Raw genomic sequence first — 72,089 nt, 5'->3', positions numbered from 1 at the left:
CACGCCAAAGAAGACTCCACAGCTGAATGGCGTAGTAGAGAGAATGAACAAAACTTTGTTAGAGAGGATATGGTGCATGCTTTCAGAGGCAAAATTACCAAGACACTTTTGGGGTGAAGCTTTGTTTACAGCTACACATGTGATTAATCTGACTCCTTGTGTTCCTTTAGATGGTGATGTTCCAGATAAAGTTTGGCTAGGCAAGGAGGTTTTTTATAATCATTTGCGTGTCTTCGGGTGCAAGGCATTTGTGCATGTTCCAAGTGATGAAAGATCAAAACTGAATTCAAAGACTCGCCAATGCATCTTTGTGGGATATGGTTTGGACCAGTTTGGTTACAGGTTTTATGATCCCGTAGATAAGAAATTGATTCGAAGCTGGGATGTGGTATTTGTTGAGGATCAGACAATTGAAGACATCCAAAAGGCCGAAGAATCTACATCTCACAGTAACGATGATTTGGTTAATTTGGATCTACCTCCTTTGACTCCTGCACCTACTCCAGTTAAACAGGTCCAAGATAATGATAATGGGGATGATGTTCCTGAGGTAGATGATGATGTTGATAATGATGATGGTGATGCAATTGAGCTTGATGACCAGGGTTCAAATGAAGAGCAACCAGATCCTGTGAGACGGTCTACTCGAGACCGACGTTCTTCCACGAGGTATCCTTCTTCTGATTATGTTCTCCTAACTGACGGGGGAGAACCTGAGTCCTATGAGGAAGCCATGGATACTGATGACAAGGAACATGGGTTAGATGCAATGAAAGATGAAATGAAATCATTGCATGATAACCATACTTTTGATCTTGTGAAGCTACTGAAGGGTAAGAGAGCTTTGAGGAATCGTTGGGTTTATGAGAAGAAACAAGATGAGAATTCTAAGAAACCACGATACAAAGCAAGACTTGTTTTCAAAGGCTGCAACCAGAAGAAGGGAATAGACTTTGAAGTGATTGTTGCACCGGTTGTCAAGATGTCCTCCATTAGAGTTGTTTTGGGTCTTGCTGCTAGCTTGAATTTAGAGATTGAGTAGTTGGATCTGAAGATAGCGTTTCTTCATGGTGACCTTGAGGAAGACATATAAATGGAACAACCAGAGGGCTTCAAATTCAAGGGGAAGGAAGAGTATGTGTGCAAATTGAAGAAGAGCTTGTATGGCCTAAAACAAGCTCCAAGGCAATGGTATCGCAAGTTTGACTCCTTTATGGGGGAGCAAGGCTACAAGAATACTTCTTGTGATCATTCTGTCTTCTTGAAGAAATTTTCTGACAATAATTTTATCATTTTGCTACTTTATGTTGATGACATGCTTATTGTAGGGCAAAATGTGGATAGAATTATCATCTTGAAGCAACAGTTGAGTAAGACTTTTTCTATGAAGGAACTCAGGCAAACAAAGAACATTTTAGGCATGAGGATCATCCGTGATCATAAGGCTCAAAGGTTGTGGTTGTCACAGGAAGCATATATTCAAAAGGTGCTTCAAAGGTTCAACATGGAGAAAGCAAAACCAGTGAGTACCCCTCTTGCTTTGCATTTTAAGTTGAGCTCTCAACAGTGTCCTTCTACATCAGAAGAGAAGGAAAGTATGATGCATATTCCATATGCTTCAGCAGTGGGTAGCTTGATGTATGCAATGGTTTGCACTAGGCCCAATTTAGCTCATGCAGTTGGTTTGGTTGGTCGTTTTCTCTCTAATCCAGGTTAGGAGCATTGGAATGCTGTGAAATGGATTATGAGATATCTACAAGGTACTGCAGATATGAAGCTATGCTTTGGGAGTGATAAGCCTATTCTTGTTGGCTACTCAGATTCTGATATGGCAGGTGATATAGACTCGAGGAAGTCTACTTCGGGCTATTTGATCACTTTTGCAGGGGGAGCAGTTTCTTGGCAATCTAGATTACAGAAATGTGTGGCATTGTCCACAACTGAGTCGGAGTTTATTGCAGCGACAGAGGCATGTAAGGAGTTGTTATGGATGAAGCGGTTTGTTGGTCAACTTGGATTTACACAAAAGAGGTATGTGTTGTATTGTGACAGTCAAAATACTACTCATCTTGCTAAGAATTCTACCTTTCATGCAAAGTCGAAACACATTGATGTGAGGTATCATTGGATACGGGATGTTCTTGATGCTATGTTCCTTGAGCTTGAGAAAATCCATACCGATGACAATGGCTCCGACATGATGACTAAAGCATTGCAAAGGGGCAAGTTTGAGACTTGTCATTTGATTGCCGGAATGGAAACCACCTTCACATAGTTGGGAGGGGGAGATTTGTTGGGTTATGGGTCCCTTCCTATGTGGAGAAAGCCCATTGTATGTTGTGATGTGTTTGGGGGCAACTAGATATTTTTTGGCCCAAGTGTTTTTAGCTTCACAAGGAAGCTTCATTATTTGACTTTGGGGTGCTTTTGCCGTGGGAAATGAAGGAGCAACAAAGTCCTGAAAACAACACACTTGCTTTCAGCTAGAAGCAGTCAATGAGGGAAGCAAAATTGGTTGAGAGAAAGTGAGGAAATACAGAGAGTTTCAAGAGCAGCCCCCTTCACGGTTTTCACTACGCAACTATAGAAATCAACCCCGATCGAAGCTCATCCGTGGTCCGATTTAACTCAAATTTTGACATCTTGTCTGGGCATTTAGGGCTTTGTTTTCAACGGTCGGATTGTCGTTTTCTGCTCTGGTTCGTGAGTTACAACCTCTGGACAGAAGCTCCATTTTCTGGTTGTATCTCTCAATTTCTTTCTCAATTACTTTGTTCATATGATTGTTGTTGTTGGGTAATTGAGTTCCCATCTTTTATACTTGGAATTGTGTTTGTGTAACATTCCTTTGATTATAATAAGAACAATTTGGGTGGACTCCTAAAGTCCCGTGGTTTTTACTCTTCACACTGAAGAGGTTTTCCACGTAAAAAATCGTGTGTCTCTTGCTTGGTTGTTTATGCTTGTTCTTTGTCTTAAGTTGCTGCATTATATGTGTTGATATTGCTGGTGGTTTGTTGATCTTGGAGAAATTTCATATAGCTTGGGTTAAGTGTGACCTTTGAACAAACTAGTAGTTTGTGTGTGCTTGTGGTTTGTTGTTTGGTCGTTTGATTATTCCGCAAGAGGTGTGTTTATCCTCAATAGGGAAACCGTTAGCTACTTTTAGGTTCTTCCACATGATAGGGAAATTATTAGCAAATGTGTATCTTATCTTAAACAGAAACTTTCGTTCCTACTCGATCACCCTCCTAAAATCATGTAAAAAGCTATGGTTCTCATAATCCTCAGCTCATATTAATTTACCATTACTTGAAGTTCGTCACATATATGTATAAGTTTTATGTTGAAAAATTGTCTGGTAAGTATTATAAAAATAACATAATGTACTTGCCAACACTTTCTAATTTCGTTTAATTTGGGTAAAAAAAAAAATTTATTATATTGAAAAAGTAAATAATAAATTTTGGTTAAATTTTATCAAAGGAAATAGATTGTAAGGTACATCACTTGATGTTAATAAAAAATTAAAAGAAGAAGTAGAAGAAGAAATTTAGTTTTTTTTTTTTTTTTTTTTTTTTTTTTTTTTTTTAACAATATTTTTATTTGGATAAAGAAAATAATATTTATTATAAATTACTATATTTAAAGTGTCTTACCTTTCTGAGAATCTGACGTACAACTTGTGTATGTGGTTCTCATCATTATAATGAAATGAGTGCAATTACAATTATCTATAAACATATAAATTGTTGTTATAGGTTGAAACAAATGCAAAGTTAATTAAAAACTAACCATTGATAGTACAATGCCTTCAACAACATGACTTTGAAGAATAACATAACGTAAGTTTAACTGTGCCTCTCGCAAGTTTTTTAAATCACAGTATGTTACCTATATCAAATATAAAAAAACATTAAAATAGAAGTGATAATGCATACAAGTCTATTCTACACCATAACACACAACAATAGCATTGTTTATATCAATATTAATATTAACAGTTTTCTCTCCTATAAACAAAAAGGAAGCTCCAATAGCCTAAATCATGTAACACTTTGTAGTTTTTCCAATCTTAGATTTTTTTTTTTTCATTTTAAAGAAATCAATTGTGGATATTTTCATTTTAAAGAAATCAAGGGTTTTTTGATTAAGGTTAAGTGTTGCCTTTTTGACTAGTGTTAATCATAAGTTAATGGGTTTTATTAATTAATAGTCTTGCTCCTAGTGTTAAAACTTTTTTGTAGGTCTAAGATAAAGGAAATAAGTTGTAGGGGGGTTTGTGAAAGCTAGGTTTGGTTTTTTCAATGTTTGGTTTTGTATTTCAACGTTTGTTAATCAATAATCCAATAATTTGAGTTTCTTTCATTTAAAAAGAGATGTAACCCAAGTATTCCTACTTTGCGCTAGGGTTGTGCAAAAAATCAGAATAATTAAAAATTAACCCATAAAATGAAATGATAGGGTTAGAGTCAAATTTTTTGTTATATTTTAAAACTCTGAAAAAATAACTAACGTAACCATATCAAACAAAACACAAATGAATTAATAACTTTTTTCGAAAAAAAAGTTATTAATTCATTTGTGTTTTGCTTGGTATGGTTACGTTTATTCACCTATTGTTTCAATTTTTTTTTATTACATTATTCAACTTTTTACCCAATATTAATTATCATTCCCATTCATTTACTAATTAAGAAAATAAAATATTATATGTTAAATGTTTTAATACCTTTTTTACTAGTTGATATTTGTAGATTTATAATAAAACAATTTGTGGCAATGTAACAGAAAATCGTTAATCTGGAAAACTCTCTAGTGAGAGAAAGTCTAGTGAGAGATATTCTCTACTACCTTCATCTAGTTTCCTTTTAAGTTTTCCTCCTTTTCTTCTCCTAGTTTTCTTTATCTCTTCTTCATTTAATTCGTCATGTCTGAAAGAATTTTCCCTAGGACGTTTGTTTATCCTCATGCTATTGGTACTTATCAGTTTCCTCCTCCTGCTTTTCAAGAAAGTGATATTAATTGGCGTAGCGCTGTGATAGGAAAGTTTTGGGATAATCCTATGGTAATGAATAGGATGCAGAGGATTTAGATCAACGGGGTTGGGTTCACTTTAAGGGAAGTCTTATGGTTATTCAACGTATTCGTGAACATGATGTTCCGGATAATATGAACCTTAATTTGGTTCCGATGTGGGTACAAGTCCAAGGCCTCCCTATTTGATACTCAGTTCCGGAAGTAGCTTCCTCTGTTTTGAATCATGTTGGTGATTTACTTATGGAAGAGGAGTTTAACGGTCAGTTTCCTATCCCTAAACCTAGAGTTAAAAATTTTAGTTGATTTATCGTTACCTTTAATTGCGGGTTGTTATTTCCCGACCTATGACAATCATGTTACTTGGGTTCGTTTTAAATACGAAGGAATATTTCGCTTTTGTAAAAAGTGTGGTTTTGTCGGACATGGTCGGGATACTTGTCCAAAGTCATATGAGTTGAGTAAGCTCCACCTGGAACATCGGTTTCGTAAATTATACGAAGGCGGCGCACGTGTTTTATTTGGTCCAACGGATGTGTCGTTATACACAAATTCCATTTGAGGGATTGCTCCCAATCCTGATAATTGGACAACCGAGCTTTGGTTTGGTGATAATGATGAGGAATATCCCTTCGAATATCCTGCTGATTCACATCCTTCAGACTGGGATGATTTAAGCGGAGTTTTTGATATATTTCGACTGGTTCAGTTACTTCATCACCGTCTCCGCCTCCTCAAGCTTCCCTTCCGGGTTTATTTCCAGGTCCTCCACTAAGTGGCTATCGGAACAGTGGCGATGAAGTATGGCGGCGCGATTTAGGGATTAACCGGTGTATTCGCGAGGATCTTGAGATTGATGAGATTGCACCGTTCCATGGATCCTTCAATCCACGTGTGCGTCATGCAGGTCATCCTCATCATGTTTTGTCACATATTATTAATTGGGAAAATCTGACAGCTGGAAGATTGGATAATCGCATCTTCAATCATGATAATCATCCTCCTGAGTCATGTATCTTACTTCCTCATCAGATATATCAGAGTTCAACCCGTTTTCCTGATCCGGATCCAGTTATACCAAGTAATCCTCCGAATTCTGGAGCCCCATGGAGTAGTATGTTGAGGACGGATCCATATAATTTGGCTTTTCAGGCTCGTGGGCCCCCCCTTTATTAATTCTCAATTGGAGCCGCACTATAGAGGAGTCTTGTTTCAAGATTTGGGCCAGCCCATTATGAATCCAGTTCCTATTTTCTCTCCTCCTCCTCTTGGTCCTACTGGCCCTATATTCCCAGATCCTTTTGGGGCAGGTCCAAGTAATTGGAACACAGATCGACCTCCTCCTCTGTTCGAGACTGAGCAGGATCATTCTGTTTCGCCTTCTCCTTCTTTTGCTTCTTCATTCCCTCGCATCCCACCGGAGGATTCAGGCTATAATTAGGATTCCTCTATAGGGGAATTTGAATTTTCTCATTCCACTCCTTTTGTGCATCAAGAATTGGCAGAGATATCGGAAGATCAAGATGATTCGGTTCCGATGGAGTGGTCTCCTCAATCATCTCTTGTTCGTGAGGAGAATCAAGATCAATCCTCTTTACCTTCTGATGATAATCAGGTTCAGCCTTCTTCTTCTCTAAATAAAGCGAAGGATCAGCAATCACTGTTAATTGCAGATTCCAAGGGTAAATCTGCTCCTTTGCGGTTAAAAATGGCCAAGACTAAGGAAAATGTGTGGGAATGGGTCAAGAAATCTTGTCCTTCTAAGCGCCACGCTTCAACTTCTGAGTCCGTTGCTCCGTCTGTTCATCATTCTTCAGGGTGTTTTTCGTGTTTCAAACCTTTAAAGAAGCGCAAGGGTTTTCAGGGAAATCCATTTCTGGTTATCTACTCACCTTCTCAATCTGATCAGGGTTCGGTGGCATCCCCTCAAAGGCCACCTGGAACTCCATGAATATAGATGCTTGGAACTGTAGGGGTTTGGGTTCTGCGGACTCCCCTAAAGTTCCGTACTTATCATCTTTAGTCCGCTCTTTTTCTATTAATGTTATGTTTATTATGGAGTCTTTAGTCGATGTAGATACTGCTGTAAAAAAGCTAGCTCCTTTAAGGTTTAATGGGTTTTGTGGTGTAGATTCTCGGGGTCTTAGTGGTGGATTGGTTGTTTTTTGGTTTTCTCCGTTTAGGGTGGTTCCTCTTTTGGTTTCCTCGAATGTAATCTTGTGTGAAGTTTGTACTCCCTCATCAGATCAAATCAAACATGTTCTGTTTGTGTATGGTTCGCCTCATCCTTCGGGAAGGGCTGTTGTTTGGTCTGAGGTTTCACGAATTTTAAAAACTTATACTCATGTTCTACTTATTGGAGACTTTAATCAAGTAGAATATAGCTCTGATAAAGTTGCAGGATCAACATGGATAGAAGGTTTAACAGATTTTCAAGAATGGAAAATTGTAAATGATTTGTTGGATGTACCCTTTTTTGGTCCTCCTTATACTTGGACTAATGGTAATAAATCAGGGTATGTTACTTTTGAACGACTGGATAAAGCATATACTACTCATCACTGGGCCTTTGATCATTCGAATGCTTACTTGCTTCATCAACCGATACTTTTCTCAGATCATGCTGCCATAATTTATCGAGATAATCCTTCTTCTGATGTTAGGCGTACGTACTGTGTGGATAATTGGTGTCTTAATTCTAAAGAAGTGGGTGAGATCATCCAGTTAACTTGGAGTAGAATTATTTCTGGATCTCCTATGTTTATGATTTCAAGGAAATTAGAATATTTGTGTTCTAAATTATTGGCTTGGTTGTTAATAATAGAAAATTATGGGGAATTAATTGGCGGGATTTGAATTTCTCGTTATCCACTCTAGCACAAAATTTGGATTCTAAGTTCCAGTGTCAATTATTTATTTCTCAACGGGAGGAAAAAATTGTTCATTCAAAGGCGGCTTACTTATTTTGGAAACAAAGAGCAAAGGTTAATTGGGATAGATTTGGTGATTCGCATTCCCATTTGCTTTTTTCTTATGCTCAAGCTCGGAAAAAGAAGAATTATATTCATGGTCTTAAGGACTCGGCTGGAATGTGGGTTCATTCTCAGGAGAATATCAGTGCTATTATTCGAGATTATTATTCCTAGTTATTTTGTAATCCCCTTAGTCCTTCCCCTGCTTCTTCTGATTTTAACTGGGGGTCTTTGCAGTTGCCTCAAATTTCGATCTCTGATAAATTGGATCTTATGCAGCCTTTCTCTGGGGAGGAAATTCGACAGGCTATGTTTCAAATAGATGCTTCTAAATCCCCTGGTCCTGATGGTTATTCGGCTACCTTTTTCCATTCACATTGGTCTTTTGAGGTTTGGTGAATCCAACTCACCGCGGAAACAAACCCAAAAACAAGACCGCACTCGCAATAAATAAAACCATAAACATAATTATATTAATCACAAGATTAAGATAAGCTAATTACCTTTGACGCGTGCTTCGCTCCAAAATGAGCTCTTACTTGAAAGCTTCAAGTCCCGCTCACACGGAGACCTCCAACGAAGTCCACCCGCACCAACAAAACCGACTAGGTCCAATGTCTTGGGGTTAGCAAGACCCGACCAATAAAACCCGAGTTATTATATTGAGTTCAAAGGTTTTCACTAATTGTGATGCCTTTTCCAACTCTTACTCAAGCCTCATTCCAAATGCCCATACTTGGGTATTTATAGGAAATGATGGGAGTATCATTTACTCTCCCATCAATGTGGGATAGTATGATTTTTCCATTTTATTTTAAAGCTAAAATAAAAATAATAATCAAGCTAGTAATAAATCAACAAGTGACAAGCTCATGTGAGTGGTTAGGTGAGGACCACTTGGAGAAGGGGAGGACCAAACTTGCTCCCCACTCCTTCTCCCATAACCGGCCACCTCACTCCACACACACTCAAGGACCACAAGCCACATGGCACCCACCCTTGGGCACCAAGGTAGCCAAGGTGGGCTGCCATGTGCTGCTGTCCGTGGCAGCCACGCCCAGCAAGCCCAGCAGGCCCAGCACTCGCATGCGGGCTGCTAGGGGCCAGCAAGCCCAGCATGCTTGTGCGGGCTGCAGCTGGCCTTGTGCCTTTGCTAGTGCTGCTAGGCAGCAAGCAATGGCCTAGCCATGCTGCTGCTAGCTGTGGCGAGCTGGCGCGCCTAGCGTGCTAGCTCCTGCAGCTTATTGCGGTATGGCTTGCTAGCCATTGCGCGCACAAGGCTGCACCTAGCATGCTAGCAAGCACTAGGCAGCGCCTAGCCTTGAGACGCTAGCATGGGTGCGCTAGCACGCACCATCCAGCCTAGGCTCGGCTTGGTGCGCATGCTAGCCACCATGCTAGGCCATACGCCCTTAGTACTCGGTTTGCTTGGGCATTCCGATGCTAGGGGTATTTTGGTCTTTTGTTGATTTACTACTATTTCTCGTCTCGTCTTTCACTATTTTTTTACTCGACTTCCGACGCTCGGTTTCGACGCTCTAAGCTCGAATTTCCGACGTCTAAATAAATATTATCGGTCGACTCATTAATTCCTTCTGAATTGATTCGTCGGTTCGGTTCGTTAAATGCTTGGGTGTGACCCGAAGGGTTCAGTCAAGATTAAGCTGTAATATTAATTATTCATTAATATTACTGATCGGAAGCAGCCTCCACCCAGGCATTCCGATCACTTGACCTCACTGAATATATTAGCTTTCTAATAATTCTGAACCCCCTAACGGAATAGTATACTTGTTCGAAGGACACCATTCCTTTCATGGTCCACAGTTGGTTCCTCAGTTATTCATGCTATTCAATACTTCTTTCTCCATGGGCATATGCTTAGGGAATGGAATCGAACTTTCATTACTCTTATACCCAAGATAGAGCAACCGGAATTTCCCTCTCAATTTCGTCCGATAGGTCTTTGCAATGTTTTATACAAGTGTATAGCCAAGTGTCTCTCAACTAGATTGAGGAAAGTGCTTCCATATTTGGTTTCGGATTTCCAGAATGCTTTTGTTCCGGGTCGTCTAATGTCCGATAATGGTCTGGTGGCTCATGAAATCTTTTCTTTTATGAATAAATTTCGGGGTCGTACAATGTCTGCAGCGCTAAAATTGGATATGAATAAAGCCTACGATAGGGTTAGTTGGGATTTTTTGAAACCTGTGCTTCATGCTTTCGGTTTTCCCCCGTATTGGATTCATATAATTCTGCAATATGTTTCTACGGTGTCTTATCAACTTTTGATTAATGGTAATCCGTCCAAGGTCTTTCGTCCGGTTCGAGGTTTGAGACACGGGGATCCTTTGTCTTCTTATTTGTTTGTTCTTTGTATGGAAGTCTTTTCAGCTATGCTTTGTAAAGATGAGGGAGATCATTTGTTTTGGGGTATCAAAGTTTCTAGAAGATCTCCTTCCATTTCACACTTATTTTTTGCGGATGATGCTCTTATTTTTTTCCAGCCTTCCCATTCAGCTTGTGAAGAACTAATTTCTGTGATAGACAAGTTCTGTGCTATTTCGGGTCAAATAGTTAACATTCATAAATCTTTTATGCGTTTTAGTTCTAATGTTCCGAATGATTATCGAGACTTTTTGGCTTCTACCATGAATTTGAGGGTGGTGTCTTCCATGGGTTCATATTTGGGTGCCTGTTGATATTGGGAGGAGTAAATGCAAGGCTTTTCAGCCTCTGATAGATGATATTGTTAAGCGTTTAAGTGGTTTTGCTTCTCTTCATCTTTCGGCAGCTGCCAAGTTGGTAATCATTAATTCCATTCTTGTGGCCTCTATTAATCATATTTTTTCTGTTTTTAAGGTTCCCTCTACGGTTACAGACAAAGTAAATAATCTCCTGCTCCGGTTCTGGTGGAAGTCTTCTTCTCATTCGAAGGGTGTTGCGCTTGCTCCGGCGGCTCTTCTTTTTAATCCTAAAGGTTTAGGTGGTTTAGGTCTTCGTCATGCGGGGTTGTTTAATTCAGCCTTATTGGCTAAGCAAGCTTGGCGTGCTATGCATAATCCTCAACTTTTGGTTTCTCGTATTATTCATGCGAGATATCCTTTCCTTTTTGATCATAGGGCTTCTCATGGGTTAACTCGACCTTCGTGGGGTGGTAATAGTCTGCTCCATGGTTTTAAATCTCTTCAGTCTGGTATTAATTGGAAAGTTGGAGATGGTGCTAAGGTTCGAATTTTAGAGGATTCTTGGGTTCCTGGTTCTCCTGTGAAGTTTAAGGATCCTATTGCTGGATCGGTTTACCCGACTCTGGTGTCTTCCCTTATTAATTCAGGTTCTAATACTTGGGATTCCTCCTTGATTTATCGGCTGTTTGATTCTTCGACAGCAAACAGAATATTGAGTTTGGAGCGCACTTTTCACTTAATGGATGATTTTGTTTATTGGAAGTTCTCTAGGGATGGTAGTTTTTCTACACTTATGCAATGCTTATTCAGCAATCGTTGACGTTTCTCCATGATTCCTTGTCTATTTCTATTTCTTGGTGGAAGAAATTCTGGGCTCTTCCTATTCTTCCTAAGTGGAAGATGTTTGTATGGAAGTTACTGCATGGTGCTGTGCCAGTAGCTGTCGTGCTTCACTCCAAGGGTATCCCAGTTGATCCTCTTTGCTCCTTTTGTCATTCATCTCCTGAGACGGCTGATCATCTATTTATGCTTTGTCCTTTTACTAATTGTCTTTGGCGTTGTGGTCCCTTGGGTATTGGTATTTTGTCTAATAATGGCTCCTGTTTGGTCCAATGGTTTTCTGGTTTGATTACTGCAGTTTTGGATCAGGAGAATGGCTTCGCTTTGGATTTTATTTTAGCCTTTACTTGGGCGATTAGGTGTTGTCGCAACAATGTCCGCTTCAGAAATTCTGCTCCTGATCATCTTCAAGTCTTTCAGAATTCTCAGGATTGGCTTTCTCGTAGCTCTGTGGCTAGGGATTTGGAAGTTGTGAATAATGGCTCTCCTCCTGCTTTTCTTCTCATTCTTTCTTGGTTACTCTTAAGGGCTGCTTTAATGCTCATCCTTTTGTTGATGTCCTTATAGATGGAGCTTGGGATTCTAGTGATAGCAGGGCTGGTATGGGTTGGTGCTTTTATCAAGCAGGGTCTTCTCGGTGTTTAGGAGGTGGAGCCAAAGCCTGCTTTGCTAGTTCTGCTTTTCATGCGGAGCTGCTAGCTTGTTTTTTAGCTGTGCGTATGGCCAGAAATCGGGGTTTCAATCGGCTTCAGATTCATACTGACTGTATGGACATTCTTACTACCTTGCGGGATCATTGTTCTAAAGAGATTTCAACAATGTGGGTTTTCCAGCAAATTCAGATTATCATGGGGGATATTGAAGCTTGTTCTGTTCGAAAGGTTGATAGATATGTTGTTAGGTCTGCTCATGATCTTGCAGTTTCAGCTAGGAAGCGTCATATCCTTTGTTTTTTTGACAAAAACAAACAAACCAAAAGACTAAAAAGAAAAACAATATTCCGCTGAAAGATTCTATTTGCTGTTTGCTGTCAAAGAATCAAACAGCGAACCTTAAAAACAGACAAAATATGATTAACAGAGGCCACAAGAATGGAATTAATGATTACCAACTTGGCAGCTGCTGAAAGATGAAGAGAAGCAAAACCACTTAAACGCTTAACAATATTATCTATCAGAGGCTGAAAAGCCTTGCATTTACTCCTCCCAATATAAATAGGGAGACCCAAATATGAACCTATGGAAGACACCACCCTCAAATGCATGGTAGAAGCCAAAAAGTCTCGATAATCATTCGGTACATTAGAACTAAAACGCATAAAAGATTTCTGAATGTTAACCATTTGACCCGAAATAGCACAGAACTTGTCTATCACAGAAATTAGTTATTCACAAGCTGAAGGGGAAGGATGGAAAAAAATAAGAGCATCATCCGCAAAAAATAAGTGTGAAATGGAAGGAGCTCTTCTAGAAACTTTGATACCCCGAAAAAAATGATCTCCCTCATCTTTACGAAGCATAGCTGAAAAGACTTCCATACAAAGAACAAACAAATAAGAAGACAAAGGATCCCCCTGTCTCAAACCTCGAACCGGACGAAAGACCTTGGACGGATTATCATTAATCAAAAGTTGATAAGAAACCGAAGAAACACATTGCAGAATTATATGAATCCAATACGGGGGAAAACCGAAAGCATGAAGCACTAGTTTCAAAAAATCCCAACTAACCATATCGTAGGCTTTATTCATATCCAATTTTAGCGCTGGAGACATTGTACGACCCCGAGATTTATTCATAAAAGAAACGATTTCATGAGCCACCAGACCATTATCGGACATTAGACGACCCGGAACAAAAGCATTCTGGAAATCCGAAACCAAATATGGAAGCACTTTCCTCAATCTAGTTGAGAGACACTTGGCTATACACTTGTATAAAACATTGCAAATACCTATCGGACGAAATTGAGAGGGAAATTCCGGCTGCTCTATCTTGGGTATAAGAGTAATGAAAGTTCGATTCCATTCCCTAAGCATATGCCCATGGAGAAAGAAGTATTGAATAGCATGAATAACTGAGGAACCAACTGTGGACCAATGTGAATGGAAAAAGGCAGCCGAATAACCATTAGGACCAGGGGATTTAGAAGCATCTATTTGAAACATAGCTTGTCGAATTTCCTCCCCCGAGAAAGGCTGCATAAGATCCAATTTATCAGAGATCGAAATTTGAGGCAACTGCAACGACCCAAAGTCAAAATCAGAAGAAGCAGGGGAAGGACTAAGGGGATTACAAAATAACTGGGAATAATAATCTCGAATAATAGCACTGATATTCTCCTAAGAATGAACCCACATTCCAGCCGAGTCCTTAAGACCATGAATATAATTCTTCTTTTTCCGAGCTTGAGCATAAGAAAAAAGCAAATGGGAATGCGAATCACCAAATCTATCCCAATTAACCTTAGCTCTTTGTTTCCAAAATAAGTAAGCCGCCTTCGAATGAACAATTTTTTCCTCCCGTTGAGAAATAAATAATTGACGCTGGAACTTAGAATCCAAATTCTATGCTAGAGTGGATAACGAAAAATTCAAATCCCGCCAATTAATTCCCCATAATTTTCTATTATTAACACACCAAGCCAATAATTTAGAACGCAAATATTCTAATTTCCTTGAAATGATAAACATAGGAGATCCAGAAATAATTCTACTCCAAGTTAACCGGATGATCTCACCCACTTCTTTAGAATTAAGACACCAATTATCCACATGGTACGGACACCTAACATCAGAAGAAGGATTATCTCGATAAATTATGGCAGCATGATCTGAGAAAAGTATCGGTTGATGAAGCAAGTAAGAATTCGAATGATCAAGGGCCCAGTGATGAGTAGTATATGCTTTATCCAGTCGTTCAAAAGGGTACATCTGTAGACACCCATTTGTGTCTCCCCAAAATCAAACCCAGTGATGAGTACCTTTCACGTCGAATCATAATCGAATGAAGCAAAAGTGTGGAAAGTCTAGTGTTGTGGAAAGTTTTTATTTTCTTTTCTCTTCTCTGTGTTTTTGAAAACTTATTTTAAAAAAACAGCCAATCCAGTTTGGTTAGTCCATGATATGGGTCCAATAGTAGTTTAGTTGGATGGGGCTTGCAAAGACCTTTCCAACGATATATTATAAGCCCAATTCCGATGAATATTGAGGAAGTTATGGCCAATTTACCAAACTGGGCCCGGTTTGAGCTTTATTTACGGCCCAATGATCTAGGGGAGGGCCTAATATGATTTATCATTCCTAATGCAATTAGGAATGGTTTTAGTCTTCTAGATTCCTCTAGATGGTTCTTTTCATTCCTAATTCAATTAGCATTGATAAATTGACTTTTGTTGACTTTTCAGAGTTTTAATCAAAATCAAATAGTATTTTTGAGGAAATTATGTTATTTTATACTCTAGTACGATAAACTTATCGGATTTTCGAAAACGCGTTGGTATCAGGCCTGGCGCCTAACCCCAGGCCTTGGCGCCTGGAACCAGGCCTGGCGTCTGGCGCTAGCCATTGGCGCCTGGCGCTAGTGGTGGTGCCTGGCGCCAGCTAGCCAGGGTTGGCGCCAGTTCTGTTTTCTGAGCGTTAGACTCTGTTTTGTTAATTTATCTTTTTTTGGCTGATTTTCTCTATAAATATCATATTCAAAACTCCGTTGTCATTCACCATTCATCATCAATTATCATCTACATCTATCATTCACCAATTCACGATTCATTCATCAATTCTCACCAATCGTTTTCAATCATCAACAATCATTAATTCTTTAGCATTCTCTAAATCATTCATCTCTCTTAATTATTCGATTCGTTCTTCTTACCTTTGCTTTTTCATACAAAATTCCGCATTCGCAAGACTTAGAAACACGTAGCCATATTCGAAGTTGCCTACGCCCTAGACGTGAAAGGTTTAATTTCTGAGGGTTTGGTCCCAAATCTCTCTTTCAATTATTTAATTTAATTGTTTTGATTTATTATTTTCCTTGAAGTTACTAACGTGTGTATTTTGTAATTAGAAAGAGGTACGAGGCATCAAAGTAAGTACTTTAATGGTTTTTATTGAAATTATGATGTAGAAATCAGGTTTATATTGTTATTCTGATATTCCTAGTATCATGTCTAGGGTAATTTTAATATTTGATATGATTGTTATGATGCTTTTTATTCTCTTCCTAATATTTATGATCGTTAGTATCATGTTAGGGCTAAAGATTTGATTTTTATTGCTTAGTGACATGCTAGGGTTTGTTATTAATCTTGTTAGTATCATGCCTAGGATCTTGTTATTTTTATTATGCTTTAATATTAATATGAACATGATCATGAATATTATTATTGTTATTTTGATTATAATTATTATTCATGATTATTGATTTTGTTATTATGTTGCTTGATGCTTATTTATAATTATTGCTTGATCACACCTTTTATGCATGTTTAAAGGGAATTTGGTGCTTGTAATCACGCTTAATAAGATATTTAATAATCTTGTTTAGGGTTAATTGTGATTATAATTTCAAGTGATCGCCAATAATAGTTTATTTGTGCATTAAATTCAACCAACATAGATAAACAGGTTTAGGGTTAACCTAATGATTGCATGTTAATCAGAAAGCGCACATGAATACGATCAGAATAAAGTAGAGGCCTATTATTAGGGCAGGTTCGATCTCTTTTAGGTTGCATTTGTACTTTCATCCCCGCACCCTTATTTGGTTCTAGACCTTATGGAGTTGACGATCTCTTGGATCGTTAAGGGGTGTAACCTTCACCTCGTGAATGGTTTACAAGTTCCTAAAAAACTTGTTGGCGACTCTTTTGCTCTATCTTCTTCCCTTTTGGACGCCACCGTACTTTAGTGTATGATCACAGTGGGGTTCAAGCTAGTGCGATTATAAAGGCTTAAAATTATTCCCTACAGTTTTTGGCAACTCCACTGGGAGGATTTCTATTTTAACTTGAATTTGTTTCGGCAATAATTTAGAATGAGTGGATGAGACTCGAAGCGTTCTAAGTATTTCATGTGCGTAATTTTGATTAACATTATTGTCATATGCATAAAAAAGATCTCATTGGAAAGACCATCCGTAATGAGTTAAAAACATAGGATTTTACACGTAGGAAATTTGAGGAATATCTTTCACAACTAGGACTGAAATAACACCGCGCGAAACTAGAAAAGTTTTATCGAGCACAGAAAGCTGATGAGGCATGTGGGAAGTAGCGTCAGGGGCCAGAGCTTGGCGCCAGACTTTTAGCCGTAGCGCCAAACGCCAGTATTGGCACCAGGCGCTATAGTTAAAAGCTGGCGCCAGTCTCTGTTTGCTGGCGCCAATTTTCCCCAATACCGAACCAGAAATATGCGTTCTAATTTCGACCGGATTTTCGTATTGTTTGCTCAATCCTACTTCCTGATTGAATTTTTTCTCACTTTTTCTGAAACCCATATGTGTTCTACATATGGACATAACCCTCTAGGAATTCATGCTCCATCTACCCGATTGAACGCTCCGTGCAACAATGGGTACATCCGAGATGTTGAATTCACCAAACCATGGAAGCGAGTTTTTTCTAAAAACTCTTGGTGTCCTATCCACTCGCGCCAACCCTTCACGGTTAGGCTTCTGCGCGGTGCATCTGGAAAATTAACCATGGACCCTCTATTGACTAAACCATATCCCGAACTTTAGAGAACTAGAGCCATGGTTAGGTTGCGAACTCATTGCATCATATTGTGCCTACTTCACTATTTGTGCATTATTTGTTGTGCATATATATTCTATGTTTCTCTTAACCGTTTGTGGACTTGTGTTGAGACTAAATAAATTAATGGCTTAAAGAACTTTGCCTAATTAATTAATTAATTTGAGTCAATAAAGTCTAATATTTTAATCGGAATTGATCTAGTACGACTTTAGGCATACCCCAGTTGACTAATAACACCGAAAACAGTCCCAGACCGAAGCTCCAATATTGGCGCCAAAGTCTGAGCTGTAGCGCCACACTATGGAGTGTAGCGCCTGACGACAACTATGTTGTTTGGCACCAAGCTCCACAATGTGACGCCAGACCTGTCGCTTGGCCGACAGTTCGGATTATTTGTCGAGTCATCACCTAGTGTCTAATTAATCAGTCCTCTGTTTCATTCGGTTAATTTTCGCTGTCAATAACACCTTGTCGAGTCATTAATCGAGTCTTAACCACATAGTCTAGCCACATGGTCATGACACGAGTCTTAACGCACCATCTACACTAACTAGTCTTAGCACACACTTTGAGTATATGTCACCATGACCATGTCTTAGGTTCATGCATAAGTCGGTCTTTCCGTCATTTGAGTTGGGGGTGCATTCTATTCCTAATCCTTCATATCCCTCCATCTAAATCTTCTTCACATTCTATTCCAATCATTCTTCACTTCCTCCATCCATTGCATGTTGAATAAAGTTTGAGTCAAATAATTAACAATAAGTATCCCCAAATTCCTTTTCCACAGTACTTGGTCAAGGAGAGAAGGCCGATTAATCAAGGACAACCTCTTTATTCAGGTCTCACTTTTTTATAAACCGATTCGTCAAAAGAGGAAGGCTAAGAAGATAATGGCAACTCAAGAAGAAGTCAATGATCTTAAGAACCAACTGGCTACCGTGACTGAAACACTGAAGCTTCTCGCACTCAAGGTTGATGATCCCGTGAAGCAACAACAAATGAACCTCATGCAAGAAAGTTTGAGGAAGATATCTAATGACTATAAATTTCAGGGCATGAGTTCACAAGGGGTTTCGGTGGACAAGGAACTCCTTCCACATAAGTTCAACGCCACTGACTTCCCTAAATACAAGGCAACAGATAATCCTTATTTTCATCTAAGAGCTTTCGAAACTATAATGATCATTAAGGGCATCGATAAGAAGGTCTTCCCTTCTCTGTTCTCACTATCTCTTGAAACCGTTTGCCAACAATGGTACTTCTCCCTCGACAAGGAGAAAACCTCTACCTGGGAAATGATAGTAAACGCTTTCGTTGATAGATACATATGCAATATTCAAGTTGAAACCGATCATAGACAACTTGAGATGCTAAGACAAAAAGAGAATGAAGGTTTTACTTCTTTCTATAATAAATGGAGGGAAACTTCCGCCAAGATGATTGAGGTCCCCACCAAAATGGAGTCTGTGAGGATGTTTGTCAAGAATCTCCAAGAAAAGTATTCAAAGCACTTAAAATATCAACACAACTTGAATACTTTCAAGGCCGTTTATGACATCGGAATTGAAATCAAAGACAACCTCGCAAAGCAAAAAGCTACTAACAATAGTAACCACGGTGGCTGGAAAGGAAAGAAGAACGACAATCCTTCTTCTTCCGAAAACGCCCACTCTAGTAATAATGTTAGTACCTTTGACCATAATGATGTCTTAGCCATGGACAATCAAGGATCTAAAAGAAAACCCAGGCGAGAGTTTACACCCATTGGAATGACCTACGATGTTGCTTTCGACCATCTTTACGATCGAGGATTAATCAAACCTATTGCCCTACCGAGGATCCAACACCAGAAAATCGATCTTTGAGATGGAATCCAAACTCCTATTGCAAGTACCATCTAGGGCGTGGTCATACAACGGATGAATGCTACAGGTTTCAAAACCTCATTCAAGATCTCATAGAAGAAAACAAGATACCATTGCCTCTAGCTAGCGAGAAGACTGGGTGATGATGAAGCGAATGACACAAGACAAGAGACGAGCTTCAACGACAAGATTTCGTGACCTCTTTTTTCAACTTCTTTTTCATTTTTACACTTTCCCCAATAAGTCTAGCATAGGCACTTTTTCCTTTCCTTAGATTAATTTTGTAGATTCTTTATTTTCTTTTAATAAAATGAGCATTTATTTCCTTGCATATGATCATCACATCAAAAAAAAATCTATGTCGAATTAAGCACAAGGTATACCAATGATTTGAGGCACCCTTGTAGCCACATCATATCTCCTTTCACCCTTCAAATATGCAATCCTTTCTTCATAAACCACTTTGAGCCTCGTCTAACGATAGACCCTTCTTTTTTCAACCTACATCTATCTAACCTTGGGATGGGATGGTGTGCAACTTATGAAATTCTAAAGAAATCTTGAGCAAATTCAAAAGAAAGCAATAGCAAAAAATAATCAATAATAAAAAAACGAAAACAAGTGTACAAAAGGGTAAGTGTTCCAATGTCTTTGATATGAAAATATCTTCGATAAGAACACGTCTCAGATTGCGTCTCTTATCGAGTGCTCGGTACCGTGCCTGAGAAACATGAATGCCAAGTGAGTGATAGACCGCATGATCGGGATTGCCCACACTTATTAAAATAAAATAAATGCTAAAGCAAAAGAGCTAAAAAAAAAGAGTAGGAACTCAAGCATGAAAATACAAAGATTCAAAAGCGAGGTTGCACACCTTGGGGGCTTATCTAGGGTCTTGAACCTTTATCCCCTTCTTCTTCTATAGCCTTTAGCCTAACCACGTTACAACCCTTAAAAGACCTTTTTGAGGTATACACATTTGTGCGAGGTTCGGCTAGAGCTACGTTCGGCCTGATTCCTAACAGATACGTAGGCAACCTCATATCGAGGTGCGGCCGTAATAAAAATGCATTCATATTCACATTCACACACTTGCACCATGATCATATCAAGGGATTCCCTATGCTCATCCCTATTCATTTAGAGCTAGACTTGGGGGATTGATCCTTACATCATTAGCTTACCTAGCCTAAGAGTCACCACCATTTGACTTTTTTCAATAATATCTTTCCACACACTTAGCTCTTGTGGCTTAGCTTTAGTGTCACTATCACATACATCACAGATACATGACCAAATATATTTCCCTTAGGAACCCTTTGTCATGAAATCACAGCGTTGAAGCATGTCTTGTCATGTCAACATCACTCATCAATCATATTTGTCATTGCATCACGAAGTATGAAGTGCTTAGCCTCCGTGCCTAAGTTACCCAAATACTTTCATCATTGAGTCAACCATTAAGATAGCCTAGGATGGGTTAGTCCTTGCACCTTGAGAGATAGTATCAAATGACATTTGACTAAGCTCATTCAACATGCACTCGAAAACTTCGCTTCTTCTTTTTCACGTCTTTCTTTTTCGGGAGAAAGTCGGTACCCTCCACAAAAATGACGGAAAGTTTTTGCTTTTTAGAATTTTCGAGTCGCACGATCACATTACAATGCACACACAAGTCATGTACACATTGAGTCATGTCGTGTCATATCACTTTGATTTGAGTCTAACAAATGTGTCATCACACTTTGAGTCGAGTCAACCTCGAGTCAGTCAATCACAGCGAGTCAAGTTTATACCTTGAGTCGTGTCAAGTCGATGAGTCAAGCAATGCTAAACCTTAGGTCAACCCTAAGATGATTAAAGAGATTGGCAAAGTTCTATAGTCAAAAATAAATAAAGGTATAGCAGAACAGGGAAGACCCTATCACAGCGTTCGGCGACAGAGTCAATTCTTGGCACCAGAGATATTTCAGCAGTGACAGAGCTCGAAGCCTCTCCAAAAGGTGATTTCGACTTCATACAACAATTTCGGGTTCCTTGGTACACCAGTTTGCCCCTATAAGCAATTTGACATGATTAGTAGTCAGTTTGATTACAATCGCAATAAGTGATTGACTTGATGAAGGATTTTCTCACTTAGATTAAGCGCCTAAGTATTGGCTCATTACAAGCACCAAAGCATCGGTTCAAAAGCAAGCACTTAAACGACAAAGTTTTCCAAAAATTGGATTGTCATCACCAACTGACAATATTTCCAAATATGGATTGTCGCGCATTCTTATTAAACGACGAAGTTTTCCAAAGATTGGATTGTCATCTCTGGCAAAGTTTCCAAGCGTGGATTGCCGTGCTCCTTCTTTGTTTGACAAGTTTTTCCAAGTTCGGATTGTCATACATTCATAGATCGCTGGCAAGTTTTCCGAGATTGGATTTTCATATACCCAGTTCCATACGGCAAAATTTCCCAAAGGATTGTTGTAGGTCTCTATTCATCATAAATATCGGCAAAGGTTCCTCAACGTGGATTGTCATTCATTTCAGTAAGTGGCAAATTTTCCCGAAGTGGATTGTCGATCGACTCTTTTTTGCAAATGTTCCAAGACGCGGATTGTCAATAGTGGCAACATTTTCCCAAAAGGATTGTCGCATAGCGTTGGCAAATTTCCAAGGTGGATTTCTTTCAAGAGTTATATTCCAAGATGTGGATTGTCGATCGTAGCAAAGTTCTTATGAAACATTGTTACGAAGCATTGGCAACATTTCCCAAAAATTGGATTTTGGTAAATTTTCCGAGATACGGATTCTCGCTTCATCGTGGCAACATTTCCAAGGATGGATTGTTACGAAGCATACACAAATTTCCCTAAATAGGATTGTCATACATCATACAAGAGTTGTGTTGGCAACTATTCCCAAAGAAAAGAGGATTGTCATCACAACAAAAGCACCGACATACTGGTTCACAAGCAGTGAAGCGCCGACGTACTGGCATAGCAAATATTAAAAAGCAGTCATCTTTTCAAAAACTATCACAGCGGGAAAAAGAAGCTCTTTGTTCAGAATGTCAAAGCAGCAAGGTGGCATTCCCAAGCTTGCGGAAAGTTGTCACAAACAACTGAGGATTATTTCAAGAGAAATAATCTTCGATGGTGTTCCCTAGGATAGGGAATATTATCAATGCGGTTAAGGATTGTTTCAAGAGAAATAATCTTCGATGGTATTCCCTAGAATGTGGAATATTATCAATACGGATGGGGATTGTTTCAAGAGAAATAATCTTCGATAATATTCCCTTGGACGTGGAATATTATCATTGCGGGGAGGATCGTTTCAGGCGAAGCAATCTTCTAATTTGGAAGCAGTTACGGGCGTAGCAGTTTTCAAGCGAGATGGCATTCTCTAGCTTGCAGGAGATCATCAAAACAAATTGGTTACTTTCAGAGACGTGTGCTCGACGGTGCAAGCTACGCGTTTCTTAACTCTTTTATCTTTTTAACTAATGCTAGTTTTGGAGGTATCGGTGTTGCAAGATTGATTTAAGATCGCAGAACGTTCTGAATCATTCTCCGTCCCTATCGATACTTTGGCTTTCGTTTTTCGAAACTTGCGTTTCTCCAAACTCAGTCAAAGTGGGTACATCTGTAGACACCCATTTGTGTCTCCCCAAAATCAAACCCAGTGATGAGTACCTTTCATGTCGAATCATAATCGAATGAAGCAAAAGTGTGGAAAGTCTAGTGTTGTGGAAAGTTTTTATTTTCTTTTCTCTTCTCTGTGTTTTTGAAAACTTATTTTAAAAAAACAGCCAATCCAGTTTGGTTAGTCCATGATATGGGTCCAATAGTAGTTTAGTTGGATGGGGCTTGCAAAGACCTTTCCAACGATATATTATAAGCCCAATTCCGATGAATATTGAGGGAGTTATGGCCAAATTACTAAACTGGGCCCGGTTTGAGCTTTATTTACGGCCCAATGATCTAGGGGAGGGCCTAATATGATTTATCATTCCTAATGCAATTAGGAATGGTTTTAGTCTTCTAGATTCCTCTAGATGGTTCTTTTCATTCCTAATTCAATTAGCATTGATAAATTGACTTTTGTTGACTTTTCAGAGTTTTAATCAAAATCAAATAGTATTTTTGAGGAAATTATGTTATTTTATACTCTAGTACGATAAACTTATCGGATTTTCGAAAACGCGTTGGTATCAGGCCTGGCGCCTAACCCCAGGCCTTGGCGCCTGGAACCAGGCCTGGCGTCTGGCGCTAGCCATTGGCGCCTGGCGCTAGTGGTGGTGCCTGGCGCCAGCTAGCCAGGGTTGGCGCCAGTTTTGTTTTCTGAGCGTTAGACTCTGTTTTGTTAATTTATCTTTTTTTGGCTGATTTTCTCTATAAATATCATATTCAAAACTCCGTTTTCATTCACCATTCATCATCAATTATCATCTACATCTATCATTCACCAATTCACGATTCATTCATCAATTCTCACCAATCGTTTTCAATCATCAACAATCATTAATTCTTTAGCATTCTCTAAATCATTCATCTCTCTTAATTATTCGATTCGTTCTTCTTACCTTTGCTTTTTCATACAAAATTCCGCATTCGCAAGACTTAGAAACACGTAGCCATATTCGAAGTTGCCTAAGCCCTAGACGTGAAAGGTTTAATTTCTGAGGGTTTGGTCCCAAATCTCTCTTTCAATTATTTAATTTAATTGTTTTGATTTATTATTTTCCTTGAAGTTACTAACGTGTGTATTTTGTAATTAGAAAGAGGTATGAGGCATCAAAGTAAGTACTTTAATGGTTTTTATTGAAATTATGATGTAGAAATCATGTTTATATTGTTATTCTGATATTCCTAGTATCATGTCTAGGGTAATTTTAATATTTGATATGATTGTTATGATGCTTTTTATTCTCTTCCTAATATTTATGATCGTTAGTATCATGTTAGGGCTAAAGATTTGATTTTTATTGCTTAGTGACATGCTAGGGTTTGTTATTAATCTTGTTAGTATCATGCCTAGGATCTTGCTATTTTTATTATGCTTTAATATTAATATGAACATGATCATGAATATTATTATTGTTATTTTGATTATAATTATTATTCATGATTATTGATTTTATTATTATGTTGCTTGATTCTTATTTATAATTATTGCTTGATCACACCTTTTATGCATGTTTAAAGGGAATTTGGTGCTTGTAATCACGCTTAATAAGATATTTAATAATCTTGTTTAGGGTTAATTGTGATTATAATTTCAAGTGATCGTCAATAATAGTTTATTTGTGCATTAAATTCAACCAACATAGATAAACAGGTTTAGAGTTAACCTAATGATTGCATGTTAATCAGAAAGCGCACATGAATACGATCAGAATAAAGTAGAGGCCTACTATTAGGGCAGGTTCGATCTCTTTTAGGTTGCATTTGTACCTTCATCCCCGAACCCTTATTTGGTTCTAGACCTTATGGAGTTGACGATCTCTTGGATCGTTAAGGGGTGTAACCTTCACCTCGTGAACGGTTTACAAATTCCTAAAAAACTTGTTGGCGACTCTTTTGCTCTATCTTCTTCCCTTTTGGACGCCACCGTACTTTAGTGTATGATCACCGTACTTTAGTGTATGATCAAATGAGGGAGTAAAAACTTCACACAAGATTACATTCGAGGAAACCAAAAGAGGAACCACCCTAAACGGAGAAAACCAAAAAACAACCAATCCACCACTAAGACCCCGAGAATCTACACCACAAAACCCATTAAACCTTAAAAGAGCTAGCTTTCTTACAGCAGTATCTACATCGACTAAAGACTCCATAATAAACATAACATTAATAGAAAAAAGAGTGGACTAAAGATGACAAGTACGGTACTTTAGGGGAGTCCGCAGAACCCAAACCCCTACAGTTCCAATCACCTATATTCATGGAGTTCCAGGTGGCCTTTGAGGGGATGCCACCAAACCCTGATCAGAGTGAGAAGGTGAGTAGATAACCAGAACTGGATTTCCCTGAATACCCTTGCGCTTCTTCAAAGGTTTGAAACACGAAAAAATCCCTGAAGAATGATGAACAAACGGAGCAACGGACTCAGAAGTCGAAGCGTGACGCTTAGAAGGACAAGATTTCTTGACCCATTCCCACACATTTTCCTTAGTCTTGGCCATTTTTAACCGTAAAGGAGCATATTTACCCTTGGAATCTGCAATTAACAGTGATTGCTGATCCTTCGCTTTATTTGGAGAAGAAGAAGGTTGAACCTGATTATCATCAGAAGGTAAAGAGGATTGATCTTGATTCTCCTCACGAACAGGAGATGATTGAGGAGACCACTCCATCGGAACCGAATCATCTTGATCTTCCGATATCTCTGCCAATTCTTGATGCACAGAAGGAGTAGAATGAGAAAATTCAAATTCCCCTGTAGAGGAATCCTGATTATAGCCTGAATCCTCCGGTGGGATGCGAGGGAATGAAGAAGCAAAAGAAGGAGAAAGCGAAACAGAATGATGCTGCTCAATCTCGAACAAAGGAGGAGGTCGATCTGTGTTCCAATTACTTGGACCTGCCTCAAAAGGATCTGGGAATATAGGGCTAGTAGGACCAAGAGGAGGAGGAGAGAAAATAGGAACTGGATTCATAATGGGCTGGCCCAAATATTGAAACAAGACTCCTCTATAGTGCAGCTCCAATTGAGCATTAATAAAGGGGGGCCCACGAGCCTGAAAAGCCAAATTATATGGATCCGTCCTCAACATACTACTCCATGGGGCTCCAGAATTTGGAGGATTACTTGATATAACTGGATCCGGATCAGGAAAACGGGTTGAACTCTGATATATTTGATGAGGAAGTAAGATACGTGACTCATGAGGATGATTATCATGATTGAAGATGCGATTATCCAATCTTCCAGCTGTCAGATTTTCCCAATTAATAATATGTGACAAAACATGATGAGGATGACCTGCATGACGCACACGTGGATTGAAGGATCCATGGAACGGTGCAATCTCATCAATCTCAAGATCCTCGCGAATACACCGGTTAATCCCTAAATCGCGCCGCCATACTTCATCGCCACTGTTCCGATAGCCACTTAGTGGAGGACCTGGAAATAAACCCGGAAGGGAAGCTTGAGGAGGCAGAGACTGTGATGAAGTAACTGAACCAGTCGAAATATTATCAAAAACTCCGCTTAAATCATCCCAGTCTGAAGGATGTGAATCAGCAGGATATTCGAAGGGATATTTCTCATCATTATCACCAAACCAAAGCTCGGTTGTCCAATTATCAGGATTGGGGGCAATCCCTCGAATGGAATTTGTGTATAACGACACATCCGTTAGACCAAATAAAACATGTGCGCCGCCTTCGTATAATTTACGAAAACGACGTTCCAGGTGGAGCTTACTCAACTCATATGACTTTGGACAAGTATCCCGACCATGTCCGACAAAACCACACTTTTTACAAAAGTGAAATATTCCTTCGTATTTAAAACGAACCCAAGTAACATGATTGTCATAGGTAGGGAAATAACAACCCGCAATTAAAAAGGTAACGATAAATCAACTAAAATTTTAACTCTAGGTTTAGGGATAGGAAACTGACCGTTAAAATCCTCTTCCATAAGTAAATCACCAACATGATTCAAAACAGAGGAAGCTACTTCCGGAACTGAGTATCGAATAGGGAGGCCTTGAACTTGTACCCACATCGGAACCAAATTAAGGTTCATATTATCCGGAACATCATGTTCACGAATACGTTGAATAACCATAAGACTTCCCTTAAAGTGAACCCAACCCCGTTGATCTAAATCCTCTGCATCCTATTCATTACCATAGGATTATCCCAAAACTTTCCTATCACAGCGCTACGCCAATTAATATCACTTTCTTGAAAAGCAGGAGGAGGAAACTGATAAGTACCAATAGCATGAGTATAAACAAACGTCCTAGGGAAAATTCTTTCAGACATGACGAATTAAATGAAGAAGAGAAAGAAAACTAGGAGAAGAAAAGGAGGAAAACTTAAAAGGAAACTAGATGAAGGTAGTAGAGAGTATCTCTCACTAGACTTTCTCTCACTAGAGAGTTTTCCAGATTAACGATTTTCTGTTACATTGCCACAAATTGTTTTAGTATAAATCTCACCTATAATATTTGTAGATTACATTAGCTATATATTCACCTTTTTCTTTTATGAAAAAAAGACTAAAATTTGAGGCATTATTTCGTTCAAATAAATTGTAAACCATCAAAAAAATTTATTTTTGGGTTAAGTTCAAAGATTAAATTTAAATAAATGGAAATTATGTCACTTACTACTAGAGCTGTCAAAAGTTGACCCGACCTGAAATACCGACCCTAACCCGACCCTAACCCTAACCCGTCTGAACTCGAAAAAAATGGTGACCCAAACCCGACCTAACCCGACCTGAAACCAACCCTAAACCCGAGTTGACCAAAGTATTTGAGACCCGAACCCGACCCTAACCCGACCTAGAGAGGACCCGAGAATGACCCAAACCCGATTTAACCCGTCAAAACCCGAATTCAACCCGACCCGTTCCTAACCCGACTCGAATTTAAACCCGACCTGTTACAAACCCAACCCGAAACCAACCCAACTTGTTATTGATCTGACCCAAATTCAACCCGACTTGTTATTCCCCCGACCCAAAATTAAACTTGACCCATTACTAACCTGAATTTAAACTCGACATATTACTAACCCGAATTTAAACGTATTTGAGGCTATATGAGGTGAGTGAGGTGAATCGGTGATAGTGATTTTGTCTAATTAAATCAGCCAAATGTTTTTTTTTTTTTTTCTAAATTTAAATTATCTTCAAATTAAACTTCCATATAACTACTTATAATCCTTTTATTGATCCTTTTTTTTAAATTTTAGTATCCACTTGTTTATTTTAATATTTTTTAAAATGTTTTAAATCATACAATTTGATTTGGAGCTTTAAAAAAAAAATTTAAAATTTTATTGACTTGAACCGAACCCAACTCGAACCCGATAATGACCCGACTTAATTATAACCCGCAAATTATTGACTTGAACCGAACCCGACTCGAACCTGATAATGACCCGATCTGATTATAACCCGCAAATAATTGACTTGAACCGAACCCGACTCGAACCCAAACAGGACCCTAACTTGTTTAAACCCGTAAAAACCCGAATGTAACCCGACCTGTTTTTCACCCGACCCGAATGTAACCCGACCTTTTATTGACTGACCTAAACCCGCCCCAAACCCGATAAGATGTATGACCCGACGTGACCCGACTCAAGCATGACCCAACCCGAACCCGACCCGCATAAGTCCCGACATTAACTCGTACTGACCCGACCCGAGATGACCTGACCCACACTAACCCGACTTAAACCTGACCCATTTACCCGAATTGACAGCTCTACTTACTACCGTGTATTAAAGGCTATTTCTTCAGTATTTAGAAATTACTATTACAATCAAATCCCACATTTAGCAAAAAATGATGTCATTAATTACCCTTAACTTTAATTCAACCCCAATTAACCAACTTAACAAAAAAAAAATCGTTTTTTTTTGTTTAACCAAGTTAACCCTAAAATGAACTCATTGAGTTAATCCCCCTTTTCCTTTCATTCTCTCTTTTTTATCTTCCTCCTTTCCCATTAAAATACAGTTTTCAAAGCTTCCTCCTCTATTGCTCTTCCATTTTTTTCAAAGAGAAACAAATAATTCGCCTTTTATAATTTCGCATAATAAGGTTTTCAAAAAAAAAAAAGTTAGGGCTTTTTTTTTTTTCTAATTAAGTTAGTAACTAACCAGAATTTGTAAATGGATATTTTAAATTGATTTGAAATTTGATTTTTTGTCATTATTTGGACCTCCTCCATCAATGGTCCCTTTCTTCTCTTTCATTGATCCGAAACTTTGGCCTAAATTTTCTAATGATTCTTCAAGTGATGCCAATTTGTTAAACCTTCTTTAATTTGATGAAGAAGATGAAAGTTAGAGGTCAAAGAGAAAGGAGGAGAGAGAAAAGGGGGGGGGGACTTGGGTTAAAAGAAAATCGACTATTTTTTTTGTTTTAGAGAGTTAAATGAGAGCTTAGGCTTTATAGTGACGTCATTAATGGCTAAAAGTGACCTTGGGTTGTAATTGTAAATATTCAAGAATATTTGTGGCAGTAATTAACAAGTTTTTTTTTTTATTTTACAATAGTAATTTTAAAATAGTCTTTAATCCGCGGGTAAAATTTTCTAAAAAACTATTTATTAAATTAAATTTGTAAATATTTATAAAAAATAAGTTTAAAAAATATTAGAAATTTAAATAGAATGATAAAATAGATAAAATAAGTCCAATATAATTTGAATAAAATAAGTTTAGACAAAATACATCTAATAAAATTATTCTAACTAAAAAGTACTCATTTTTTAATGCAAATAATAAATGCTTAAGATATGTTTCTAAAATAAATACACAAAATTAGGAGCATAAATATGTTATTCTTAATATAAAAAGCAAAAGCCTTATTTTATCTCCTTGATAAACAAAATTTATTTATCAAATGGCAAAATTGTAAATAAATCAATAATTTTGCCTAGTCATGATGGAATATTTGTAAATAAATCAAATATTGTGTGTTCATTTTCTAGTCATTTTGGCATGTTGTCCATGTGATTGTATACACAAAATGTATTGTACCATAAGAGTTTTGCACAAATTTATTGTGCGTCCTCTGTTCTTTTATTATAGTACAATAAGAGTTTTGCACAAATTTTTTAAAGTGGGAAAAAGGATGAGAGATAAAGGTAGAAATACAATGTTACCCATGTGATTTTATACACAAAATTAAAAGTAAGGGTTGAAAAACAAGTGTATATTAGGTATTTGTAGTGTGAACACAAATATTTATTTTTCTAAAATGGATATTGTGCAATTTTTTGAAACTTCCTTAAAAGACAAGTGGTGCTATATTAAAAATGGAGGAAGTATTAAACTCACAATATCTTCTATTTGACTCATAGGATTATTGTAGTGCTAATTCTATAACATGTATCATCATAATCATTATATCAATGAATGTTTTATTATAAAATAAATATAAATTATATAGTGCTAATAGAAATTGTATGACTCACAAAATGGGATTCTTTGTTATTTAACATTTCACGATTGAGCTCAAAAGAATTCTTGCTATCATTTAAAGTCCCTTCAATCAACTCAAATGATGCCAACAATCGCCTCAAGAGATTAATCCTCTCCAATCCTTTGCAAGAAATAGAAACTTCATCTAATCTTTTCATAGCATTAATGAAGTTTTCTATAATTATTTGACTTCCCTGAAATATATGCAATTACCATTATTTTTCATTTTTTCCACATTAGAAGCATATAATAATTCATATATGATCACACTTTAACAAATTAACAACATAAGAATAAAATGACCAAAACTTGGGATTATTATTATATATATTGAATTAGAAAGAAAAAAAAAATTATATAACAATAACATTATAAAAAAAAAAGGACTTAAACTCTCCCATATTTAAATATTCATATATAAGAAAAGAAATGGATGCAAATGGTTAGCTAGTTTGTAATAAACTATTAATAAATTACGTGCATGATTTCACACAAAATTCATGATATTCAGATATTGTTGCACAATCTTACATAAATTCGCACAAGATTAGTCATAATTTTATTTCATAAAATGAATATTATTGATAACAGAGAAGACAAACAAATAAAAGAATAATTTAAAAATAAAGAGATCAAAAAGAAAAAAGTGAAATTACATTTTTATGCTGGAGAAAGTTAGAATCACTAGCAACAATATGTCCAACATGAAATAGGACTATGTCAACAATAGAACGAATGCGTGATACTTTGGCTTTATTTTTTTTCCTCACCTCCATTGCCTTATACACTGTAGATCTTAGCCAAGACATTTTTTACAACAAATTAAGAAACATTTAATAGTAACTAGAAAAGAATAAACTGCTGATCATGTTATGGTAAAGATTCATAGAAAAAAGATCGTCAAATAACATGCAAGGGATAAGATAGAGAAGAATGTAAAAATAGCATGTACTTATAATGAAAATTTTGCTCCTTTCTTTTAGGAAGTCAATATAAAATTTAGAAAGCTCATTTAATAGAATTGGCAAAATTCAAGTTTATTTATTGTCATTTTTAGCAAATTGAATATTTGATCGGTTACTTAAATATTATTTGCATCATTTTTATTTTAATTACAGCTAAAGGTGTCATATCGAGTACACATATAGAGTTTGGGTTTACCCACAATGGTTTGGGGTGTTTAGATCGGGTAATGACGGGTCATTTTATCCTAACAAATTAAATCAAGTCGGGTCAAGCTTTATTATATTCGAGTTAAAGGTTGGTCCAAGTATAGTCAGGTACAAGTCGAATTTGGGCCAAGTTAAATTTGGGTTGAGTCATATCGAGTTTAGGTGAGCTCGAAGTCGGATTTAATTGGGTTTATATGGGTCAAAATAGATTTAATAGACTTTGGATCAGGTAATTTCAGATTCAGTTAGGTTTCAGCTTAAATTACTTCAGTTTTGATTAGATCTTAGTTTGAATCAACCATGTAATTTTAAACTCATTATTGAGCTATTTTTTATACAAGTATATAAATTATCTTTCACTCCTATATATATTAACCCTATTAGACAAGTGTTTTAAAATTTCTCTCTTCTACTAATAATTAAATATAACCCTCATTGTTATGAGTATTTTTTACCCAAGCCACGTGGGCCAACCAGGTAGTGACACGTGTTAGACCCAGATTAGTCCAAATTAGATCATTCTCCATTTGACACGTGCCAATCCTAGAATTTGGGAAAAAAGACGGCCTTCAGGGCCCAAATCTTAAGAAAGCCATAATTCGGCGCCATAGCCCATCAGAATTAGGTCAGAGTGACCTAATCAGGGGCACATTTACAAATGACCCTATAAATTGGGTGATCCCCCCCAGTTTGGGGACATCTACAAATTATTACTGCATATTCTACATTATCTCACATCGGAAAAAACACCTGATCTCGGAATCTGAGAAGATCTTACTTTTACCTTTTCGCACTTTTTACTTTCACTAACGCGTTCTAACTTGATTGTTGGAGGCAAAGCTCCAACACACTGGAATGTCAGTGTTTTGCAGGTATAGACCGCGTGGACCAGTCTTTGAGCCGTAACTCTCCCGAGGGACAAAAACACCCAAAACATTTGGTGTCGTCTGTGGGGAGAGTACCTCAAAGATGGTTCAAGAGTCTGTACCCCCGCCAGACCCCAACCGTCCTGCGGTTGATGGGGAGGTCTTTACAGACCATGAAGACGACCACGATGTGGACGCCGAAACATATGTGACCATTGATGGGTCACTCATTGCTAAACACATCCTTTTCTAGAGACAAGCTTAAATGAGTAAAAAATGAAGCTGATCCCACCAAGTCTGCTGGACCACCGCCTGGTAATACCAAGGCGGTAGGAGGTTAAGCTCTAGTAACCTGAGACGAACTTATGAAATTCATGACAAGTTTCAAAGGTGAAATGAATGACCTGATTAACAAGAGAGTGGTTGGCTCTAACAAGGGTTAGTCGGGCAAGAAGCTTCCTCAAGCTGAGAGGAGGAAGTCAGTCAGAGACAGGCAGCCTACTCCACATCCATAGGAAAAGACTATGCTTGCCATTGATTGGACTAAGATCCTTCTGCCCTAGACGGGATAATGGAAGGTCGTCCGAGCTGTTCAGCCAGATGGCAGCAAGAAAACCTACTTCGATGCTCGACACATCATCGAGCACAGCCGGAGTCAGCATTTGTCTGAGTCAGCCTCTACATCGAGCTTTCCAGACAGCTTCAAGGTTACACCCCTAAGAAATTCCAAGTCATTGCATGAGAGCCATTCAGGCGGCTAGTCCGTCCATACTAGACCATAGGTGATTGAGAATGCCCTGTATGTGCCTCAGATGCAATATGGGAAGTACACCCCTCGTTTCATGCAGCCGACCCTCTTTGGGGGATACATTACTACAAAAATGGCCAAAGAGACCCAAAATAAGAGACCGGTTAAGTGCATAACTGGTCTTTTATAGAGGAGAGATCGATTATCTTAAATGACAGGTCTCTCGAAATATCAAAGAGATCGGTCATTTAAGAAAATAGGTCTCTTGGGAGTTTTTTTAAAAAATCGAGGAATATAGAGAGGCCCGTCATTTTAGATGACAGGTCTCGGGTAATATCCAAAAAACCGGTCAATTAAAATAACCGGTCTCTTGATTCTTGAATGTTGCTTTTTTAAAATGTGAGAAACTAGAGAGATCCGTTATTTTAAATAACAGGTCTCTCGAATTAATTCTCCCACATATATAGGCAGCCATAAGACCATTAAATCTGAAACCCTAAACCGTTTCATTTTATCTCTCTTCTCCTCCACCGCTCTTCACTCTCAGAATTTCAACTCATTTCATCTTCTTTTCTCTCTCTTCTCCCTCCTCTCATCATCTCGATCTTGCTCTTGCTCATTTTTTCTAGATTCTAAGTTAATCTCGCACAAAATAAAATAAAATTTACTTTTATCCTTTACTTCGTTATCAATCTCAAGAAGTTATCTTACTCTGTCATTTCAAAATTCACTACTACAAAAAGCGTACTTTTTGGACGCTTTTGCTGCGACACCTTTGATATGGCGTCAGTGTACGGATTTTGGTACCGCCTTTTCTCGACGCTTTTTACAGTCGAAAATTTTATCGACACATAAAAGCGTCGAGAAACTCACATGCTATGCACGTGAGGTAATTTATTCGCAATTTTGAAACTTTAATTCAAGAAAATATTAGCGGGTTCCCAAATTTCCCAATTAAACCGCCCACCACTCTTTATTCTGCTCAATTGCGCTCTCATCTCCTCTAAACAACCCACGACTCCTTCATCATCAGCGACAAATTTCGCAATTTTGTTTGCTAATCTTCAAGGAATTTGGGGTTTTTTTGCTCGTCACTGTCAATAATTTCAGGTATCAACTTACAATTTGCTATACAATATTGTTGCTAGGTATATATCTATAATTTTTGGTACCCTAATATCTCACAATTCTCTAAATTTCGTTAATATTAGGAATTCTTCTTTGCATGTCTTCGATTTTGAGTTGGGGTAGAACAAGAATCGATCTCTTATTGCGAGGTAATTTTTTGCCCTTAATTAGATAATTTAATTTCTTTTTATGTTGTTTTTTTTCGTGATTTCTGATTGCATATCCATGGTTTCCATGTTTTTTTTTTTTTTTTTTTTTTTGTAAGTAGTTTTTTTGGTTTTTGTTATGATTTTTATGTCGTTTTTTAGGGTTTTAGTTTGGAATTTTATGGGTTTTTGATATGAATTTTATAGGCTTTGAACTTTATGGTTTTTGATATGAAATTTATAGGCTTTGATTTTTCTGGTCAGAGCTAAATAAATTAGCCATTACACATTAAAGTTGCAGTGCATTAATAGAACAATATGAACTTGGGAATATTGGCAGCATAATTTTTTCACCCAAAAAATTAGATCAGGTTAGCAAGTCCACTTCATCTCGACACTTAAAAGAGCTCAAGGTGTGAAAATTCATGGCATAGCTAAAGAAGATCGAAGCCAATTTGTGAATTCTCTGTATATAGTCTGCTCACCCAAAAAAAAAAAAAAAATTGTTATCATCTCTAGATTGCAGCATTTTTTTGTGATTGTAAAGTTTATCCCTCCAATCTTAATCTACATGTACCCATTTGTCTTAGACCTTCTGATCTTGTTGTTTTAGTTTTCCATATTGGTCATAGTTTTGATTCTTTATTCAATTGTTCAAATGCTCACCAGACTACTAGAATTACAGATTGGACAAATCTTGTTGTTTCTTTTTATCCACCCAAGCAAAATCTTATGTTAAAGCTTACTAACACTACCTTTTCTGTTTTCAGCCTTGTTCAGTAGCTTAAAACGCACAATTACTTTTGCGGCAAAAGAAGGTACACTCTACCTTAGACATTAGCTCAAACTAGAATACATTTTTAAAGATTGTGGCTTGATTAGTACGTGTATGTCATATACTTATTTCAATTGTGTAGGCTTTATTAGATTTCCCTAATTGGATGTTTCATGTGACACTATCTTATAATTACTTGAAAAACGTGTGCCTATTTCCTTGTAGTCATGTTTTGTAGATTTCCAGTGTGGTTTGTTGAATAAGAAATTCATCGAAATTGCATGACTTATTTTTGTTGTTGTATGTTTCTTACTAATTTTCTTCTTTCACCCCTCAACAAGTTTGTAGGCTTGAATTACTTACATTATTTTTAAGTGGATAAACTTCTTGATATTATAACTTTGATGGATGTCTATTTACTTAGTGAAAGTGATGTCCCTATTATATATTGGTTTAAGGATCCTTGTAACATGATTTTTTTTTTAATTTTTTTTTATGTCATTGTTTTTAATTAGCAATTAATTATATACTTCTTTGTAGACATGGATACTAGTTGGATTGATTTACCAAGAGGTGATCCCGGTTATTTTAAAGGTTGCATGAACTTCTTGGAACTTGCTAAAGAGACTCTTTTACCAAATACACATGAAACTAAATGCCTATGTAATAAGTGCAAGTTAAATAAAACGAATTCTATAGAAGAAGTTGGAGGCCATATTTTATTTTATGGTTTTTATAAAAACTATAGAAATTGGATATTTCATTGTAAAGATGAAGGGAGTAAGACCTATGATCTAAGTGATGATCAAGTAAATGCAGTTGGCCGAGATGATATGGACGGGTTACTAAGTGCAACTTTTAGAGTTAATACGCGACAAACCGACAAAACTCAAGATCCATCATTTGATGAACAAAGTATTGAAGATGACAATTCATATGACATGGATGAGGGGTTTACGATTTATCGCGAGGTAGATGATGAGTATCAATCAACTTTCTCAAATGAAGAACAGGCAAAGTATAAAAATCTCATGGAAGCTTCTGAAAAAGGCCTCTACGAGGGGTGTACTACTTTTTCGAAACTTTCATTTCTATTGCATTTGTTTCACCTAAAGTGTATGTTCCATTGGTCTGCAGAGTCATTTAATAAACTACTTGAACTTTTAATTGACGCATTTCCCATTATTAAGGAGTTTCCATCGTCCTATTATGAAGGCATGAAGATAATAAATGATTTAGGGTTAGGATATGAGAAAATCCATGCATGTCCAAATGACTACATGTTATATTGGGGTGAATTCGCAAATAAAAGTGAGTGTCATATATGCCATACATCAAGGTGGAAAAATGTGAAGGGAAAGGAGGGTGATGTAAATGAAAAAGGAAAAGAAGCATGTAAGAAAGGCGAGGCAGCTAAAGTAATGCGGTACTTTCCCCTTATCCCTAGATTAAAGAGGCTTTACATGTCATCTAAAACACAGAGGACATGAGATGGCACTTTAATCATAAGGATGATAAGATTCTACGACACCCTGCTGATGGCGAGGCCTGGAATAAATTTGATGAAAAATATACAGAGTTTGCCGCTGATCCTCGCAGTGTTAGATTAGGCCTAGCGAGTGATGGTTTTAATCCATATCGTCTTATGGAACACAAATTATAGTACATGGCCGGTGGTCCTCATTCCTTATAATTTACCACCATGGATTTGCATGAAACCATCATCCTTTATTCTTTCTATAATTATTCCTGGTAAATTTGGTCCTGGTATGGATATTGATGTGTACTTGCAACCACTAATCCATGAATTGAAATTATTGTGGGAAGGTGTTGATGCTTTTGATTCTTATAGTGGAAGAAACTTCAAACTGCGAGCAGCCCTACACTCTACTATTAATGACTTTCTTGCTTATGCTATGCTGTCAGGTTGGAGTATGAAAGGCAACAAAGCTTGTCCTTCTTGCACTCATTCTACTAATTCAGATAGATTTGGTAGCAAAATTATCTACCCTGGGTATCGAAAATGGTTGCCTATTGATCACCCATATTGTTCACAAGCTAATTTGTTTGATGGGAAAGAAGAATATGGTATTGCTCCGATTCGTACCAGCGGGACCGAAGTTTTGAAGCAACAAGAAGGGGTAAAGTATGTATATGGGAAGACAAAAAAAGTTCCTACAAAAAGAGGGAAAAAAGCTGCCAATGAACTTGACGATGATTGCGATCCCGATAGTGATCATATTCTTTGGAAAAAGGAAAGTACATTTTTTGAATTAGAGTATTGGGAGCATAATCCTCTTAGACATAATTTAGATGTTATGCACATTGAAAAGAATGTGTCCGATATTTTATTAGGAACTCTTTTAGATATGGATAATAGTAGGGATGATGAGAGTGGCACAGAAGCCCTAAAGAACTTGAATATAAAACCTCATCTATGGATCGACCTCAAGGTTACATCCCGCCGGCTGCATACACCATGTCTAACGAGGAGAAAGAACGATTTTTGAAAGTCTTGAAAAAGATGAAAGTTCCTGATGGATATGGATCTAATTTGCAAAGATGTGTGAATCTAAAGCAACGGAAACTTATTAATATGAAAAGTCACGACCATCATATTCTCATGCAAGATATCCTCCCGGTTGCTTTAAGGGCATCGAATGCCACAAGAGTTATTGACTTGCTTGAAGAGTTGTCTGACTTTTTTAAAAAGATATGTTCAACTGCTATAGATACAAGAGAATTAGATACCATTCAATCAAAGCTCGTGTTGACTCTTTGCAAGTTTGAAAAAGAATTTTTACCAACATTTTTTACAATCATGGTTCATCTACTAATTCATTTAGTGGAAGAGGTCAGACTAGGCGGACCGGTTCATGATAGATGGATGTATCCTGTTGAAAGGTACTTATTACTATTATAATTATAATTATAATAATAATAATTATTATTATTATTATTATTATTATTTTTATTAATATTCTATTTATTTGTATTATTCAATTTTTAAATAATAATTTTCCTTATTCTTTCACATTCACATACAAAATCGTTACTATAATTCAAGGTACTTGGCCTTTTTGAAATCTCATGTAAACAATAAAGCGCAACCGGAAGGATCTATAGCGGAAGGTTACCTTTTGTGGGAGACAATTGCATTTTGTTCGAGATATTTAGAAAGTGTTGAGACTATGTTCAATAGACCTAGAAGGAATGAGGATGGTGTATCAAACATTGACAACTATTTGTATAACTCTGGTGGTCGTGTTGTTGGAAAGAAAGAAAATGTCCGGTTGGATGATAGAAGTTTAAAGCAAGCTCATCGCTATGTTTTACTTCATTCCGATGAACTAACCCCGGTGCTCAAGTAAGTAGCTTTCTGAGTTTAGTTAAAGCGTCCAATATATACTTGTTACTAACATAAAATTTACAATCTCGATAGTGAGTTCTTAAAATTAAAGAGGCAAGAGAATGACGTTGGAGGTAGTCAAGCTGATGAATCTATTGAAAATCAGTGGATAATTGATGAATTTGCAGATTGGTTGCAAAGCCAGGTCATATGCTTTTACATTTAGGGTCTTTTTATTTTTATATTATATAACTTTCTAATTCTAACTTTATTATTCTTGAATTATAGGTCCATAATTTAGATGATAGCACGGTAGAAGGAAAGTTAAGAAAAGCCTTAGCCGGTGGCTTGAGTAACCGCGGGAAAAGGATGAAAAGTGTTATTATCAATGGTTACAAATTTGATATTGTGGATCGCGAGCGATTTCGAATAACTCAGAATTCAGAAATCATGGTGGAAGCAGAGGGTCACGAATATTATGGAAAACTCAAAGAAATTTTGGAATTAGATTATTATGGTTCTTATAAGGTTGTATTGTTTCGTTGTGATTGGGTCGATATCCGTAGGGGTATCAAAACAAATCCGAATGGAAGTGTTCGTATCAAAATCTCAAAGTTGATGCACACAGGGCGATTTTTGCGTGATGATCCATTTGTTTTCTCATCTCAAGCAAAACAAGTTTTTTATATTGAGGATGAGATACAAAAAGGGTGGTGTCATGTTGTGAAAACTAAGCCTAGGGACTTGTTTGATATACCTGAATAATTTGTTTACAACTTTTATAATTTATTATAGATTTGAGTTCATAAATTTGGATGGGTGTGTATTTTTATATTTCATTTAGTTATTCTAATTCATCAAATTTTGCATTTTGTTAACTTAATTTCTGTTTTAATGGTACTAAGTAGTATTATTGTCTCGGTTTCTTATTGGTCAAATAACAACTGAATTCTAAAACTGAATTCCAAACTGAATCCAGAACTGAATTTCTGGTATGATTCATTTCTGGAATAATCAGTTCTGGAATTCATCTTTGGAATTTCAACTCTGATGCATTGATTATTGTTGTTCTTATTTTGTATATCAGTTTAGATGTTTAGTTTAGCTATACATATATTGTCTTGTCTTTATATCAGTTTTGTCTATATATAGTGTCTTTACTTTCCACTGATATTGTGATTACATCAGTTCAGAAATGTAATTGAACTAAGTGTTGTTGCTGTTTGTAATGAACTCACTGTAATTGTGATATTGTGATTATAGTTCAGAACTATATAGTTTATTGTGATATTGACAAACTAATGTAGCTTGTCTTATGGTTTTATCAGGTAAAGATGACTTATCGAAGCAAGAGAGCAAGGGAAATACTTGCTGCCACAGCTAAGTCAAATGCTACTGAAGTTGTTTTACAACCTACCAAAAAACATGCTACTAAGTCACCACAGAATGAGGTACTTAAGGATGACAAATGGGGACCTTTTTCTCCACCTATTACCACTACAACATCTGACCAACAACCACCTAATAGTTTAGGATCCATTTGGAAAAATCCTCCTGGTTCAACATCGAGTTCAGTCAAAGAGGCAGCTACATCAGGTGTTCAGAATAAATTCCCAGCAAAAGTCCCACCTAATATTCCACATTCAATTGCACCAGACTCATTGAACTCCCCTTCTACTTCTCACAAACCTCCCGAGCGCCCAAAACCTGCTACACGAGGAATCCGGAACCGTGAAACAGGTGCTGTGAAAACTTCAGCTACAGCTGCACAGGATAATCATGAAAGACAAAAAAATGGAAACGAATCAGAAGAGATCCCGAAACAATCTAAGTCCTTACGACCAAAAGCACTTCCGGATTGGCCTAAAGACATTGATTTTGACGACAAGGAGGAGGTTCTAACCATAGGTAAATGTTTTCTGCCATAGTTGTCATGCTGATGTTTGTGCTGTTTAATCTGGCCCTAAACACTTTGTTTACAGGGGGGGTGGCTTGAGGCCACTACTTTCTAGTGGTGACTTTAGGTCACAGTGCTCAACGATTTCTACTACAATCCACAAGCTAGTCAGTCCATCCCTCATTACCCCTTTTTGTATTTACATAACAGCCAAAATCACTAGCAGACAAAAGTTGGTAAAAAAATTGCTGCTCTCTCATCTCAGTGTGTGTGGCTTGATGATACCTGGACTTAATGACTTATACTTGGTTGCTTGCCTGTACTAATTTTAATTTGTGTATAATTGATGCCTTATATTGGAACAATGGAGTAATAATCTTATATCTCTTTTTCAAGCTTGTGTTACACGTGTTACACATGCATATGTATTTTAAATATCACTGTCAAACTTGTTCTAAATTTGGATATATGGAATTGTTTATATCTTGAAACTTGTATTGAGCTGCATAATTAATTTTTCAAGTAAATTATGCTTGTTATGTCGAGGTACATGCTAATTGACATTTGAATTGAGTACGGTCTCTATGATATGTGTTCTGTGCTTTCTTTTTTGATTAAGTACAAATGAATTCTATAACTGGAAATCAGAACTAAAATTCAAATCTGAAATCAGTTATGGATTTCAGTTTTGATTTCAACTCTGAACATCAGAAATGAATTCTAGAACTGAAATCAGAACTGAAATTCAAATCTGAATTCAGTTCTGGCATTCAGTTTTGATTTCAGTTCTAGAATATCAGAACTGAATTCTAGACCTGAAATCAGAAATGAAATTCAAATCTGAATTCAGTTTTGGAATTCAGTTTTGAATTCAGGTCTGAACATCAGAAATGAATTGCAGCTTGTGTGTGTGTATTTGCAAAATTTTATCTGCTTCTCTGTTAGAACATATTGTTCACTTAACTGATTATTTCTTTTAACTTAATTTTGTTATTTTATTTAGATGCCAAGGGTAATACTACATTAGTAAGTGGTATTATTCTGCCAATTGACGTATGGAGTAATAACGGCGTCCAGTACTATGTCGAATTCAATGATTTATGCCAGCCAATTAGGAAGGGTGGACATATTTTGGTTAAATTCATTAGTATGATTGCGAAGATGGAGTCACATTGTCCAGTTGGGGAAAAAGATTGGAAAGCAATCGACAAGCATTTTAAAGGGAAAATATAATTAAAGACATAAGAGTAAGTATATTCATCCCTAAGACACATACTTAGACGGTCTCTTACTTCTAATAGATTACTTGCTGATTTACATTTTTAACTAATTATTTTTACTGAAGGACCGTTTTGTGATTCCTCCTGGTGTGGAATATGACAACCAAGCTCTCAAGCGTGCCAATAAATGTTGGAGGCAGTTCAAATATTCTCTGAAAATGGTTCATTACAAGCCACTAGAGAAGAAATTGGATGATATGTGTAATAATGTGCCACATGGAATTACCAGTAGTAACTGGGTTAAGTTGGTAAAATATTGGGATTCGGATTATGGGAAAGTAAGGACAATATTTACCTTATTTTTTACTCTATCAAACGTTATTTAATCTCTAACAAAAAAATTTGAAAATGTGATTGCAGACTATGTCAGCATGCGGTAAAAAGGCACGAGCTTGTCAAAATCAGATTCATACATCTGGCTCTAAAAGTTTTGCAAACCAACAAGCTGATTATGTATGAATATATATGTCATTTTATATTTACTTAGGATATTAGTAAGAACAAAGCCAAGTTATATGCGTTATATACTATTGTACACATATTTAATGCTTGTTTTGCCTTATTATTTATAGGAGGATGAACATGGAGAAAAAATGAGCTTGTTAGCGCTGTGGATTAAAACCCATGCGGGTAAAGACGAAAAATTTCTTCCTGAACAGTCACTCAAGATTTTGTGGTATGGTTTTGTGACAGATTTCTGGTATCATTTTGTGTAGATTTTGTGGTGTGATTATGTGTTATTTGTGGTGTTACATTACTCCTAAATGTTGGTATAGGATGATGTTAAAGCTAAGGTTGAAGAGTTGAGGATGGTGCACCCTAAGATGTCTGAACAAGAGCTCGAAGATGAAGCATTTCAGCAAACTATGTATGGCAATGAGATTCCCGATCGTCCGGTGGGTTACGAACTAGGGGTTAAAAAGGGGGACATATTCGGAGTACGTGGTGTGTTAAGGAAGGAAGGCTATGGAAAAGTTCAAAAGAGGACTATTGTGATGGATAGTGTTAAAGAAGAAGTGAATGCTTTGCACAAGAAAAATGATACACTATCTCAAGAAAATGAAAAGCTGAAAGACGAGGTCGGACACAACAATCTTCTTCTTAAAGCGCTTGTTGGACAATTTTCTCAGATTGTAGGTGCAGTTCGTCAAGGGAATGCATCTCCGGGTCTTCTAGACAAAGCATCTGAATTCTTAGGAAAGGCAAAACATCAGGTAACAAAGTCACATTTCTCTTTATGTGTGTGAAAGTAAGAGCTTGTGTGTGTGTGTGTGTGTGTTATCAACTATAGACTTATTAGTTCTTGGCAAAGATGTGTGTGATTATATTTCAGAGCTTGTATTCTGGTATTGCTGTTCTGAATTGCAGCTCTGAACATCAAAACTTGTGTGTGTGTGATTATATTTTAGCAGCAATACTAGAACTTGTGTGTCTGTGATACTCCCCTGCTTGCTCCCCTGCTTGCTGTGCTTTTGCCAGCCAATTATCAACTATAGACTTATTAGTTCTTGGCAAAGATGTGTGTGATTATATTTCAGAGCTTGTATTCTAGTATTGCTGTTCTGAATTGCAGCTCTGAACATCAAAACTTGTGTGTGTGTGATTATATTTCAGAGCTTGTGTGTGTGTGTGTCATCAGATTTTGTCTTTTTGATAGAAATCTGTTGTTATGGCTAATTATTCAGTGATTTAAAGGGGGAAGGGTGTTTCATAATGGGAGTGTTAGTTGATTAATGATCTGTGGCTGACAATTTAGCTATGATGGGAAGAACAAAGATGAAAATAGGAGAAGTGGTTCCTTTTTCTTATCCTCCTACAAACACCTACGACTCATATGCTGCAGAAATTCCAGATTTGGTTGCTTAGGATTAGTTTTCACCCAGCAAGTACTTTTGTTAATCACCAGTTGCTGAATTATTGCCACAGATGTGTTCATGAAAAGTCCAGCAGCTGCTTTTGGTTGTTTTAGAAGGCTTAAGTATTGCTCTTCTAGGCTTATTATGCTTTATCTTACTTCTAGTTTCTGTAACTATATGACGTGCTCAGCTAGGTCTGTGCACACTAATATGTACTCTAAGTTCATGCTCTTTTGTCCTGATGGCAATTGCCATCAGTAACTCTCTCAAGTAATTAATATATTATAGTTCCTATTTGCTTAAAAAAAAGGATCACTAGTTCGCATTTATTATATTTGGTACATAGTTAGGCCTCATCAGAATTTTCTAATAGACAACATTTCTAATAGTCAAACTTTGGTGATGAGTAATGGAATTAATAAGGTGTTCAATTGATAATAGATTACTTTTAACCTGCTAGAATGGCTGCAAATTCTGGTTATTGTTTTAATTTGTTGTTTGTAATTTTTAGCATGATTTAGACTAATTTATACTTTGTATTTTTTTTTTTTGAAGATTGGAAAAGGCAATGTAGGTGCAACAAAAGAATAGGCCGGGACACTTGAGCATCAACAAGCGACTATATCAATCAATGTGGCCATCATCTATCTATTTTGGTTTTTAGTCTTATATATATTAGTGATGTATTTATTTAGGGACAAGCTACATACTATAATATGTGACCATTTTTTTAATGATTGTACTGTGTTGATGTTTTCTTTTCTAAATTTGGTAATTAACTACGTACTCTTTTTATTGTTGATTAATTATTGTTTTTTTTTAATCTAGTTATATTGAATTTTTGTTTATTTTTATTTTAATGTTATTAATTAATTTAATTTATGATAAATTTAAATAATTATAATGTATGTATGATGATAATAATTTAATAAAAGGAAAAAAAAAGCTTAAAAAAAAAAATTCTAGACGCTTTTTAATGTCTACATATTTGCACATTTTCAAATTTCAAAGAGTTTCCCGCCATACCATAGGCTGACACGAATAAACGCAAGACAACAAAAAGCGTCGCTAAATTTGATTATGTGGACAGGAAAAAGCGTCGCTAAAAAAACTACACATTTGGGATAATGCGCGAAAAACGTTGTCCTTGAAAAATTTTCGACTCAAGGATTTTCGACGCTTTTTTACAGCGTCGAGAAATAATTTTTCGACGCTTTTCTGCGTCGAAAAAAGGCCTAAAAAGCGTCACGAAAACACGCTTTTTGTAGTAGTGATTTCAAGATGTATTGCCAAGGTGAGTTTTGTATTAATTTTCATTATTAAGTGTTAGATCTTTAATTTTTTTTTCGGTTTTTCTTGATGAAAAATCTGAATTTCTTATATTAATGTTTTTAAATTCCTTTTTTATTGTTAAAAACAATAAGTTGTCGGATTTTTAGTTTAGCCATGATAAAGATTACTTGTTTGATTGTTAATGTTTCCGTTTCAGAAACTATTTTCGCCATTCTATTATGATATTTTTGTTTAAAAACACCTTTCATAGTCAGATCTAGTATTTTTAGTTATTATTGCTTACTTCTTTCATATGAAGGAAAATCTAGTAATTTTCGTCTTTATTACTTTCGCATTTGTTTTTCTATTTTTGTTTCCATTTTCAATTTTGATTTCAGCGCTTTAGATTTAAGTTCTGGTATTTTTTATAAGTTGAACAATTTCTCATATTTTACTTGTTAAATTGAACAATTTCTCATTTTTTTATTGAAAAACAATTTATTTTATATCTCGTTTTTAAAATGTTTTTTTTTTCTTTTCTTTTTCAATCTGTTCATTGTTATGATTTATTTTTTGGATAATAAAATTTGCTTTTTATAATTTTTTTTACATGCCTATATCTGTGGTTGTAGGTAAGGAACTGAAGAAGATCTGTAATTGAAGATCTGGGTAGTTTATAGTCCTCGTTTCCAAAATAATCGCTCAAGTTTCAACTTGAACGGAAGATGTGTGATTGAAGATTTGGGTAGTTTATTGTCATCATTTTAAAAAAATTTATTTAGATCTGGGTAGTTCATAGCATCATTTCTTGAATTTTTATTTTTATTTATGTATTAAATTTTCATTGATATTTGTACTAATTACTGTACGTAATTTTTGAGGTGTACGTATGAAATAAAATAACTATTTTTTTACTTCTTATTTAATAACATAAAAAATAAATAAAAGTAAATAAGTTATTATCAATGTTAATATTGATGAATTGTAATTATAAAAAAAAAACCCTTTTTTTTATTTAAAATGAGACCAAAGAGAGACCTGTTATGTTAAATAGAAGTCTCATTTTTCTAAAAAAAGAGACTGCTTATTTAAGATATGCGGTCTCAGTTTTCTGAAAATTGAGACTGCTTTTCTTACAAAGGTAGTCTCAATTTCTAGGAATTTGAGACCTCTTATATTTGAGAGGTGGTCTTAGCTTTCATATTCTAGAGACCACCTATTATAAAGAGGTCTCTTTACCAAAGAGACCGGTGCGCTAGAGACCGCCTCTAAGGCAGTCTCTTTGGCTTATTTGGACGGGTCTCTTTGGCCAATTTTGTAGGTGGCATATAACGTCCAACCTTTGGACTGGCAGCTCTGTCTGCTCAAACTTGGTGAACAGACTTCTGCGTTCACCAAGGAGATAAAATAGGCGGTAAAGCCGGCCAAGGTTAAGAATGTGTTGGTTGGTGCCTACGATGGTATCTCCAACCTTGAGGACCACCTCGTGGCCTACTCCAACCTTATGCACATGCATGGGTTGGAGGATGCTATGTGGTGTCGATTTTTCCCAGCTACCTTGAAGGTCATAGCCCAACAATGGTTTGGCAACCTGCCAGCCGGGTGCATTCAGCTTTAGGAGGCTCGCCTTCCTGTTTGCCTCTAACTTCTCGATGAACGTTCCTGCCAAGAAAACAAGTCTTGACTTGAGCACCATAAGGCAGGGAAAGAGAGAAGGACTGCGCTCCTATGTCAGACGGTTCAGTTTGCTAAGAATCCAGATTCAAGGGCCGTTTGACGAGGTATAGCACACAAACTTCTTCAAGGGTCTGAAGGATGGGTCAAACTTTAAGTTTGACCTTGTAGGGAATATTTCAATCCATCCCACACTTGAGCCCCACTGTGATCATACACTTAATCATGGTGGCGTCTAAAGGGAAGGAAGCTAGAGTAAAAGAGTCGCCAACAAGTTTTAGGAACTTGTAAACCGTTCATAGGGTGAAGGTTACACCCCTTAATGATCCAGGGGATCGTTAACTCTAATAGGTCTGGAACCATGACTGGAAGTTCGGGGATGAAAGTACAAATCCAACATAAAAGAGATTGAACTTGCCCTAAAAATAGGCCTCTACTTTATTCTTCTCGTATTCATGTGCGCTTTCTGACTAACATGCAATCAATAGGTTTACCCTAAACTTTTTTAATCTATATTAATTGAATATTAATGCACAAATAAAACTATTATTGGTGATCACTTGAATTATAATCATATTAACCTAAACAAGATTATTAATTATCTTATTAAGCATGATTACAAGTACAAATTCCCTTTAAACATGCATAAAAGGTTTGATCAAGCAATAACAATAATAATAAATATCAAGCAACATAATAATCATCACAACAATAATAATCATAACCATAATAATTAAAATAATCATGTTAAAGCATAATATTATTAGCAAGATCCTATGCATGATACTAACAAGATTAATAACAAACTCTAGCATGTCACTGAACATCAAAGATCAATTAGCCCTAACATGATACTAACATGATATTAGGAAAGAAAATAGGAAGCATCACAATAATCATACTTGATATTAGAAATTTTAGTTATTACCCTAAACATGATACTAGGAAGCAATAAAACATCCTAACATGATACTAGGAATCAATAAAATAATCTAAGAATGATTTCTATATCCAAAGATCAGTAGAACAATTAAAGTACTTACTTCGATGCCTCGTATCTCTTTATAATAACAAAATACACACGTTAGTAACTTCAAGGAAAATATTAAATCAAACAATTAAATTAAATAATCAAAATAGAGATTTGGGACAAAACCTTCAGAATTCTCAAACCTTTCACGTCTAGGGCAAAGGCAACTTCAAACCTAGCTAGGTGTGTCTAGAACTAATGAGTGAGGAATTTTGAGAGAGGGAATTTTTAGAAAAAGAATGGAGAGAGAGAAAGCTTCTAGCTTTTCAAGAGAGAAAGAATAGAATTAGAGAATTCTGGGTGATTGATGATTGTTGGTAGGTGGTTTGAAAATAAGGAAATACGACCCCTAATTATAGGAAAAATAGCACGAGATTAAAGAAAATCATATTCGGAATAACATACCTCATGTTGCCAATGACAAGAGTCAGCGCCAGACAACGAGCTCGTCGCCAGACGACAGCTGCAGCGCTAGGCGACGAAAGTCAGCGCCTAGCGACGACTCTGTCTTCCCGCGCTGGTTCAAAAGTACAACACGCTTTTACATGCAGAATCACCTTTTAGACTGGTTACAAGTAATTCTACGTCCAAGTAGATTTAAAATTAGATTTAATGTATTTTATCCAAAATAAAACATCTTTTTAAAATATAATTATCAATCCTAATCTCATTAGAATTAAAGAGAACCTTCTAGATATTCCTAGAAGATCAAAATCAATCCTAATCACTTTAGGAATAATAATTAATAGGCCCTCCTCTAGATCATTGGGCCACATTTAAAATCATTGGGCCTAATTTAATTGAATCCATAACTTCCTCATAATATATCGGAATCGAGCTTATAATATATCATTGGAAATCTCTTTTCGAGCCCAATCCAACTACACTATTATTGGACCCTTATCATGAACCAAACTAAATTGTACTGGCTATCTTTCATAAATAGAGTAAGAAAAGAAATATTTTTGAAAACAAAAAGAGAAATATTTGAATAAAAACATACTCATCACTAGACTTTCCAGACTTTCATTTCGTTCGATAATCAAATGACATGAAAGGTAGTCATCAATGGGTTTGGTTTTGGGGAGACACATTTGGGTGTCTACAGAAGCCCCCACTAGCTGAGTTTAGAGATTCGCAAGTTTCGAAAACAAAATTCAAAGTAATGATAGGGACAGAGAATGATCCAGAACGTTCTGCAATCCTAAATCAAACTTGTAACGTCGATACCTGCAAACTAGCATTAGTAAAAACAGATAAAAGAGTTAAGAAACGCGTATCTTGCACCATCGAGCACAAGTCTCTGGAGTAACCGATTTTGTGACGATCTTCCTCAAGCTAGGGGATATCGCCTGAAGACTACCACGCTTGGAGTTGCCTCCAATCTCCATTGTTTTATGACCATCTTCCACATCATAGGGAATATGATCGAAGATAACTTTGCTTGAATTCACCTCTTATTTTCTAACAACCTTCCACATCCTAGGGAACGCCGTTGAAGATAACCTCTCTTGAAGTCATCCTCAGTTTCCTGTGACAACCCTCCTCCAGCTAGGGAACGCCGTCGAAGATAAATTCTCTTGAAGTCATCCTCAGTTGTTGCGATATTATTCTGAAGAAAATTACCGAAGACCAATTCTTGTCGATCCTTAAAGCTTGATTGAACTTTGCTTCTTTGATATTTGCTGAAATTACCGTTGTGCCAGTACGTTTGCATTTTGTTGCTTGTGAACCACTACGTCGGTGCTTTTTGCTGATTATGAGCCATTATGTTGGTGCCTTTGCGATGAGCCAATGTTTAGGCGCTTTTAGCTAAGTGAGACGATCTTTTATCAGGTCGATCACCCACTGTGATTGTAATCGAGCTGATTACTGTAGACACCTAAAAATGTCTCCCCATAACCAAACCCGATGATGAACAACCTTTCACCACCATTATTGATTGGGTTGATTATTTAATCTTGGAGTGCTTAAATCCATATTTCCATTTCATAAAAACAACCCAATTCCTAGCTCATTTTCCCAAACCATAACCTAATTTCCTCTTTTTGTGCCTTTAAACCAAAAATAATTCATTTCGTGTCCTATAAAATCATTTATTTCATGTCCTTTTTATAAAAACGTTTAATCCAATATATTTTGGTCCATAATCTTAGTCCAATGATTGAATAGTTGGATGGGGATTGAAAAGATATTTTCAATGATATATTATAAGCCCAAATCCGAGTTATAACGAATAAGTTATGGTCAAAATATTAAATTGAGCCCAAACCGAACCTAAGCCCATCTTACCTACGACCCAAATTATTTAATCCCATTACTAAACCAATTAGGATTAATTATAATCTTTTATAAGTTTCTAAAACATCTTAATTATCCTTTTTGAAAAGATAAGATTAAAGAGTTTGAAATTGAATAAAACTTTTCTTTTTTAAAGTCCTAATTCTATCCGAATTGAAAGATGTTCAAAGATAGTCAGATATGATTTTCGTGCCTCATATTTTTTATCCAAATCTTATATGGTTGGATATCCCTTGAAATTATCTTTCCAATTATATATTATAATATCAATTACGAGCTATAACGTAGAAGATATGAATAAAATATCAAACTCTATCCAAAACTGACACTGTCTCACTATTTCAGCCATATCTTTTGTTCTAGATAATATTTTAATTTAATTTTAATTGGGTTAGAAATTATACTTAAAGAGCTTTCCAAAGATATCTTATTTATCTTATTTTGATTTTTGATCAAAAGATATGATAAAAACAAAAACCGCAAAAACTGCTGTTTATCGCAAGAGTATTTTTTTATTCGATTTCTTATTTTATCTTGCTTTCTTCGACCATTCTTTTTTCTCTATAAATAGAGGTCATAGCTCCCATTTTTCATTCATCAACAATCTTGGCATCAATTAATTCTCTCTTTTTCTCTCCTCTATGCTCTAGCCTAAACACTAGCCTACCCTTCTTCTTTCAAAATTCCCTCTTCAAGCACTCCAAGGAGTCCATACTTTACTCGTGGTTCTGTCCTTAAGCCAAGGCATGAAAGGTAGAACTGTTCGAGGGTTTGGCTCCAAATCAATTATATTTAATTTAATTTAAGTTAATTTAATTATCGTTTTATTATTTTTTCCTTGACGTTACTAACTCGTTTATTATTTTATAGTTTCAAGCAAACAGAATCAAAGTAAGAATTATGTTACTTTTATTTCTATTATTTTTCTAACAATTTTATATTGTTGGATTTATTATTAAATTTCTTCCAATATTAATGCTTATTTTATGATCACTATATTTCATGTTAAAGGGAATATGTAATTGCAAAATCAAGCCTAATAAGATAATTTGGACAACCGATTTAGGATCCTTTTTAATCTTGTTATTAATTCAAGGGATCACTAATATTTCAGATTTATATGTTGCATTATTATTAAACCAATTTAGCTTAATAATAGTTTGGAGCAAATTGAATATTTGTTTGCATGCCTTTGAGATCGCAGGAATCACTTTTCACTATAAGAATCGAGTAGAGGCCAATACGGGCGAATGTGACTCCATGACTCACTTTGTACCATCATCCCCAATCCTCCTTTCGTGGTTCCGAAGCATATGGAGTTATTAATCTCATGGATTATGAATGGGGTGTAACCTTCACGGGTCAATCGTTGTCGCCTATCGTTGTCCCTTTATCATGGTTGCCTTTTATGATCCGTGAACGGTTTACAAGTTCCTTAAAAACTTGTTGGCGGCTCCCTACTTTCCTTGTCCCTAATCGTATTATGTTAATTCTCACTTCCTATGAGTTCCAAGCATATTCACAACATGCTTTAACGTAGGCGCACTTCGAACGACGACTACAATTTGGCGACTCCATTGGGGAGGATTCTTGGTTATTTATCGATTTGAGTGATCGGTATTTAATTGAGATGAGTGGATGACACTTGAAAGATTCTTAAAAAATATTCCTGTGATTTAATTGGCATTGTCACATATGCATATGTGTAGGGAATATTTCAAGCGTTAATCCCCTAGCTTGAACCCCACTATGATCATACACTAAAGTACGGTGGCGTCCAAAGGGAAAGAAGATAGAGCAAAAGAGTCGCCAACAAGTTTTAGGAACTTGTAAACCGTTCAAAGGGTGAAGGTTACACCCCTTAACGATCCTAGAGATCGTCAACTCCATAAGGTCTTGAACTAAATAGGGCTCGGGGATGAAGGTACAAATCCAACCTAAATGAGATTGAACTGGCCCTAATAATAGGCATCTACTTTATTCTGATCGTATTCATGTGCGCTTTTTGACTAACATGCAATAAATAGGATTAGCCTAAACCTGTTTAATCTATGTTGGTTATATATTAATGCACAAATATACTATTATTGGCGATCACTTGAATTATAATCAAATTTACCCTAAACAAGATAATTAATTATCTTATTAAGCATGATTACAAGTACAAAATTCCCTTTAAACATGCATTAAAGGTGTGATCAAGCAATAAAAATAAATAACCAAGCAACATGATAATAATAATAATAATAATAATAATAATAATAATAATAATAATAATAATAATAATAATAATGTTCATGTTAAAGCATAATAATAGCAAGATCCTAGGCATGATACTAACAAGATTAATAACAAACCCTAGCATGTCACTGAGCTATAAAAATCAAAGCTTTAACCCTAACATGATACTAACAACCATAAATATTAGGAAGAACATAGAAGGCATCATAACAATCATATTGGATATTAAAATTACCCTATACATGATACTAGGAATCATAATAACAACCTAAGCATGATTTCTACATCATAACATCAATAAAAACCATTAAAGTACTTACTTTGATGCCTCGTACCTCTTTCTAATAACAAAATACACGTGTTAGTAACTTCAAGGAAAATAATAAACAACAATTAAATTAAATAATTGAAAGAGAGATTTGAGACCAAACTCTCAGAAATTAAACCTTTCACGTCCAGGGCGAAGGCAACTTCGAATATGGCTAGGTGTATCTAAATCTAATGAATGCGGAATTTTGTATGTGAGAAAAGCTAGTTTAGAAAAGAGAGAGAGAAATCAAGAAAATCTTGATGAGAGTTGATGAATGAGAAAGAATAAGAATTGATGAGAGTTGATGAAAATTGGTTATCGAAAACGGAGTTTTTACGACGTTATTTATAAAGAAAATCAGCCAAAAAAGATAAAATATCAAAACAGGGTTCTGGCGAAATGAAATCTGATTAGCGCCAACGCTGGCTTATTGGCGCCAGGCGCCAACGCTAGCTTATTGGCGCCAGGCGCCAACGCTAGCGCCAGGCGCCAACGCTAGCGCCAGGCGCTACAGTTGGTGTTGACGCTGATTCAGAAATTCACGCATTTTCTTAAAATCATATAAAAATTTCCGTACAGGAAGATAAAATCGTATTTCCCTCAAAAAATGTTCTTTGATTCTAATTAAAACTCTGAAAAGTCAACAAAAGTCAATTTATCAATGCTAATTGAATTAGGAATGAAAAGAACCTTCTAGAAGAATCTAGAAGACTAAAACCATTCCTAATTGCATTAGGAATGATAAATCTATATTAGGCTCTCCTCTAGATCATTGGGCCGCATATGAGGCTCAAACCAGACCCAGTTTGGTAATTTGGCCATTACTCCCTCAATATTCATCGGAATTGGGCTTATAATATATCGTTGGAAAGCTCTTGTCAAGCCCCCTCCAACTACACTACTATTGGACCCATATCATGGACAAACCAAACTGTATTGGCTGTTTTCTTAAAATAAGTTTTCAAAAACAGAGAAAAGAGAAAAGAAATTAAAACTATCCGCAACACTAAACATTCCACACTTTCACTTCATTCGATTATGATTCGTCGTGAAAGATACTCATCACTGGGTTTGGTTTTAGGGAGAACCAAATGGGTGTCTACAGAAGCCCTTACTTTGACTGAATTTGGAGAAACACATGTTTCAAAAACAAAAGTCAAAGTATCGATAGAGACGGAGAATGATTCAGAACGTTCTGCCATCCTAAATCACTCTTGTAACGCCGATACCTGCAAACTAGCGTTAGTTAAACAGATAAAAGAGTTAAGAAACGCGTATCTTGCACCGTCGAGCACACGTCTATGAAAGTAACCGATTTGCTGCCGCTTTACTGTTTTGATGACCTCCTGCCAAGAGCATGCCATCCCGCTTGAAAACCGCTACGCTTGTAACTACTTCCAATATTAAAGATTGCTTCGCTTGAAACGATCCTCCTCCGCTTTGATAATATTCCACGTCCAAGGGAATACTATCGAAGATTGCTTCGCTTGGAACAATCCTCTTCCGCTATGATAATACTCCACGTCCAAGGGAATACTATCGAAGGTAACTTCGCTTGAAATTATCCCCTTCCGCTTTATGACCATCTTCCACGTCTAAGGGAACACGATCGAAGACAACTTTGCTTGAAATCACCTTCAGTTGCTTTTTGAAAACTTTTCACAATCTATGGAACGCCATCTTGCTGTTTCGATGTTCACTCGTCTCTGAACAAGGAGCTCCCTTTTTTGGATATGTTCACGCGCCTCTGAAAAAAAGAGCTTGATGATTTTTAGGATATGTCCACGCGTCTCTGAACAATAGAGCTTCTTTATTTTTTTTAATATGAACTTCTGAATGATGTGTCCACGCGTCTCTGAACAAAGAGCTTGATAATAGGATGCCCACGCGTCTCTGAAGCAATAGAGCTTGTTTTTAATATGTCCACGCATCTCTGGAGCAAAGAGCTTTGATGATATGTCCACGCGTCTCTGAACAATAGTGCTTTGATGATATGCCCATGCGTCTCTGAATAGTAGAGCTTGAACAATATGTCCACACGTCTCTGAACAAAAGAGCTTGAATAATATGTCCATGCGTCTCTGAACAAAAAGAGCTTCGATGATATGTCCACGCGTCTCTAAACAAAAGAGCTTGAAAGGATTGTCCACACGTCTCTGAACAATAGAGCTTGAATGTTTGAACGTTTGTTGCGATAATATTTTGAAGAAAAATTTCCGAAGACCAACGCTTGCCGATCTCTAAAGCTCGCTTGAACTTTGCTTCCGTTGAACCATTATGTCCGTGATGAGCCAATTCTTAGGCGATTTAAGCTAAGTGAGACGATATTTCATCAGGTCGATCACTTATTGTGACTATAATCAAACTGACTACTTAATCATGTCAAATTGCTCATAGGGGCTAACTGGCGTACCAAGGAATCCGAAATTGCTGTATGAGGTCAAAATCACCTTTCTGAGAGGCTTCGAGCTCTATTGCTGCTGAAATATCTCTGGCGCCAAGAATTGACTCTGTCGCCTGACGCTGAGATCTAGCGCCAGGCGCTAAAACCTGCTGCCAGACGCTAGATGTTGTCATCTGGCGCTGAAGTAGGGTCTTCCCTATTCTGCTGCACCTGTATTTATTTTTTACTATAAAACTTTGCTAATCTCTTTAATTATCTTAGGGTTGACCTAAGGTTTAATGTTGCTTGACTCATTGACTTGACATGACTCAAGGTATAAACTTGACTCACTGTGATTGACTCGAGGTTAACTCGACTCGAAGTGTTTTTGACACATGTGTTAGACTCAAATCAAAGTGATATGACACGACATGACTCAATGTGTACATGACTCTTGTGTGCATACAATGTGATAGTACGACTCGAAAATGCAAAAAAGCAAAAATTTTCCGTCATTTTTGTGGTTGGTACCGACTTTCTCCCGATAAAGAAAGACGCGAAAAAGAATTGAAGTTTTTGAAGGTGCATGTTGAATGAGCTCAGCCAAATGTTATTTGATACGATCTCTCAAGGTGCAAGGATTAATCCATCCTAGGCTATCTCAACCGTTGACTCCATGATGAAAGTATTTGGGTAACTTAGGCACAGAGGCTAAGCACTTCATACTTCGTGATGCAATGACAATTATGATTGATGAGTGATGTTGATATGACAAGGCATGCTTCAGCGTTCTGTTAAGATTTCATGACAAAGGGTTCCTAAAGGAAAGTATATTTGGTCATGTATCTGTGCGGTGTGTGAAAGTGACACTAAAGTTAGGCCGCAAAGGCTAAGTGTGTTGGAAAATATAATTTCAAGAAGAGTCAAATGATGGTGACTCTTAGGCTAGGTAAGCTAATGATATAGGGATCAAGCCCCCAAGTCTAGCTCTAAATGAATAGGGATGAGCACAGGGGATCCCTTGATATGATCATGGTGTGAGTGTGTAAATGTGAATATGAATGCATGTTTATTACGGCCGCACCTCGATGTGAGGTTGCCTACGTATCCGTTAGGAATCAGGCCGAACGTAGCTCTAGCCGAACCTCGCACAAGTGTGTGTATACCTCAAAAAGGTCTTTTTAAGGGTTGTAACGTGGTTAGGCTAAAGGTTATAGAAGAAAGGGACAAAAGCTCAAGACCCTTGATAAGCCCCCAAGGTGTGCAACCTTGCTTTTGAATCTTTATATTTTTATGCTTGAGGTTTTTGACTCTTTTTTAGCTCTTTTTGTTTTAGCATTTATTTTATTTTTATTAGTGTGGGCAATCCTGATCATGCGGTCTATCACTCACTTGGTATTCTTGTTTCTCAGGCACGGTACCGAGCACTCGATAAGAGACGCAATATGAGACGTGTTCTTATCGAAGACATTTTCATGTTAAAGACATTGGAACACTTGCCCTTTTGTACACTTTATTTATTTATTTTTTATTTTTTGCTATTGCTTTCTATTTATTTTGATCTTTTGAAATCATCAAGCTTTTTAGAATTGCATAAGTTGCACACCATCCCATCCCAAAGTTAGGTAGATATGGGTTGAAAAAATGAAGGGTTTATCGTTAGACGAGGATCAAAGTTGTTTACGAAGAAAGGATTGTATATTAGAAAGGTGAAAGGTAATATGATGTGGCTACAAGGGGTGCCTTTAATCATTGCTATACCTTGTGCTTAGTAAGACATTGTTTTTTCTTTTTTTTTTTTTTTTTTTTTTTTTTTTTTGCAATATAATGAGATGATCATATTCAAGAAAATAAATGCTCATTTTATTAAAAGGAAAAAAGAAAGAATCTACAAAATTAATCTAAGGGGAAAGAAAGGTGCCTATGCTAGACTTATTGGGGAATGGAAAAAATGAAAAAGAAATAGAAAAAGAGGTCATGAAATCTTAGTGAGAAGCTTGCCTTGTGCATTTGTTTCATCATTAACCTCATTTTTTTTTGTCAATCACATGACTCAAACTCGATTCAACATGCATGGATGGAAGAAGGTAGGAAGAAAGACTTGAATAGAATGTGAAGAAAAATGATGTAGATGAAGGGATATGGAAAATTAGGAAAAGAATGTACCCCCAACTCAAATGACGGAAAGACCGACTCATGCATGGACCTAAGACATGGTCATGGTGATGTGTAATCAAAGTGTGTGTTAAGACTAGTGAGTGTAGGTGGTACGTTAAGACTCGTGTCATGACCATGTGGCTAGACTATGTGACTAGACACAATTAATGACTTAACAAAGTGTTATTAACAGCGAAATTTAACCGAATTAATTAGAAAACTGGTTAATTAGACATTAGTTGATGACTCGACCAATAATCCGAACTGTCGGCAAAACGACAGAACTGGCGTCGCACTGTGTAGTGTAGCGCCAGACAATAGAGCTGTCGCCAGGCGCCACACCCCATAGAGTGGCGCTACAGCTCATCTTTTGGCGCCAATGCTGGAGCTTCAATCTGAGACTGTTTTCGGTGTTATTAATCAACATGGGTATGCCTAAAGTCGTACTAGGTCAATTCTGATTAAAATATTAGACTTTATTTACTCAAATTAATTAATCAATTGATTAATTATGCAAAGTTCTTTAAGTCATTAATTTATTAAATCTCAACACAAGTCAAACAAACGGTTAAGAAAAACATACACTACAAGAAAAATCTCTTTTTGTAGCGATTATTTCGTAGCGATTGTACATTCGCTACAATATGCAAGTATGTTTGTGAAATAATTAAGGAGGCTGTATCTTTTTTACAATCGCCATAGTTTTCCCATATAAAATCGATACGGAAAACATAATAATACATGTCAACACTATTTTTACACATTTATATAATTTTGAGAAATTGTATCATTTACAAATGCCACTAAATCCTAAAAATCGATACGAAAAGCCTTTTCAACACTAGTATATAAATATTGTTTGACAAAGAATACATAAAATATGTCATATCTTATTGGTGAAACATTTAATATAAGAGTTTGAGGTTGCATGTTCGAATCTTGTAAAGATCATACGCATTTTTTTTGAAGAAAATGAGTTAAACATTATAGCGATTGTAATCGCTACAATAATCACCACGATTGGATGTAGTTTTTTGTATCGATTATTGAGGCCAACCCCAACGATATTGAAAACCACTACTAAAGGCTAAGGCAACGGGGGATATTGTATCGAATGATCATTCGTTGGGAAAGCTTTTTGTTGCAATTACAATCGATACTAAAGGTTAAAATAATCGCTACGAAAAGGTTATTTTCTTGTAGTGATATATATGCACAACAAATAATGCACAATTAGTCAAGTAGGCACAATATTATGCAATGAGTTTGCAACCTAAACATGGATCTAGTTCTCTAAAGTTCGGGATGTGGTTTAGTCAATAGAGGGTCCATGGTTAATTGTCCAGATGCACCGCGCGGAAGCCTAACCGTGAAGGGTTGGTGCGAGTGTATGGGACACTGCGAGTTTTAGAAAAACTCGCTTCCGTGGTTTGGTGAATTCAACATTCTCGGATGTACCCTTTGTTTCTCAGAGCGTTCAATCAGGTAGATGGAGCATAAATTCCCAGAGGGTTATGTCCATATGTAGAACACATATGGGTTTCAGAAAAGTGAGAAAAACTCAATCAGGAAGTAGGATCGAGCAAACGATGTGAAAAACTGGTCAAAATTAGAACGCATATTTCTGGCTCGGTACTGGAAGAATTTGGCGCCAGCAAACAGAGCTTGGCGCCAGGTTTTAGTTGTAGCCGCCTGGCGACAAGCTTGTCGTCTGGCGCTACAGTTAAATGTCTGGCGCCAATGCTCTGGTCGCTGACGCTAATTCCAACATGCCTCAGCAGCTTTCCGTGCTCGATAAAATTTTTCAGTTTCGCGTTGTGTTATTTTGCTCCTAGCTGTGAAAGATATTTCTCAAATTTCCTACGTGTAAAATCCTATGTTTCAACTCATTACGGATGGTCTTTCCAATGATATCTTTTTTATGCATATGACAATAATGTTAATCAAAATTACGCACATGATATACTTAGAACGTTTCGAGTCTCATCCACTCATTCTAAATCATTGCCGAAACAAATCCAGGAATTAAAATAGAAATCCTTCCCAGTGGAGTCGCCAAAAACTGTAGGGAATATTTCAAGCTTTAATCCCCTAGCTTGAACCCCACTGTGATCATACACTAAAGTACGGTGGCGTCCAAAGGGAAAGAAGATAGAGCAAAAGAGTCGCCAACAAGTTTTAGGAACTTGTAAACCATTCACAGGGTGAAGGTTACACCCCTTAACGATCCAAGAGATCGTCAACTCTATAAGGTCTTGAACCAAATAGGGTTCGGGGATGAAGGTACAAATCCAACCTAAAAGAGATTGAACCTGCCCTAATAATAGGCCTCTACTTTATTCTGATCGTATTCATGAGCGCTTTTTGACTAACATGCAATCAATAGGATTAGCCTAAACCTGTTTAATCTATGTTGGTTGAATATTAATGCACAAATATACTATTATTGGCAATCACTTGAATTATAATCAAATTAACTCTAAATAAGATTATTAATTATCTTATTAAGCATGATTACAAGTACAAAATTCCCTTTAAACATGCATAAAAGGTGTGATCAAGCAATAACAATAAATAACCAAGCAACATAATAATAATAATCATAATAATAATAATAATAATAATGTTCATGTTAAAGCATAATATTAGCAAGATCCTAGGCATGATACTAACAAGATTAATAACAAATCCTAGCATGTCACTAAGCAATAAAAATCAAAGCTTTAACCCTAACATGATACTAACAACCATAAATATTAGGAAGAACATAGAAGGCATCATAACAATCATATTTGATATTAAAATTACCCTAGACATGATACTAGGAATCATAATAACAACCTAAGCATGATTTCTACATCATAACATCAATGAAAACCATTAAGTACTTACTTGGATGCCTCGTACCTCTTTCTAATAACAAAATACACGCGTTAGTAACTTCAAGGAAAATAATAAACAACAATTAAATTAAATTATTGAAAGAGAGATTTGGGACCAAACTCTCAGAAATTAAACCTTTCACGTCTAGGGCTAGGTGTATCTAAATCTAATGAATGCAGAATTTTGTATGTGAGAAAAGCTAGTTTAGAAAAGAGAGAGAGAAATCAAGAAAATCTTGATGAGAGTTGGTGAATGAGAGAGAATAAGAATTGATGAAAATTGGTTATCGAAAACGGAGTTTTTACGACGTTATTTATAAAGAAAATCAGCCAAAAAAGATAAAATATCAAAACAGGGTACTGGCAAAATGAAATATGATTAGCGCCAACGCTGGCTTATTGGCGTCAGGCGCCAACATTAGCGCCAGGTGCCAATGCTAGGGCCAAGCGCCAAGCGTAGCGTCAGGCGCTACAGTTGGCGTTTGGCGCTGATTCATAAATTCACGCGTTTTCTTAAAATCATATAAAAATTGCCGTACAGGAAGATAACATCGTATTTCCCTCAAAAAATGTTCTTTGATTCTAATTAAAACTCTGAAAAGTAAACAAAAGTCAATTTATCAATGCTAATTGAATTAGGAATGAAAAGAACCCTCTAGAAGAATCTAGAAGACTAAAACCATTCCTAATTGCATTAGGAATGATAAATCTATATTAGGCCCTCCTCTAGATCATTGGGCCGCATATGAGGCTCAAACCGGGCCCAGTTTAGTAATTTGGCCATAACTCCCTCAATATTCATCGGAATTGGGCTTATAATATATCGTTGGAAAGCTCTTGTCAAGCCCCATCCAACCACACTACTATTGGACCCATATCATGGACCAACCAAACTGTATTGGCTGTTTTCTTAAAATAAGTTTTCAAAAACAGAGAGAAGAGAAAAGAAATTAAAACTATCCGCAACACTAAACTTTCCACACGTTCACTTCATTCGATTATGATTCGTCGTGAAGGTTACTCGTCACTGGGTTTGGTTTTGGGGAGACACAAATGGGTGTCTAGAATATGCATTTTAGCTTACCTATTTATCCACAATAGTTCGTGTTCTACGTATGTGACTAGCCCGGGGGATTTATGCTCTATCTACCCGAAAACGCTCATGGCAATAAGGGTTCATCCGAATTTTTAAATCCACCTAAATCATGGAGTCGAGTTCGATTTCATCACGAACTTGGGGAGCCGCCCGTTGGAATACACCCTCAAGGGAGCCTGCCTTGCTAACACGTCCAAACTCTTAACCATGATACCCTTTGACACCCAAAAACTTGACCATAGTCGAACATAGAACTTGACTTTAGGTTGCGAACTTCATTGCATCATGCGTGACAATATGCTTATATGTGCATTTTTTTTATTGACTTTTAAATTTTTTTTTTCTATTATCAAACCCTTTTTATTTTTTTAGAGTCGAGTCATATATTTTTTTAAAAATTGAGTTAACCCGGGTTTTTATTCTCGTATCCTGCACAAGAGTCAACTTATCTTGGTTATAGCCGGAGTTCTAGAAAGAGTTACGTGTCGTGCAACCTATGGATCTGTAGCCCCGAGGTTTATCTTTGATTTAGAGTTGGTTTTGTCCCAATAAGAGTGACAGATCAAAAGTTATAACTTATATACTATAGCCTGTCCAGTTTAGTTGTCTTTTTAGCTTCAATTTTCTTTCTTTTTATTTTTTTATATCTTTTAGGGGCTGTTTGGTTCGCTTAAGGGAATCAGAATGGAATGAATCCAGGGAATGAAAGAGAAAGGAATGAGTTGGCCCTGATTTAGCCTGGTTGTTTGGTTGTGTGCATGAAACGGAATGAATTGTTCATTAATTCCCTTTGTGACTGTTTGGTTCAAGCCAGGGAATCAAAGTATGAGTTCTTTTAATTCCTTTTTATTTTTCTCAATAATAACCTATTATTATATGATAAACCTGTTTTTTTCATGAAATAAAAATTGAAGAACTGGTTATGAAAAAAATATGATAAACCTGTATCATATTTTCTTATAATATGAAAAAAAATTAAGCAAAAATAATTAAAATATAATTCCAAATAAATATTATATCTAAATCAAATTATCAATATATCCATATCAAATTAGTAAATTTTCGTCCTCCCCAAAAATTAAAATACAAACCTTGAAGAAACAAGCAGCAGTAAACATCAATTACACACAATAGTTCAAGAAAAATAATTGTAGTTTCTTCAACAATTCATGATAAAGAACAAAAAAAGAGTTGATTAAGCTATAAAACTTGAAAATCAGGAGCATGAAGTCGCCGGTCGAAGTCGTCGGCCGTTGTACCTTGTCCTTCGGAGGTCATCGCCAGTGCAAGTTCTCCGGTCGCTGCTGAGGTGGCCGGAGGTCTTCAGGAGACAGCTATGGGAGTTTTTAGGGTTAAGAGAAGAGAGAGACTGATGGAGTGATGGGTAGTGAGGGGGGAATGGGAATGGGAAAGTGTAGGGGGGGGGGGGGTTGGGTAATGAGAGTAGAGGGTTTTTGGGTTAAGTAAAAAATAAAAAGGGGTAAAGGGAATGACAGAAATTGATAAATAAACGACAACAAACGGAATCATTCCCATTCCCTTTCCTGAAACCCCTTAACCAAGCACCCCCTTAGTGTCAAGCTAGTCTTAGCCAAGTCTTTTAATCCGTGTCAACTCGTATAACATAGGATTATATATTTTTATTTTTATTTATTTATTTTTTTTATACCCATGAGTCATAACTCTTCTAGAATTCTAGTTCTCTTCCTAATTTCTTGTGATCGATTTTTGTGCTAACCTTAACATGTGTTCTTTGTCTTTGATTGTTGTTAATATTATTTATGACTAATGATTGCCAATGGACCGTTTTCACCTAGTAAATAGCATAAACATTAAAATTGGACAAAATTAATCAAGTTAGTTTGTCTTTTAGTCTTTCGTGCTATTTAGTCATTTGGTCTTTGTTTTTCACAACGTCCTCATGTCTAGCCATACGATCATACCACGAGTCTTATAGTATCACTTAATCACTCACGAGTCAAGTATAGTCCATACACTTTCTTTATGTTCCAACTCGAGTCGTGCACCGGGTCGTTTATGATCGTATACTAGGTTCATGCACCCTTTTTTCGTCATAATAAAAAAATGAGTGGAGTTTTCTCACCTGTTTTCAAATGTCTATTTTTTCCTTCCTTTCCTATCTTGAGCAATGAGTCAAACAATTAAGTGAATTTATGTCATTTCACAGTACTTGGTCAAGGAGCAGGGGTAGATTGGTACGGTTCGAGTTATTACTGCATCAACCTCTTAGAAGAGAACTTCACCATCTCCACATCACTCATCACCTTCAAATTGCTTTTAATTTGTCCCAATGGCCACTAAGGAAGATATTGAGAGCATTAACAAGTACATTGAAACAATGTCTACCATGTTGCAAGCACTCACTACCAGAGTCAACACGGTAGAGCAAAACAATGTTACTGCGGCTGCAATGGACAAGATCACATAGCAAATGAGCAAGATTTCTGAGGATTTCACCTATGTGGAACGGGCTCCCACTCCTTTGGATGTGAAGGACAGACTCCCTAAAAAGTTCTCCACTGCTAATATTCCAAAGTTCAAGCCTACTAACAATCCAATATTCCACTTGAAGGCGTTCTCTGCAACCATGGCTCTTAAGGGATTGGACATAACACTCTTCCCTACGGTGTTCCCTCTCTCCTTAGAACATGCTTTCGAACAATGGTTTTATTCCCTAGATGCCAAGCGTACTGCGAATTGGCAAGATGTCACCGACAGTTTCATGAATCGTTACAAGTGTAACATTCAAACTAAAACTTCTGAACGTGAACTCTCCATTCTCAAACAGAAAGAGAATGAAGGCTTCACCACTTATCTGAACAGGTGGAGGGAAACGACTTCACTCTTGGTATATCCTCCCAAAGAAAGAGATATGGTTCACCTCTTTATTCAAAATCTGACTCACAAGTATAGGGAACATCTAAAATTTCTTCCACTAAACACTTTTGAAGCTTTATACGACATCGGCATCAATATCGAGGATGAGCTAATAAAGACTGCTGGTAGTTACAATAATAACACTTGGAAAAACAAGAAGAACGACCATCCTTCTTCTTCGTCTTCTAAGCACGAAAATACTACCAAAAATATAAGCCAAGTTGATCTCAATGAAGTGTTAGCTCTTGATGCTCCATTGCCCAAGAAGAAAAGAACTTACACTCCTTTAGGAATGACTTATGATGTGGCCTTTGATCGCCTTTACGGTCAAGAATTGATCACACCTATTGGGCCATTTCCAGAGCTAAAACCTGAAGTAAGGAGCGCCAAATGGAATCCCAATTCCCATTTCAAGTGCCATCAAGGAAGGGGCCACACTACGGAGCAATATTGGAATTTGAAGGACGTCATTCAAGACTTGGTAGATGCAAACAAACTTCCTGTCCCTCCAAGCGGCAAGAAGAAATGAACACAAGGCGCACAACAAATCCTTCGTGCAAGATTTCATGATTTCTTTTTTTTTTTTTTATTTATCATTCATCTCCATTCCCCCCATTCATGTCTACCATATGCTTTCCATTTTGAATTCTTATATGTTTCATGTGTTTTGTTCACCTTTTCCATTAATAAAATGAGCAAATTTCTTTTACATCTCGATCATAGCATTCATCATTCTTTCTAAAAAAAAAGATCAATTACTGAACTAAACACAAGGTACACCGATGACTCGAGGCAGCTTTGCAACCCTGTCATTCCCTGTTAACCGTTCAATCACATTCCTTTTCTTCATCAACCACTTTGAGCCTCGTCTAACGTTTGGCCTACATTTCTTCAACCCACATTCACATAACCCTGGGATTGGAATATGTGTAATAGTATAACATTCAAAAAGAAAGTAAAAAAAAAGCAGCAAAGCAACAATAAAACAATGTCTAAAGGCAAGTGTTCCAATGTCTTTGATATGAACACGTCTCAAATTGCGTCTCTCATAGAGTGCTTGGTACCGTGCCTGAGAAACATGAATGCTAAGTGAGTGATGGACCGCATGATCTGAGATTGCCTATATTGATTCAAAAGAATGAAAAAAAAAGAAAAAAGAAATTAAAAAATGTTGAAAATAAAACTTGCAAAGTCTAATACATAATTGCATATCTTGGGGGCTTCTCTTGGGTCTTGAGCCTTTTATGCCTTTATTTCTTAAACCTTCAGCTTAACCACCTTAAAACCCTTTAAAGACCTCTTTGAGGTGTACACACACTTGTGCAAAGTTCGGCTAGAGCTACGTTCGGCCTGATTCCTAACGGATACGTAGGCAACCTCACATTGAGGTGCGACCACATTCATATGCATGATCGCGTTAAATAATATCCAATGCTTAATCCTATGACCCTATCCATCTAGAGCTAGACTTAGGGGGCTTGATCTCACATCATTTAGCCTACCCCGCCTAAAGAGTCACCATTTAGCCTACCATCACCATAGTGTAGACACCCATTTGTGTCTCCCCAAAACCAAAATCAGTGATGAGTACCTTTCGTGTCGAATCATAAATCAATTGAAGTGAAAGTGTGGAAAGTCTAGTGTTGCGGTTAGTTTTATTTCTTTTCTTTCTCTCTGTTTTTGAAAACCTATTAAGAAAGAGACAATACAGTTTGGTTTGGTCCATGGTAAGGGTCTAATAATGGTGTAGTTGGGTTGGGTTCAAAAAGAGCTTTTCAACGATATATTATAAGCCCAATTCCGATGAATAATTAGGAAGTTATGGCCAAATTACTAAACTGGGCCCGGTTTGATATTTATGTGCGGCCCAATGATCTAGAGGAGGGCCTAATATTGATTTATCATCCTAATGCAATTAGAATTGATTATAGTCTTCTAGATTTTTCTAGAATGTTCTTTTCATTCCCAATTTGATTAGCATTGATAAATTGACTTTAGTTGACTTTTTAGAGTTTTAATCAGAATAAAAGAAGTGTTTTTTTGGAAAATACGATTTTTCCCTTCTGTACAACTAAATTTTATCAAATTAAGAAAACGCGTGGAACTGTTGACTAGAGTCTGACGATAGGATTAGCGCCTAGCGCTAACCTTAGCGTCTGGCGCTAAGGTCTGGCGTCTGGCGCTAGTTCGTTTTATTCTCTTCGAAACTCTGATTTGTTTTTTTTATCCATCCGGCTGATTTTCTCTATAAATAACCTCCTAAAACCTCCATTTTCAATCATCAACAACTGTCAATTCTAATTCTCTCTAGTTCTCTAATATACTCTCTTTAAGATTCTCTTGATCTCTCTCTCTCTCTTTTCTAAACTAGCTTTTTGCATACAAAATTCCTCATTCACAAGATCTAGAAACACCTAGCCAAGTTCGAAGTTGCCTTCGCCCTAGACGTGAAAGATTTTAGTTTCTGAGGGTTTGGTCCCAAATATCTCTTTCAATTATTTAATTTAATTGTTTTGATTATTATTTTCCTTGAAGTTACTAACGCGCGTATTTTGTTGTTAGAAAGAGATACGAGGCATCCAAGTAAGTGCTTTGATTGTTTCATTGGTATTATGATATAGAAATCATGTCTAAGTTGTCATTATGATTCCTAGTATCATGTTAGGATGCTTGATGTTTTGAATGACAACAATGATTCCTAGTATTATGTTTAGGGAAAAGGTTATAATAATAAATATGCTTATTATGATTCCTGCGATGCTTCCTATTGTCTTTCCTAATATTCATATTAGTATCATGTTAGGGTTAAAGCTTTGATTTTTTATTTTTTAGTGACATGCTAGGGTTTGTTATTAATCTTGTTAGTATCATATATGCCTAGGATCTTGCTATTATTATGCTTTAAGATGATTATTTTAATTATTAAGATTGATATTTCAATTATGATTATAATTATTATGTTGCTTGATTTATTTTATTTTTATTGCTTGATTACACCTTTTATGCATGTTTAAAGGGAATTTGTACTTGTAATCACGTTTAATAAGATAATTAATAATCTTGTTTAGGGTTAAGATGATTATAATTCAAGTGATCGCCAATAATAATATTATTTGTGCATTAATATTCAACCAACATAGATGAACAGGTTTAGGGTTAAACCTATTGATTGCATGTTAGTCAGAAAGCGCACATGAATACGATCAGAATAAAGTAGAGGCCTATTATTTGGGCAGGTTCAATCTCTTTTAGGTTGGATTTGTACCTTCTTCCTCGAACTACCAGTCATGATTCCAGACCTATTGGAGTTTACGATCTGGCAATCCTGACCCAGACCCGATGACCCGACCCGAAAGACCCGACCCATGACCCGAAATCGACCCAAAACCAGTGACCTGAAATTGACCCAAAACCCGAATTAACCCGACCCGACCCATACCCGACCCGAAGTGGAACTGACCCGACCTTGACACGAAACCCGAAATGACCCAACCCGAAACGACCCGACCCGAGATGACCCGACCCAAAGTTTACCCGAGACCCAAAACGACCCGACCCGAATTAAGTTGACCCGAGACCCGAAGTTGACCCGACCCAAAAATGACCCGACCTTTAACTTCTTTTAGTAAATAATTATATAAGTTACTACCTCCGTTAACTTTTATTTGCAATTTTGGAATATTTTATCTCACAAATAATACCCCAAAGTTACAAATAAAAGTTAACGGAGGTAGTATAAAAATTTTATATTAGGAAATTATACATTAAAATAGACCCAACAACATCTTACATGACTACATTGACTTTCATATAATAGCTAAAAAAGATGGTCAAAGTGAGATGTGTGAATAGTGCAAAATGTCAAATCGTTAAGAGTAATTTGGGACGAAGGGAATACAAGAATAATTCAAAGAAATTATTACAACAATGACAATGATGATAAGAGTACGTATTAAAACTAAGATCAACAAGAGAGTGAGGTATAACTCAATTAGTTCTTCTTAGTTTCAGGAGATCGTGAAAGTGATTCTTAGCCTAAAGTTCTAAACACACAAAAAAAAAAAAGTTAATAAAAGTCAAACAAGCACTATAATCCATGAAAAAAATAGCCTTAATAAATATAGTGAGTTTTTCGTCAAAAAATAAATATATATATATACAGAGTTGAATTTAACCCAATGAATCACCCGAATATGACTCGACTAGAAGTTGACCCGAAAATTGGACCCGAAAATTGACCTGACCCGAACTGACCCGACCCGAAAATTGACCCGACCCAAACTGACCCGACCCAAACTTGACCCGACCCGAACTCGACCCGAACTGTTGACCCGACACCCAACCCGACCCGATTATCAGTCGACCCAAAATCAACCCGAAACCCGAAATGACCCGACCCGACCCGAACTTGACCCGATAATCTTTTGACCCGAACTTGACCCTACCCGAAATGACCCGACCCATACCCGACCCGAATGACCCATTTGCCAGGTCTAGGTGTAACCTTCACCTCGTGAACGGTTTACAAGTTCCTAAAACTTGTTGGCGACTCTTTTGATCTATCTTCTTTCCCTTTGGACGCCACCATACTTAAGTGTATGATCACAGTGGGGCTCAAGTTTGGGGTAATGCTTGAAATATTCCCTACACATAGCCTTTGCAGCCAGCCTTAGTATCACATTCACACACTTCACTCACACATCCATATCCATATCCATATGATCTTTCTCTTTAAGAGCCCATTATCATGAAATCTTGTTTAAACACTGTGCATATTTCATCATCTTTCAGGACAACAATCATTAAAAGAAACATTGTATACATTCTTAGCTTCTTGACCTTAGCAATGTTCTTTGTTTCATGCATCGCATAATATGCTGAGCAACATTTATATATCAATAATTTTTAATCATACAAAGCATATCGTTCTTAGCTCCATGATTTAAGCAACGTTCATTATGCAATAATCACTTTATCTATCTACGTGCCTAGCTTCCAGACCTAAGTGACGTTCAAGATCGTTTCTTTATACCATATTGATGCTTTGCTCCATGACCTAAGTTCATTCATCTATCGTGTCACATGATGTAATTGTCCTTAGCCTCCTGGCCTAAGAACATGCATCATGCATACAATCCATGCGATTCATTTCGTCTTGCTCAACGAGGAAGTTCAAAATTTCTTTTCTTTTTCATGTCTTTTCTTTTGGGGAAGTTCAAAAACTTTTTCAAATTTTTTTCTCATTGAGGGAAGTTCGAAAATAAAATTTCACTTTTCACGTCTTTCTTTTTCTGGAGAAAGTCAGTACCCTCCACTTGTCTCATGACAAAAACAACGAAATTTTTTTGCTTTTGCATTTTTTGTTGCTTTTTGTTTGCACACACACACACCATATACACACATAACCACAAATTATACACATGTCATGTCATGTCAAGTCAAGCTTGGTCTAGTCAGTTGATCAAGTCAGTCATAGTCTATACGAGTCCCTTGACAAATTTTATTTTGCATGTCTTAATTACAGCCCACGTCTGGGGACAACCAGACCATCTACAACCCACGTTCGGGGATAAGCGAACCATTTACAGCCCACGTTCGGGGACAAGCGAACAATCTACATCCCACGCCCGGGGGCAAGCGGACCATTTACATCCCATGTTCGGGGACAAACGGACCATCTACAGCCCACGTTTGGGGACAATCGAACCACTATCATTTCACGGCGCAAGGTTCTCGATACACAGAGACTTGCAATCTCATCATCTGTCGACATTCCTCAAGCGTGGAAAGTATTTTCCGGTGGATATCTTCAAGCATAGAAAGCTGCCAAAATCATCTATCGACTTTCCTCAAGCATGGAAAGTATTATCGGTGGGTTTCTTCAAGCATAGAAAACCGCCAAATTCCTTTGTCGGCTTACCTCAAGCATGGAAAGCATTATCAGTGGATTTCTTCAAGCATAGAAAAACGCCAAAATCATATGCCTACTTTCCTCAAGCATGGAAAATATCATTCGGTAGATTTCTTCAAGCATAGAAAGCTACCAAATTCATCAGTCGGCTTTCCTCAGGCATAGAAAGCATTTCAACAAACGTTATCCGGTGGATTCCTTCAAGCATAGGAAGCTACCAAGCTCATTTTCCACCGATACATTGGTGTTAGATAAGCATTCTATCCTTTTACTCTTTTTTCTTTGGAACTAACATTTTTCTACAAGTTTCGGCGTATAAAGAGTGATTTAGGATCACATAACGTCTTAAATCATTCTCCGTCCCTATCGACTACTTTGACTATCGTTTTCGAAACTGGCCTTTGTACAAACTCAGTCAAAGTGGGGGCTTCTGTAGACACCTAAAAATGTCTCCCCAAAACCAAACCTGATGATGAACAACCTTTCACTGCCATTATTGGTCGGATTGAGTATTTAATCTTGGAATGCTTAAATCTATATTTCCATTTCATAAAAACAACCCAATTCCTAGCCCATTTTCCCAAACCATAACTTATTTTCCTCTTTTTGTGCCTTTAAACCAAAAATAATTCATTTCGTGTCCTATAAAATCATTTATTTCATGTCCTTTTCATAAAAACGTTTAATCCAATATATTTTGGTCCATAATCTGGGTCAATTGATTGAATAGTTGGATAAGGATTGAAAAGAGCTTTTCAATGATAGATTATAAGCCCAAATACGATTTATAAGAATAAGTTATAGTCAAAATATTAAATTGAGCCCAAACCGAACCAAAGCCCACCTTACCTACGACCCAATGATCATGTGGAGGGTCCAAATTATTTAATCCCATTCCTAAAAAAATTAGGATTATCTAGAATCTTATATAATTTTCTACAACATCTTAATTATCCTTTTTGAAAAGATATGATTAAAGAGTTTGAAATTGAATAAAACTTTTCTTTTTGAAAGTCCTAATTCTATCCGAATCGAAAGACGTTCAAAGATAGTCATATATGATTTTCATGCCTCATATTTTTTATCCAAATTTTATATGGTTGGATAGCCCTTGAAATTATCTTTCCAATGATATATTATAATATCAATTCCGACTATAACGGAGAAGATATGAATAAAATATCAAACTCTATCCAAAACTGACACTGTGTCACTATTTCGGCCATACATTTTGTTATTTAATGCGATTATAATTGGGTTAGAAAGTAGACTTTAAGAGCTTTCCATCGATATCTTATTTGTCTTATTCCGATTTCTGGATCAAAAGATATGATAAAAACAAAACATAAAAAACTACTATCGATTGCAAGAGTATTTTTTTTTATTCGAAATCTTATCTTATCTTGCTATCTTCGACCCTTCTTTTTTCTCTATAAATAGAGGTCATATCTCCTCTTTTTCAATCATCAACAATCTTGGCATCAATTAATTCTCTCTTTATCTCTACTCTATGCTCTAGCCTAAACATTAGCCTACCCTTCTTCTTTCAAAATTCCCTCTTCAAGCACTCCAAGGAGTCCATACTTTACTCGTGGTTCTGTCCTTAAGCCAAGGCGTGAAAGGTAGAAATGTTTGAGGTTTTGGCCCCAAATCAATTCTATTTAGTTTAATTTAAGTTAATTAAATTATCGTTTTATTATTTTTTCCTTGAAGTTACTAACTCGTTTATTATTTTATAGTTTCAAGCAAACAAAATCAAAGTAAGAATTATGTTCCTTTTATTTCTATTATTTTTCTAACGATTTTATATTGTTGGATTTATTGTTAAATTGCTTCCAATATTAATGCTTATTTTATGATCACTATATTGCATGTTAAAAGGAATATGCAATTGAAAATCACGCCTAATAAGATAATTTGGACAACCGGTGTAGGATCCTTTTTAATATTGTTATTAATTCAAGTGATAAATAATATTTTAGATTTATATGTTACGTTAATATTCAACCAATTTATCTTAATAATAGTTTGGAGCAAATTGAATCTTTGTTTGCATGCCTTTGAGATCGCAGGAATCACTTTTCACTATAAGAATCGAGTAGAGGCCAATACAGGCGAATGTGACTCCATGACTCACTTCGTACCATCATCCTCGATCCTCCTTTCGTGGTTCCGAAGCATATGGAGTTAGTAATCTCATGGATTATGAATGGGGTGTAACCTTCACGGGTCAATCGTTGTTGCTTATCATTGTCCCTTTATCAAGGTTGCCTTTAATGATCCGTGAACAGTTTACAAGTTCCTTAAAAACTTGTTGGCAGCTCCCTACTTTCCTTGTCCCTAATCGTATTATATTAATTCCCACTTCCTATGAG

At 36.6% G+C, this 72,089-nt stretch overlaps 2 protein-coding genes and 1 long non-coding RNA gene across 3 annotated transcripts; all 3 read left to right on the top strand.

Moving 5' to 3' along the window:
• Window positions 1–35,719: 35,719 nt before the first annotated feature.
• On the top strand, window positions 35,720–36,667 carry LOC110695403. Its single transcript, XM_021872644.1, has one exon. It carries the CDS (start codon window positions 35,720–35,722, stop codon window positions 36,665–36,667), a length of 948 nt encoding a protein of 315 aa, XP_021728336.1.
• Window positions 36,668–38,211: 1,544 nt separating this feature from the next.
• LOC110695492 lies at window positions 38,212–39,844 on the top strand. Its single transcript, XM_021872722.1, has 3 exons — window positions 38,212–38,544; window positions 38,620–38,731; window positions 38,815–39,844. Exons 1-3 carry the CDS (start codon window positions 38,369–38,371, stop codon window positions 39,289–39,291), a joined length of 765 nt encoding a protein of 254 aa, XP_021728414.1. The 5' UTR covers window positions 38,212–38,368; the 3' UTR covers window positions 39,292–39,844.
• Window positions 39,845–40,442: 598 nt separating this feature from the next.
• Window positions 40,443–44,343, top strand: LOC110695499. The gene is made up of 6 exons (XR_002506081.1): window positions 40,443–41,670; window positions 41,769–41,981; window positions 42,064–42,156; window positions 42,276–42,379; window positions 42,480–42,917; window positions 44,115–44,343. It is a non-coding gene; the product is annotated as an uncharacterized LOC110695499 (long non-coding RNA).
• The last annotated feature ends 27,746 nt before the right edge of the window (window positions 44,344–72,089 follow it).

Source organism: Chenopodium quinoa, unplaced genomic scaffold (assembly GCF_001683475.1).
Source record: "Chenopodium quinoa cultivar QQ74 unplaced genomic scaffold, ASM168347v1, whole genome shotgun sequence".
Lineage (NCBI taxonomy): Eukaryota > Viridiplantae > Streptophyta > Magnoliopsida > Caryophyllales > Amaranthaceae > Chenopodium > Chenopodium quinoa.
Note: the sequence above shows the minus strand (reverse complement) of the source record. Positions and strands in the feature narration are given on the sequence as shown.

Bases quoted from the DNA above. Each gene is read 5' to 3' on its own strand.
- LOC110695403 (XM_021872644.1), top strand. From the start codon at position 35,720: ATGGATACTAGTTGGATTGATTTACCAAGAGGTGATCCCGGTTATTTT.
- LOC110695492 (XM_021872722.1), top strand. From the start codon at position 38,369: ATGTTCAATAGACCTAGAAGGAATGAGGATGGTGTATCAAACATTGAC. The intron at 38,545-38,619 runs GTAAGTAGCTTT...CAATCTCGATAG, and splicing joins GAACTAACCCCGGTGCTCAA to TGAGTTCTTAAAATTAAAGA. The intron at 38,732-38,814 runs GTCATATGCTTT...CTTGAATTATAG, and splicing joins CAGATTGGTTGCAAAGCCAG to GTCCATAATTTAGATGATAG.